Consider the following 71,045-nt stretch of genomic DNA (forward strand, 5'->3'; position numbering starts at 1 on the left):
TTGACCCATACTGTTCATTGTCTTCCCAAAATTCGCTGCCCCACCTCTGCAATTAACCGGCCGGCTCTTCTTCAAACACGCTGCTCTCGCCTCGCTGTTCGACCCCAACAACGGAGCTACACCTCACCGGCGACCCAGCGTCGATCCGTCGCCCTGCCGGGCTTGCCCGCAACACCATCGTCGTTCGTCCGCCCACCGCCTGCACCTTGCTGCTTTCGCCTAGCCCAGCACCTGAAGCTTCGCCGCTGGCCCCGTTGAAGCCTGACGCCGTTGCCCCGAGGTCTAGCAATCCGACACTCTTGCTGCCCAAGTGCTGACACCTGAGTTGTTCTGTCGTGCCGCGACCCGGAGTCCTCTGCTCGTGGCCCACTGTCCAGATCTTGCGATCCCGGCGGCCTATTACCACCCAAGTCCTTGCAACGACCCACGACGCCTGTAGCAGCCCTCCGCCGAGTCGGTCTTCGCCCCTGCACGCCGTTCCGAGCTTGCTCCCTATCCGAGCGACGCCGCTGTAACACCCGTGACCAGCTGCTGCAGCTGTGTCCACCAGCCACCGAGTCCCTTCGCCGGAGCTCCGACCACCGTGACTTCCTTTGACGGTGACCCACCACACAGCCACTGCCTTTGCCGGAGTTTCCCTTGCCGGACCTCCGATCCTCTGCTTTGGTGACTTGCCACGAACACGAAGCTTGGAAGGAAAAGAAAAAAAAAAAAAGGAAAAAGGAAAATTAGGTAGTTTTTATTTATTTATTTACTTACCATTTTCTTTTTCTTTCCTTTTTATTTTATTCTTTTAGTGAAATTGTTCCCTTTAAATATGTGATTGAGATCCCAATATGAAATAGTCCCTCAAGCTAGGGATTGTGATGTCGATTTTCGCGCCAAAATCCGACTCGATCACTTCAAAAATCGACAATCAATCTGTAGAGATTTGATTACCGATTTAATTTAAAATTATTTAACTTCGATCAAATGCGCGAGATATGGTTGTCGATTTTTGGATATCAATCTTATCTTTTGTTTGATTTGCTATCGTCAAGTTGGTTGAGTCAAATCTTATTTTCGTAAAAATAAAAATTAAAAAAAATCTTAATTAGGATTAGGTTTGCATATTTAGGATTGCAATCTTATTATGAATTTTTAAATAAAAAAAATCCGAAAAAGAAAGTGCAATCATTTAGGTTGTTAGTTTTTTATTTGAATTGCATGTTTAATTATGTGTTAGTTTTAATTTCGAATTTCTTAAAAAAAAAACACAAAAAAATCATTGTGCATATTAGATTAGAATTGCATATTTCATTTTAAATTTAGATCATCTTTTTAGATAAATTGCATTTTAGATTTAGATAATGTCTTAGTTTAAATTAGGATTTAATATGACTTAATCCCTAGTTTAAATTAGATAGAATCTTAATTTAGCTAGATCATTTCAAATTTCATAAAATTTGTCTTAGGATAAATTAGTTGCAATTTCTAGGATAGATTGCATTTTTAAAATAAAAAATATCATTTGCATGTCATATAGAATTAGGTTCATAAAATGCATGTCATTTTAGTGATTATTGTTAGGTTCATTTCTAATTAGAAATTGTCCAACATTAGATTGGGTCATTTAATAAATGTCGTGACATATAGCTCGCATATTAAATTATATGTCGCATGTCATTTTAAATGAAATAATTTTGTACGTCATTGCATTGCATTGCACGTCATTAAAATTAAGTCATTTTGGTTAATTTAAATTGCGTATTTAACAATTGCATGTTCATTAAGAGATCATAAAAATTTTATTCATATGTTTAGGACATGTTGCCATGACATATCATTTCATATTAGATTAAAAACATTGCATTGCATATGGATTATAATCTCGTTTAATAAGTGAAAACAAAAAGAAAGAAATTGCGTGTTAATTAGAAACCATATCTAGGATTGTTGATGTGGATTTTAATTTAACACCGCAGATGCTTTCGTTGCTTTGAGGTAAGTTCTGCATCATTTAATTGCTTTATTGGGTGTTAAATTGGTGGTTTGCGCACCTGCATGAACACCTCACATGTTAGAGAAATAGATTTAAAATCAATCCAAATTGCTTGCCAAACATTTTTCAAAATAAAAAGAAAGGTACCGAAAGGGCGTTAGAGAAATCTAACGTAACCAAGTCCCCGTACCCTTAATCTCTGGTTCGTAGGAGTAAAGTAAATCTCCCGTTACTTTACTAGGGTTTCTAATTGACCCACCAAAAAATAGATTAGTGACGACTCCTAGTTAAAATTCAATTGCATGTTAACAATTCGAACCTAAGTCGCGAATTGGTATGGGCTTGGGAGAGCGGGGAGTTAAGTCAGCTTAACAATCCATTAGTAAACCCTAGGTGGTTCACACCGAAAAAATGATCGCGACACGAAGGAAAGGTACATAAGAGGGTAGAAAACCATCAGAGAGAGAGACAGAGAGAGAGGACGTGGATGGAAGCACCGTGTGAGCATGCGCATGGGAAAATGAGCTTGCGAGAACGCTTTCTCTGTTTTAGGATGTTGAAATCATTTTCCTCAAATTTAAGTATGATTGTTTTGTTGGAAATTTCCTATAATATGGGCTTACATTAATTAATTGATTTTCTATTTTAAATAATCGGGTTAATGGATATTTCAATATTTTTTATACCCTAAAGTGATACGATTGAATTGGGTATTGGCATCTATTGTTAACGGGCCTCGTTGAAGCGGCAAAGTGTAGGCAATTATGTTTGGTGAAGCCCGTAATGGGAAGGGCCCAGGTTGACACGTTGTTGATTAGGGTTTCTAGGTCCCCTCTCTAGCCTATAAAAATGTAGGTTATACCTATCGGTTCTTTAATCATTAAAAGCTCTTTATATCGAAATAGGTCATAGAGAGGAAGATCGGCGTATTCCAATAGATCCTAATTATCGAATGATCTAGTTTTCTTCAAATAAAGCAATGACTCAAACATGTACGCTTTAATTCCGTTGTATTTATTGATCTCGGTGTTTACAATCATGTATGGATCCGTTTGTTCTTAATTGATTAATTGTTTATGAAAATAATATTCTACATGTGGTATCAGAGCAGATTGTATATGATTGTAGAACCCAAATTTTCTTTTTTATGGAAAAATTCGAAACCCTCCTCTTTGAGCCGAATATGGGCATTATTTTTTCGTGTAGATTTTTTGCTTGATTAATCCTATATTCATAGGGCTTTTGTTCTACATGTTGAGATCTTTCCAACCATATATAATTTGCATAATTTCGTTGAGAATTGAGAGAGAATTTTATATTTGAAATTCTAGGGTTTATACGTGAAGGTTTAAGGATTCGCGGTTTTGGCCCGCGGTCCGATTAGGGCTGCTCACGGGTCCTGGGCCCGCGGGAGTCCGTAATATTAAATAATATTATAATAATATAATAATATAAAAATTTAAAAAAATTTAAAAAAATTGTGGCAAAAAAATTGTTGTTTGAAAATGTGCAATATGATCATTGGAAGCACATGTTGTAAAGTGTTTCATATTGTTTGATGAATTTTGGGCATAAATTTTGGAGTTCCTATTGATAAAAGATTAATATATACAATTACTCGCCAAAAGGGAGTTATTGTGTATATTAATTTTGGAAAAAAAAATAGCATGAAATTTATACCCATATTTAAAAGATGGGGATGTATAATTGAAAAATATTTATCTGCCCAAAGGGGATAAATGTTTTGAAAATTATATGTAATTCCCCTCTATGTTGATATTATGGAGATGTATGATTTAAAAGATTTGTCTACCTAAAGGGGATGGATTCTTGACAATTATATGTAATTCTCCTTATTGATGTATAAATTTCATGTTGGGAAAAATAATGGTACATTATACACTCTTCCCTAAGGGGAGTTTATGATGTACTTATTATTTTTATTGAATTGCATAATTGATCTTATTGCATTATGTGTGTCAAACAGTTACCTTTGCTGTAAATAACAACAATGCCACGGTTGAAATGTTAACTAGATCAAAATTTAAGAGATGGAAGCAAGATATAGAGTTTGCCTTGGGCATCGTTGATATGGACTTGGCTCTACATGAGGATGAACTTGCCAGGCCCAATGATCAAAGTACTACAGATCAAAAGGCCCATTATGCTAGATGGGAAAAATCTAATCGACTGAGCCTCATAGCTATGAAGAGGTCCATTGCTGAGCATCTCATTAGTGGTTTGCTGGAAGATACGAATGCCAGACAGTTCCTTGAAGTAGTGGGAGAAAGATATAGAGTCTCAGATAAGGCTGAAACTGGAAACTTGCTTTGAGTGAGTTAACGAACACGAGGTATGATCTTTGCTATGGGTGTTAGAGAATTTATACGAAGATGGTCCACATTCAATCCAAACTTAAGGCCCATGAAATTGTTCTTTCTGAAAATTATATTGTGCATCAAGCCTTAAATGTTTTGCCAGCTGAATTTAGCTTGATTAAAGGCGCTTATAATGCTCGAGAATGAGACATGGAGTGTTAATGCCTTGATTACTAAGTGTGTGGCGAGGAAGAGAAATTAAAGAAGGAAAAGTATGAGTACGCCCCTTAACTACCAATGCCAAGTTGAGTTCATATAGAGGCAAATGGAAGCCTAAGGGGTCAAATGCTCATGGCCCAAAGAAATGGCAAGACTTTAGGAAAAATGAGAACTATGGGAGGAATGGAGATAAGGATTTTAAATGTTTTCTTGCAAGAAGCGGGGTCACAAGAGAGCCAATTGCTACAAATTTCGAGCTTGGCTAAAAACAAGAAAAGAAAGTCACCAAGGTGATTTGTTGGCTTGTTTTGAATCAAATTTGGTTGATGTTCCTTTGGATTCTTGGTGGCTTGATTCTGGTGCTCTTTGTTCATGTGACTACTACCTTACGGGGTCTCACAAATCTAAGGAGTCCAAGTCTGAGGGAGTCAAAGCTTAAAGTTGGAAACAATACTAGAGTTGATGTGGAGCGCATATGGACAATTGTTTTGAATTTAGATTTTGGTTTTCAGCTTGTCTTGAACAATGTCTTTTATGTTCCTAATTTTAGGAGAAACTTAGTATCTCCTTCTTCGCTTGACAAAGCTGGATATTGTCTTCATTTTGCGAATAAAAGAGTGGATTTGAGTTATGATTCCAAAATTATTGGGAATTGTGTTTTGTCTGATGGATTATATCGATTATCCTTATCTCCCGATAGACCATATTGCTCTTTCAATGTCGAGAATGTTGTTGCTAAGAGATCTTTAATCAAAGATAGATCTTCAATGCTATGGCATAAGCGATTGGGGCATATCTCCAAAGAACGGGTAAAACGACTTGTCGTGGCTGATATTCTCCCTCCTCTTGACTCAGATGATATTGAGACTTGTATTGATTCTGTGAGGGGAAAATTAACTAAAACAAAGAAGAAAGGTGCTACTTGTGACATCCCGATTTTCCAATTCTATTTTTAATAAATTGAGACGGGCATTTCGTTGGCACGCATATAGTTCTTTTCCTTGAGTCGGCCACTCATGTGAAAACTAGTTTATCGGGTGAAGCCGTTAAGAGTTTCTAATGCATTCGACTCGAGAATTTGGCCAGGAAGCGATCTTTCGATCAAGCTAATCTGCAATGGTCATTACGGCACAATTAAAAATCGATTAGAGATCGGAGATAGGTCGACTCGACAGAGGCATGTGATTGGGTGTGGGTGATTCCACAAGATCGCACAATTCTTGTCGATCGGCACTGGACCGACTTTTCTATCGATTGGAGTACCCCTGTGTTCGTAGTTGAAACCTTGAGATTACCTCGGCAACCAAAAGTCGCCAATGTTTCAAAGATGTACATTGTGGCTTGAGATGATCAACCACGGAGTCAAATGCATGAAAATTCCTAAAAGGCTAGGTAGGTTGGGCCGTGCTAGTATCATGCCAAAGTGAAATTAACCGTGAAATTGAGATCGAATTCAGAAATTGAAAGTCTGGGTGTGTCACAAATCATTTTAGGAACATTACTAATCTTCAGAAGATTTTTCATGAAAGTCGAGTTTTTCAACACAATAATCGAGAGAATGGTTAATTTGGTTTGGAAAATTGGTAGGCCCGCTTTTGGTTGTGCTTTTGGGACTGAAGATGGTTCTACGGACAAGTGAAGATGTGAATTGAAGTGTGGTGACATTGGATTAATTTTATGGACTTGATTTGATTCGGTGGGAGAGAATTGATTGGAATTGAAGGAGTTGATGTCTGAAGTTTAAATGCCCGTGGAAAAATAAAATGGGCCGGTGAAAAAAGGTTGTGGGAGATAGTGGAGTGTGGCGTCATCCATGAGTTCGCGTGGTGGGCGCCATTTTGTTGGGTTAAAAAGAAAAAGAAAAGAAAGGGAATGGTCCATCTCTCCCTCTCCTTCTCCTCTCTTCTTCCTCTCTCCCGTCGAGCCTCTCTCCTCCATGTTCTTCATCTTCTTCTTCGAAACCCAGCAACCGAAGAAGCTGAAGATCGCTCGACGCCTGTAGCCACTTGCCGTCCGTCGTGGTCACCGCCCATCCGCGCGCGAAGACCCGCGCATGCTCGCCGGCCCGCCGTCGCATCGTCTCCGCTTCACCTCAGCTCGCGTCGCAGCTGCTGCATCAGCTCGTGCCGGAGCCGTTCGGCCACCTCTAGCCACCGTTTGGCCCCCGCCTAGGTCCAGTTCGACCCCTCAACCTTCCTTGGTCCTTCTCCATCTCATCCAAGTGCCGATCTACCCTTTCTCGGCCTCAAACCGCAGCGAACAGCAACTGCAGAAAATGGGTATGGCAGCTCAATCTTGGCCCGTTTTGGTCGCCTTCCCGAGCCCGGATGCTCGGCCCGCCTTGAGGAAAGTCGATCCTCGCGTCATCCTCGTCGTTTTGGTTCGCTCGGTTCGCTAATCCGGTGAGTTTAACTCACTAAACCTTGATTAGAGGGTTAATGATGCTTTATGGGTGCTTAGTTTATATTAAGTGTTATTAGGTGGTTAGTTTAATTTATTTAAGTGTAGATTATATTAAGGTGTTTGATTAACTTAAATTGTGTTTAATTTAAGGTTAAGTGAGTGGTTATATTAATATAAAATGTGATGTGACATAAAGGAATTTACTTTTGATTTATTTAAATATTTTCGTAATTGTTTAATAATTTAAATAATATTATATTATTCAAAATTATTAAAATATTATTATTTAATTATTTTCGGAATAAATTTAATTAATTATTAAATTCGAAAAAATTTTGTTAGGACCCTAAATTCTCAGAATTTCGTGGGTCGTTGCTATTTGTATAGTCAGATTTTGAAATTGATGATTGGATATTATAAATTGAGTGTGGATTGTGAAAAATATGGATTTTATTTAGAAAATCTCAAGTGTCGAGTTTGGCATTGAAAGTGGATTGTTAATAGTTAATATCGTAATTGGATTATGTGAGTGAAATGTAAAGTATCCGAGGATCGGTATCGAATTGTCGTGTGCTAGTTGAAAGGCTCGGGTCGCGGTAGTGGCTAGGCCGATTGGATCCTTATTACGCTAGAAATGCCATCAAGAGAATGACGCGGCTTGGTCGCGAGTAGTGGCGAGACCGACTGGACCTTTATTCTTCTAGAAATGCCGTCAAGAGAATGACGTGGCTTGGTCGCAGTAGTGGCGAGACCGACTGGACCTTTATTCTTCTAGAAATGCCGTCAAAAGAATGACGTGGCTTGGTCGCAGTAGTGGCGAAACCGAATGGACCTTTGTTCTTCTAGAAATGCCGTCAAGAGGATGACGTGGCTGGGTCGCAGTAGTGGCGAGACCGACTGGACCTTTATTCTTCTAGAAATGCCGTAATGTTACTAGATAGCTGACCCGCGAGTAGACTATGCCTTTGTTTGGCAGTGAATGACAATTGGAATGCATGTTGAGTGTTGTTGATGGGTCGGATTATGGGACGGAATTGTGCGGCATGGAATGGGGACGTGTCATAACGATTTAGTCTTATAATCGGGACCCCGTAGTTGTTGGTTATATGAAAGTGAATGCGTTTCGGTTGTTTAAGTTCCTATTTACTATCTGTGATTGAGCGATTCGAATTGTGCTAACCTGCAGGAAGGAATTGAGGCGAGGTAAGTTCTCTGTGTGATGTGGCTAGGCCACCCTTAGGCGTATTTTCTTTCTAATAGGGGTTTAGGGGGTTGAACTTGCTAAGACATTGTCTCATCCCGAATGTGGGATTAAAATTTCAGGTCCCTGGTGGACGGAGCGGCCAGATAGCTTTGGTTGGCCTTGAGGAGTTGCAGAAGTGAAGTCATAAGGATTGGGAGCGTGTCCGACTTGTAGGTCGTAGGACGGTTCATTTTAAGAGCCGGTCTTTTGTAGACTTTTGGCTGTAAGCCTTCATCTGTAACTCCGTTGGTTTGTTTAAGTGATTGGTTTTGAAATTGTTTCCTGCTTTTCTATCCCGTATTTCATTGTCAAGGGTTTTATAATACGTTCCGCTTGCGCAATCATAAATGAATGGGGTCGGCGACACTACGTGGGAATGTCGCATTTGCATTACCATGGTGGGATGTTGGCGCGCTCGAGGTTCGGGGCATGACATCCCCATTTAAATGATATCAGAGCATGGTCTGTGTATGGAGTGATAAGGTGCGATGAGTCATGGGATAGTTAGTAGGAAAGGCTTTTAATATGCTGATGCATGTGGTTGATAGCTGTTTGGTAATGTGTTTGTGCGGGGTCACTTAAATTCTAACCTGATGTTGGAATCGGAAAACAGGCATCGATAAAGAGCCTGTAGGATGAGTGACCAGGAGTGGAGAACTCCTTAGAGGAGGTCGATAGGACCTGTACCTCAGGGTAGGATGCTGACAAGAGTTGGTACCCGAGGTAGAGCGCAGGCTCAGTCCAGAGTGTGTGTGAGAGTACCGCCGTAGGCTGGTACTTAGAGTGTAGCAACACCGAATGATCCTAGGTTCACTGGGATTGTTCAGGCGCTAGTGTCCCTTGGAAGCTTGTTGGGTCAGTAGGCTCAAAATCGAGCCGTTGTTGTTACCGTTGCCAGTGTTGTGACCGTTGTTATTGATGTGCTTGTTGAGGCCCAATATGGAGTTGTGATCGAGGATCAAGCCTTCGTTTCTGAGTCAAAATTCAGCTTAGATAGAGATGAAAAATCGATTGGGGAGAAAGGCCGATGTCAGAAGAAAGATGCCCTGTTTCACGCAACAGGAAGAGTAGAGTTGGAAAGTCAGTGCTCAACTCGATCGATGCGTGTCGTGTTTGTAAGAAAAGACATGGGATTCCGTCTTTGTAAGAGGGAAATGACTTGTTATAGGTGTCGCCAGTAAAGCCATTTGATTAAAGATGGCTCGTATAGATGGATGGAACCATAGTTGTTTCTGCACCGCTGTTGATGAGACAGAACAAAGGAAACATGCTTTGGGACATTTAATGGGGTACTTGGAACAGACCCCAGTGCAAAGAATGGTGCATGATATTCCTTGATAGGAGGTAAATGACTCCCTGATTGTGTGCCAAGTCAGTGGAAAGGAGGCACGAGTCAGCCTAGTGTCAGAGTAAAAAAAAGGAGCATGATCTGAATATGGCCAGCACAACCATCATGTTGAGAACTAACTGTGAAAGTTCAGGTGAGCGTAAGCACTGTTACTGCAGATTGGACGCCGCTAGGATGGCTAGAGGAGCATGAAGGGATCGACCATGCATTAATCAGAAGAAAAATGTTTTTGACATGTTATCAGAGTAGTGCAGCAGAATTTTCAGTGAAGGTTATAGGATTTTCGTTGTGGTAATAAAGTGATAGAAAGATGAGTCTCTGACTATAGTTGTACTTGAAGGGTTGCTTAAGTATGACTTTGAAGTCATTTATGAAAGGGTTTAGCTCAAGGAGCTTTCTGTTGTTTTGAATCGTAGTAGTAACATAATTCAGTTTGTTCAGTTAGCGTGTGAAAGTTTTGAATCACTGAAAGTTGAAGAGGAACTTCAACCTTTGTTGTTCGTCGCTGAAGATGACCCGGTTCTGGTTGTTGGTTACCAAATATGCATGGCAACTGTAATAGCTGCGTCAGTTGAGAAGCCAGATATGAGAAACTTAGCCATGGTATAGAAGTTTTCTGAGGTGTGTCAGGAAGAATTGCTAAGTTTGCTGTCAAAAAGAGAAATAGAGTTCGTGATTGAATTAGCACCTGGAACAGAGCCAATCCCTAAGGCTCCTTACCGGATGGTGTCACCCGAGTTAAACGAACTGAAGGTGTAGATGCAGGAAGTGTTGGATAGGGGATTCATACTTTCCAGTGTATCACCTTGGGGAGCACCTGTTCTATTCGTGAGGAAGAAAGTTGGTTTATTGTGTTTGTACATCGATATTTCTTAAGATCGACTGGAGGTCATGGTATCATTAGTTGAGGATCAGGAAAAAGGGACATACTGAAGTTAGCATCTCGCACTCGATACGGCAGTTATGAGTTCACTGTAATACCGTATGGTTTGATGGACACCTTAGTTGTTTGTTTGGGTCTTATGAGCAGAATGTTTAAGGGTACTTGAATCAGTTTTGATCATATTCATTGAAGTTATCATGGCGTGTTCAAAGAGTGCTGAGGAGCACGAGAGACATTCGAAGATGGTACTTTAGACCTTGAGTGCTTTTGGATTTTACAATAAACTTAGCAAGTGTGAGTTTTGGATGACTCGTGTTGCGCTCTTAGGTCACATGATTTCAGGCAAAGAAATCTCCGTAGACCCCATCCAAGATTGAAGCAGTGAATAGTTGGCCAAGACCGACCGACGGTGACGAGAGATTAGAAGTTTTGGGGATTAGCGAGGATATTACGAAGTTTTGTGGAAGGGATTTCAGCGTCGGCGTTTAGTTGATTCGACTGCGAGGAAGTAAGAAAAGTTTGTGTGGACAGATGAGTGCGAGCGTAGTTTTCAAGAGCTTAAGCAGAAGCTGACTACCGCACTTGTGCTTACTATTCCATCTGATCTAGGAGGGTCGAGACCTATAGTGATGCTTCGTTTAAAGGACTAGGTTGTGTGTTAATGCAGCATGATTTCATTGACCATCAAGGTCTCAAGTGTGTATTCTCTCAAAAAAGGAGTTGAAAGTGAGATAGCGTCGCTAAGTGGAATTCCTAAGGATTTTGACTGTGATATCCTATATCACCCTGGAAAAGTGAGCAAAGTTACAGATGCACTGAGTCGAGAGTCCTTAGTTGCACAGTTAGTACTCAAGGATTGGATCTTACTTGAGGAAGTCCGAAGTTCAGTTTTCAAATCTAAGGTATGCCACCTTTTGAATCTTATGACTACCCTCAGAATTGAGCGGAGAGTACAGATCAGAATCAAATCGCTTCAGTTGACAGATTCATAAATTCAAAAGATTCTATAAGAGAATGCAGATGAGAGAGAGATTGATTTTCAGATTTCCGAAGGCAGAACGCTAAGGTTCTGAGGATGATTGTATGTAATTGTCGATACATATATTAAATAAGAGATCTTATGGGAAGCTCATCATAGCAACTTCAGCGTTGTCTAGACAGTGCGAAGATGAGTCAGAATCTACATCATCGGGATTGGTAGATCGGTATGAAGATAGATATCGCCGAACACATTGTAAGTGTTGAATGTATCAGTAAGTGAGAATTTGGTAATGTAAACCAGGAAAGCTTTTTCAAGCATGTGAGAGAGTCCTGTGTGGGAATGAAAGTGTAGCATGATGGAATGTTATGACAGGTTATTAAGGAGTCGGGAAGAGTATTGATTCCTTTTGGGGTTGTGGTCGACAGATGAACAAAGTCAGCTCGCCTTAGTGCAGCACGAAAAGATCTCGATTAGAATAGGTATACCGAAGTGTGTGTATATCATATTATTTATCTGCATGGAGTGCTAGGGATGAAATGTACTTCAAATCTGGATCAGATGTTCCAAGTTGGCGAAGCTTTCAGATAGTTCTTTCTTAAGCAGTGCATAGTAGAAAGTGCAAAATTTCAATTGCTGAGATGAAGTCAGGGAAAGAAAGATCACGGGTCGGGGTGATCTTGTAGTCGGTGATTGCGGTTGCCGAGGTATATCGAGATCTTGACCAGAGGTTTCCGGTTTCAGCAAATCGGTCGGATAGTTTCTTTTTAATCGGTGTAGAGCAGAGTGTACAGGATTTTAGTCGGTTGAGATGAGATCGAGAGATCGGAAAATCGCGGGTCGAGTTGGTTCGAAATCAATGATTCAATCGCAGTTAGCGAGACGGTCTTGAGACCACCCGGAATCGCCGGTTTAGCTTCGCGGATTTTGTGTTGAAGACCTTTGGAATTTTAAGGGGGCAAGTGTTTAGTATTTTGAATCCGCAGTGGTTTGGGCAAGATAGCGGTGATCGCGGCATTGGTACGAAGGAGCAACTTTGAGAAAAGAAGATTCGATGAGACGACTATACCCCCACCTTTTTGTTTAAGAATTGGTAAAGGTTTAAATTTCGAGGACGAAATTTTTATAAGATGGGAAGAGTTGTGACATCTCGATTTTCCAATTCTATTTTCAATAAATTGAGACGGGCATTTTGTTGGCACGCATATAGTTCTTTCCTTGAGTCGGTCACTCATGTGAAAACTAGTTTATCGGGTGAAGCCGTTAAGAGTTTCTAATGCATTCGACTCGAGAATTTGGCCGGAAGCGATCTTCGACCGAGCTAATCGCAAGGGTCATTACGGCACAATTAAAAATCGATTAGAGATCGGAGATAGGTCGACTCGACGGAGGCATGTGATTAGGTGTGGGTGATTCCACAAGATCGCACAATTCTTGTCGATCGGCACTGGACCGACTTTTCTATTGATTGGGTACCCTGTGTTCGTAGTTGAAATCTTGAGATTACCCCGACAACCGAAAGTCGCCAATGTTTCAAAGATGTATATTATGGCTTGAGATGATCAACCATAGGTCAAATGCATGAAAATTCCTAAAGGCTACCCGGTAGGTTGGGTCGCGCTAGTATCATGCCAAAGTGAAATTGAAATTAGTGGAATTGAGATCGAATTCAGAAATTGGAAGTGCGGGTGTGTCACAAATCATTTTAGGAACATTACTAATCTTCAGAAGATTTTTCATGAAAGCCGAGTTTTTCAACACAATAATCAGAGAATGGTTAATTTGGTTTGGAAAATTGGTAGGCCCACTTTTGGTTGTGCTTTTGGGACTCAAGATAGTTTTACGGACAAATGAAGATGTGAATTGAAGTGTGGTGACATTGGATTAATTTTATGGACTTCAATTTGATTCAATTGGGAGAGAATTGATTGGAATTGAAGGAGTTGATGTACAAAGTTTCATGCCCCGGCGGAAAAATAAAATGGACCCATTGAAGAAAGGTTGTGGGAGATAGTGGAGTGTGACATCATCCATGAGGTCATGGTGGGCCATTTTTGTTGGGTTAAAGAAAAAGAAAAAGAAAAGGGAATGGTCCCATCTCTCTCTCTCCTTCTCCTCTCTTCTTCCTCTCTCCCGTCGAGCCTCTCTCCTCCATGTTCTTCATCTCCTTCTTTGAAACCCAAAGAACGAAGAAGAAGCTGAAGATCGCTCGACGCCGCAGCCGCTCGCCGTCCGTCGCGGTCACCGCCCGTCCGCGCGCGAAGACCCGCGCATGCTCGCCGGCCCGCCGGCCCGCCGTCGCATCGTCTCCGCTTCACCTCAGCTCACATCGCAGCTGCTGCATCAGCTCGTGCCGGAGCCGTTCGGCCACCTCCGGCCACCGTTCGGGCCCCGCCTAGGTCCGGTTCGACCCCTCAACCTTCCTCGGTCCTTCTCCATCTCATCCAAGCGCCGAATCTACCCTTTCTCGGCCTCAAACCGCAGTGGACAGCAACTGCAGAAAATGGGTATGGCAGCTCAATCTTGGCCCGTTTTGGTCGCCTTCCCGAGCCCGGATGCTCGGCCCGCCTTAAGAAAAATCGATCCTCGCGTCGTCCTCGTCGTTTTGGTTCGCTCAGTTCGCTAATCCGGTGAGTTTAACTCACTAAACCTTTATTAGAAGGTTAATGATGCTTTATGGGTACTTAGTTTATATTAAGTGTTATTAGGTGGTTAGTTTAATTTATTTAAGCGTAGATTATATTAAGGTGTTTGATTAACTTAAATTGTGTTTAATTTAAGGTTAAGTGAGTGGTTATATTAATATAAAATGTGATGTGACATAAAAGAATTTACTTTTGATTTATTTATATATTTTCGTAATTGTTTAATAATTTAAATAATATTATATTATTCAAAATTATTAAAATATTATTATTTAATTATTTTCGGAATAAATTTAATTAATTATTAAATTCGAAAAATTTGAAAAAAATTTTGTTAGGACCCTAAATTCTCGAGAATTTCGTGCGTCGCTATTTCTTTGTATAGTCAGATTTTGAAATTGATGATTGGATATTATAAATTGAGTGTGGATTGTGAAAAGTATGGATTTTATTTAGAAAATCCCAAGTGTCGAGTTTGGCATTGAAAGTGGATTGTTAATGGTTAATATCATAATTGGATTATGTGAGTGAAATGTAAAGTATCTAGGGATCAGTATCGAATTGTCGTGTGCTAGTTGAAAGGCTCGGGTCGCAGTAGTGGCTAGGCCGACTGGATCCTTATTCTGCTAAAAATGCCGTCAAGAGAATGACGTGACTTGGTCGCAATAGTGGCGAGGCGGACCGGACCTTTATTCTTCTAGAAATGCCGTCAAGAGAATGACGCGGCTTGGTCGCAGAAGTGACGAGACCGACTGGACCTTTATTCTTCTAGAAATGTCGTCAAGAGAATGACGTGGCTTGGTCGCAGTAGTGGCGAGACCGACTGGACCTTTATTCTTCTAGAAATGGCGTCAAGAGAATGACGTGGCAGGGTTGCAGTAGTGGCGAGACCGACTGGACCTTTATTCTTCTAGAAATGCCATCAAGAGAATGACGTGGCTTGGTCGCAGTAGTGGCGAGACCGACTAGACCTTTATTCTTCTAAAAATGCCGTCAAGAGAATGACGTGGCTTGGTTGCAGTAGTGGCGAGACCGACTGGACCTTTATTCTTCTAGAAATGCCGTCAAGAGGATGACGTGGCTAGGTCGCGGTAGTGACGAGACCGGCGGACCTTTATTCTTCTAGAAATGCCGTCAAGAGAATGACGTGGCTTGGTCGAGTAGTGGCGAGACCGGCGGACCTTTATTCTTCTAGAAATGCCGTCAAAAGAATGACGTGGCTTGGTCACGATAGTGGCGAGACCGACCTGGATCTTTATTCTTCTAGAAATGACGTCAAGAGGATGACGTGGGCTGGGTCGTGATAGTGGTGAGACCGACTGGACCTTTATTCTTCTAGAAATGCCGTCAAAGAGAATGACGTGGCTTGGTCGCGGTAGTGGCGAGACTGGACCTTTATTCTTCTAGAAATGCCGTCAAAAGAATGACGTGGCTTGGTCGCGGTAGTGGCGAGACCCATTGGACCTTTATTCTTCTAGAAATTCCGTCAAGAGGATGACGTGGCTGGGTCGTGATAGTGGCAAGACCGACTGGACCTTTATTCTTCTAGAAATGCCGTAATGTTAGTAGATAGCCGACCCGCGAGTAGGCTATGCCTTTGTTTGGCAGTGAATGACAATTGGAATGCATGTTGAGTGTTGTTGATGGGTCGGATTATGGGACGGAATTGTGCAGCATGGAATGGGACGTGTCATAACGATTTAGTCTTATAATCAGGACCCCCGTAGTTGTTGGTTATATGAAAGTGAATGCGTTTCGGTTGTTTAAGTTCCTATTTACTATCGTGATTGAGCGATTCGAATTGTGCTAACTGCGGGGAAGGAATTGAGGCGAGGTAAGTTCTACGTGTGATGTGGCTAGGCCACCCTTAGGCGTATTTTCTTTCTAATAAGGGTTTAGGGGTTGAACTTCTTTGAGACATTGTTTCATCCAGTTGTGGGATTAAAATTTCAGGTCCCTAGTGGACGGAGCGGCCAGATAGCTTTGGTTGGCCTTGAGGAGTTGCAGAAGTGAAGTCATAAGGATTGGAGAGCGTGTCCGACTTGTAGGTCGTAGGACAGTTCATTTTTAAGAGCCGGTCTTTTGTAGACTTTTGGCTGTAAGCCTTCATCTATAACTCCGTTGGTTTGTTTAAGTGATTGGTTTTGAAATTGTTTCCTGCTTTTCTATCCCGTATTTCATTGTCAGGGGTTTTATAATACGTTCCGCTTGCGCAATCATAAATGAATGGGGTCGGCGACACTACCTGGGAATGTCGCATTTGCATGACCATGGTGGGATGTTGGCACGCTCGAGGTTCGGGGCGTGACACTACTCGTAGTCAAAGTCTATTGAAGATAATTCATACTGATATTAGTGGGCCATACTCAACCACCTTATGTGGAAATAAATACTTCATCACGTTCATTGATGATTTCTCTCGTTATTGTTATCTTTATCTAATTAAGGAGAAGACTGATGCTCTTGACATGTTTAAAGTGTTTCGTACTGAAGTTGAGAAACAATTGGGAAAAATTATCAAGATTGTCATATCTGATCGTGGTGGTGAGTATTATGGGCGATATACTGAGGTTGGACAACAAAAGGGACTGTTTGCAAAATATTTGCAGGACTATGGTATTGTTGCTCAATATATAATGCCTTGGAGTCCTGAGCAAAATGGTGTAGCTGAATGGCAAAATCGCACACTCATGGAGATGAAACAAAGTATGATGGGCAGTTCTAATTTGCCTGAATACTTATGGGGTGATGCAATTAAAACGGCAACTTATATATTGAATCGTGTACCTAGTAAATCGGTGCCGAAAACACCTTTTGAATTGTGGACTGGGAGGAAACCTAGCTTGAATCATTTTCGAGTTTGGGGTTGTCCTGCAGAGGTGAAAATTTATGATCCTTCTCAGAAGAAGACCGAATCCAGAACTACTAGATGTTACTTTATTGGATATCCTAATCATTCTAAAGGGTATAGGTTCTATTGTCCTTCTCGTGGCACTAGAATCGTTGAATCTCAAACTGCCAAATTCCTGGAATTAGATGTTGCTGAAAAGAGTTCTTCTCAATCTTTCGAAATGGAAGAACCAAATAAAACGGTCTCTATTCCATTGCCCATCTTACATGATGATTCTATGCGAGATCCTAACAGTGTGGAAATTCAGCAAGGAGTAAATGCTGAAAATATGGCGATAGATCATCCCATTACAAATGAAATTCCCCAGATGAATGATGAGGCTCCAGAAATGCCTGTGCGAAGATCACAGCAACAAAGAAGACCAACACTTTTAAATGATTATCATGTTTATCTTGGAGAAGCTGATTTTGACATTGGAAGAGTAGTTGATCCGACGACCTTCAAAGAAGCTCTTAATAGTGATCAGGCAAATAAATGGTTAGGAGCGATGAATGACGAGATGATGTCCATGTCAACTAATCAAGTATGGAAACTTGTTGATTTACCTGATGGGCATAAACCAATTGGCTGCAAATGGGTATTCAAAACTAAGAAAGACAATAAGGGCAACATCGAGAGATTCAAGGCAAGGTTAGTTGCAAAAGGGTACACACAGAGAGAAGGTATTGATTATAATGAAATCTTTTCCCCAGTATCTACTAAAGACTCTTTTCGGATAATCATGGCTTTGGTGGCTCATTTTGATTTAGAGCTTCACCAAATGGATGTCAAGACAGCTTTTCTAAATGGAGATCTAGATGAAGAAGTATATATGCAGCAACTTGAAGGGTTTAAAGAAGCCGGAAAGGAGCATATGGTGTGCAAACTTCAAAGGTCCATATATGGTCTCAAACAAGCATCATGTCAGTGGTACTTAAAATTTCACAAAGTTTGAGATCATTTAGCTTTGAAGAAAATAAGTTTGATCAATGCATCTACATGAAAGTAAGTGGGAGTAAATATATTTTCTTAGTACTTTATGTAGATGACATTTTACTTGCTAGCAGTGATGTTGATCTATTGAATGACACCAAAAATTTTCTATCTACAAAGTTTGATATGAAAGATCTTGGGGAAGCCTCTTTTGTTCTAGGCATTGAGATTCATCGTAACAGATCTAAGAAGGTTAAGGGTTATCTCGGAAAAGTTATATAGATCGTGTTTTGAAAAGATTCAATATGCGGACACATGTAAGTCGGTGAAGCTCTGTTGTGAAAGGAGATAAATTTGAGCATAGATCAATGCCCCTAGAATGATGTTGAAAAGGAAGTCATGAAAAATGTTCCATATGCTAGTGCAGTTAGCAGTCTTATGTATACACAAGTATGTACCAGACCTGATATTGCTTTTGCTATAAATACTCTTGGAAGATATTTGTCGAATCCAGGTCAAGAACATTGGGTTGCAGCTAAGAAGGTGATGAGATATCTACAACGAACAAAGGATTTCATGCTCGTTTATAGCGAGAGTTGAGGACCTAAAAGTGATTGGATATTCAGATGCTGATTACGCTAGTTGTTCGAGATGATAGAAAATCAACTTCTGGATATATTTTTATGATGGCTGGAGATGCTATTTCTTGGAAGAGCACAAAGCAAACCTTGATTACGAACTCTACAATGTATGATGAGTTTGTAGCGTGCTACAGTGCGTTGGTTCAAGCAGTTTGGCTCAGAAATTTGATCTCAGAATTGCGTGTTGTGGACTCTATTGCTAGACCTATGGTGATCTACTGTGACAACATTGCAGCTGTGTTTTATTCCAAGCATGACAAGATTAGTAATGCGTCCAAACACATGGAGATCAAATATTATACTGTTAAGGACTTGGTCAAAAATGGAGACGTTATAATTGAAAATATCATAACTGAGTCAATGTTGGCCGATCCTCTAACAAAAGGCTTACGACCCATTTTGTTTAAAGAACATGTAAAGAATATGGGTGTTTTAGAATCTTTTGATTTCTTTTGTTAGTGGGAGTTATATAGTTTGTATTTTTGGATATTATAGTTATATGCAGACTGATAATGCTTTTATGATGTCTATTAAAGCATTTATTTTCAATGATTGTTGTTATTGATTCTATTGTTATTTTTTCTCCCGTTGACTGAGAAATGGAAATATAAAACAGTATCTTTAAACAAATTTTAGTTTAAAGATGATTGGATGTCACTGATTATGAGATCTCATGTTGGATTGTGACATAATTGTGCAATTTCATGTTGTTTAGAAATCGCACTGAGGCAATTTCATGTTGTTTAGAAATTGCGATAATGTAATTTCATGTCGTTGAGAAATTGCATTGAGGACCGATAAGAAATAGTGTATATTTTGATCACATATTGGCACTATTTCTTACTAATCTACTAGCCCATGATCCATGAAAATATAATACTTATTATATGTGATTATGGAAGGTCTTGTGTTGTAGTATTTTTGTAACACATTGATCTCCATAGTCCTATATTGAGGTTATATAGGATTGGATTGGTATTGAGATGCCATTATTGGAATATAATTTTAAAAGTTATGGCCACTTAAAACAAAATTTTAGTTATTAACCCGATAGTATCGTTTTTAATATAAAATCTTTTTCAAAATAAAATAAGTTAATTAATGTAGCCCAAGTGGGAGAATGTTGGAAATTTCCTATAATATGGTCTTACATTAATTAATTGATTTCTATTTTAAATAATCGGGTTAATGGATATTCCAATATTTTTATACCCTAAAGTGATCGATTGAATTGGGTATTGGCATCTATTGTTAACTGGCCTAGTTGAGCAGCAAAGTGTAGGCAATTGTGTTGACTGAAGCCCGTAATAGGAATGATCCAGTTGACACGCTGTTGATTAAGGTTTGCTAGGTCCCCTCTCTAGCCTATAAAAAAGTAGGTCATACCTATCAGTTGCTTTAATCCCATTGAAAGCTGCTATATCGAAATAGGTTATAGAGAGGAAGATCTGGTATTCCAATAAATCCCTGATTATCAAAGTGATCTAGTTTTCTTCAAATAAAGCAATGGCTCAAATAGGTACGCTTTAATTCTGCTGTATTTATTGATCTCGGTGTTTTACAATCATGTATGGATCCGTTTGTTCTTAATTGATTAATTGTTTATGAAAATAATATTCTACATGTTCTCCTTAATCGTAAAGTATTTCCCAATGATTATCTACTTTCAGTAAATTTGGAATACCATTTCGTGAAAATATTTTTTCATAGAAAACAAACATACCCTTGGAAGCCAAATGACAGCATCAGTCCTTTGGAAACTGAGAATCACAAAAACTCCACAGTACACAGCCCAGCCTTAGAGAATGAATCCAGCAACCACAGTATCTGCACTCACAATTACTTACCAAACAATCGCCAGACAGAATCTGTTGTGTGCCTTTTCACACGCTTATGAAGGACCCAGATTAGCGTCTGCAATCTTCTTCAGTGAGTGACAAGCAATATTCCTTCAACCGCAGCCCGCCTTCTGTTTTAAACTTCAATGCAAAGCATTCGATAAAGACCTTAATCGGATAAGCTACCAGATTCGCTAATGTACAGCTCCAAATGCAGATTGAAAAGCTTCCAGAGTGTCATTGCGGAGCAAAGCATCCATACAGTCAACTGAAAGCAACCCTGATTTCAATATATTGGCAGCTACCGCAGTCTCCTTTGCAGTTGGCCAGTGAATCAGGTGCGAGGGCTGCTCTCCAGTTTTCGACTTCTGCATTTCTCTGAAAGACTTGCTTTTCCAATATTGCCTCAAGATCTTTCCCGTCATCCTCTTCTGCCCTTGGCTTCTGAACAACCTGCTTGGATTCAGCTCGAATGAGGTCTACGTATCAATCTGGATTCTGCTAGTTGGATGCATGCAATCGACTATTAGCTCAGAGACATCTCAGTGCAAACGTATTTATATATTTTATGGATTATGAATAACAAATTTGCCCCTTGTAATTCATCTTAATAACAGGACAGGCTTCCATTGAATTTACGGATGAAAGTTTAAGGTTAAAATTACATTTGAGTTTGTTAGAGGATATAGAGAAATAGCTTAACTAAAATAAGAAATCGAGACTCAAGCAGCTCAATACATCCACCGAGTGCGTTCCACGTACGTGCCCCCGCTTGTCCCACAATCTCTGCCAAATATTTTTTAGGAGCTTTTTTGTTTTTTATATTAGATTTGCTTTTAGGTTAAAAGCAACACCTTTATATTTACGAAAGCAAAACGCTAGTTGTCAAGAGTTAAAAAAATAATAATAATAATAATAAAGAGACAAGAAAAAGAAAAGAAAAGTGATTTTTCTTTTAATCTATGATGGTTCTCAATCTTTCTATGTCTTAATCTTGAGAGAATATTATCATTATATATTTTCTTCGAAATCTAGTGGATTTGTAGAGTGCCTTTACATGGAAACATAGCCCAAGTTTGAATAAACTTTGATAATAAATTTTCTAGCTTATTCTTCTAATTCTGTTATTTTATTATTATATTATATCCAATGGATTGTTTGCTTGTGGTATTTTTTTGAAATCCACTTGTGATTTCATAACAGAGCTTCATGAAAAGTTTGTTCCTTCTTTTATGACTCGATTTCAAATAACTGCATCGAGCAATGATTAATAATGAGATCTCATACTATTTAAAGCACAAAATCTCAATTATTTTATCATAGTAACCTTATAGTTTATCTTATATTGTGACATGATGAAATGCTCAGCTCAGATTTAATGCACAAGTGAGCGAAAGACAGTATAAACGTAGAGAACCATAGCTGGATTTGGAGCTTAAACATTGGATGCCATGACAAGTGAGTTAGGTCTTCTCTTTAGATTGTCTCGTTTAACTTGAGCCTTTTTACTTCTTTTACGTGAGAAAAATGTGATTTGCAGACGTCCCTCGTCACTTCAAAGAAAAATCCGACCATTTGAAAAGACGCCAGACTGATTGTCCTCATAAAGAGAAAGGTGCCAAAACCACCTGTACCAATCATCAGATGAATCGTGGCTCTCTAGGACATTCCAAAATCTATTCCTAATGATGATTTGATAGATAAATCTTATCTGACGAGAGAATGACCCGATGGCAAGCGCTATAAATCTTGTCTCCCCATGTGATGCTCGGAATCAAGCCGCTAGCTTACATTACTTCATCCAACCTCCAGCGTCTCCTAACACTCTCTCCTTGCATGGCTGCTACTCCTCCTAAGGTTTCTGCTTCTTCCTTCTCCGCCAGCCCGCCGCCGAAGTGTGTGGGCACCCACAACGGCTCCTTTCACTGTGATGAGGCCCTCGGCTGCTTCATGATTCGCCTCACCAACAAGTTCTCCAACGCTGAGATCGTCCGCACCAGAGACCTCCAGGTCTTTCCTCTTTCTTGTTTCGGTTTTGCCCCGCGTTCATCCTCTTGGGTTTTCTCAGAGAAAAACAAAGAAGCGAAATTAAAAGAAGAAAAAGGATATCCTTGGTAGCTTAGCGGGTGAAAGCAACACTTCTTTTGGGTATTATTTAACGTGTATATGGTGAGCTTTTGGTTCTGCGTATCACTTGGTCGGGAGGATTGCTGGTTTTGCCTCTCTTTTTTTATGCTTCTCTCTGTGTCATGTGCTGTGGGAACTGATTGAAGTGAAGAATGCAGGTGCTGGAGGGCCTCGATGCTGTGCTTGATGTCGGGGGGCGTGTATGATCCGAGTAGAGACCGGTATGATCATCACCAGAAAGGTTTCGAGGAAGTATTTGGGCATGGGTTTTCCACCAAGCTCAGCAGTGCTGGTTTGGTTTACAAGGTACTGGTTCGACCCGAGTGTTTACCTCATTTCCATTAGGCTGGCTTTTAGTTTCTACCTGGTGGTCTAGATCTTCTTGATTTGTTGACATGGTTTGGATCTTGTTCTTCCGTGTTTAGCATTTTGGGAAGGAGATAATAGCTAAGGAACTTCGGGTCGATGAAAACCACCCGGACGTGCACCGGCTGTATCTTGCTGTGTATAAAAGCTTCGTGGAGGTAAGTCTTCCCGTTGTTATGTCTACTGACCGGAACTGATAGCCACAGGTGTACTGGCGTTTCCCTCGGTATCATTAGCATAGATCGGTGAGGTTGGAATTTCACTTGTGCTTTCGCTGGAGTATTCAGTTTTACTCTGGTCATTCATTTGTCGGTAGAAGGGCCATAGAATTCTTCCATGCGTGCATGAGCCAAGGACATTTCTTTACTAAGGTTCTATTCGTTTCGCGATAAACAACTTTAAACAAAATATTTTTCAGATTTTTTTATATTTAGTTCACGAAAAGTAAATGAGTAAGGGAATACTTTTTATCAATGGATGAAACAACTTCAAAAGTGGGAAAAAGGAAATCATTTTCCCTTCTCTTTCTTTCATTCAGGTCAAAAACTCTCTCTTCCATGCATTCCTTTTAATTGTTTTATTTTATTTTATTTTATTTTATTTTATTTTATTTTATTTTATTTTATTTTATTTCTTTTTTAAAAATCAGAATATATATATATATATTTATTTATTATCTTTTCTTTCTTTTTATTCTCCTCGGTGCATTCCTTTTATTTTTTAATGTTTAGAGTGCACGGAAGAAAATAATTCGATTTTCCATAAGATATGGAAAAAAAATATTTTCTAGTTAATTATTATGTTTTAGCCAAACACCAAAGAATATTGTCATTTTCAGGAAAATGACAATATGAACGTATTTTCCAGAAATAGCATATTTTTCGTGAAACAAACAATGCTTGTTCCAGAAATCAATGTAGTTAAATTGGGATTTGAACTTCATTTTCCCAATAGTGAATCGTAAGATTCTTTAAAAATTATTTAAAAAAAAGTCCAAGGATAAGCACTTCTTACTAAAATTGACCTACTTGTTGCATAAAAACATATGAAGAAATGTGATATTGTTGAGAAAATGGTACCAAAAATGGACACCGTCCTATTGCCAACAAACTTGTCAAACGGGTTTAGATTGAGTCAAAAATGATCCAACTCAAATTGATATATTTCCATGCAATACAAATTTAATGACTAATACCAACTCAACAAATATTTGACTCAACCCATATTATTAAATCACTTACATATTTACCTCAATATAAAATAAATCATCTTGGGACTAAGATGAAAGTGCATAGTAAGCAAGCATGAGATCGAATGAGCGCAAGAGAGTGCGAAGAGATGTAGATTAAGTCTAAATTAATTAATTCGGGGATTCACCCCGGTGACCACCCTTCTAACTTGGAAGGGGAGAAGTTGAGGTTTATATCCCCACCTTCTCAGGAGGGATTGGGGTGGAGACGATTTCATTTCAGGAGTGCGTTTCGACTCCCACGCCCTGTAAGGAGGCAGGGCAAAAGTCTGAGAGTGTGTATTAGAATAGGATTAGAGTAAGACCAACAAAAAAAAAAAAATCTAAATTAATTGTGAATCCATTTAAAACTCATTATTTTGAGTTTTATCATTCTAAATTCATTTATGATCCATTTATTAAATATAATTAATTTACATAACAACTCAACTCATCATAGATGGGTTAAGACTCATTTTGAATGGTCTTTCTATACCCAAAACACATAAGAAGAAATACTTGTCAACCACATTGGAAACCTCAATGTACACAGATAAATCAAAAGTTGAGTATAATCTATTGAAGCTAAATACATGAGCTGTGACTGTCGTCCAAGGTTGCGATTTCCACAAGCTAAATAGGAGGGTCAGAGGCGTGAGTCTACGAGTCAAAGGAGATGCCATAGCCAGCAATGGCTGGTATCATCACTCTTTGCTTGGTTGATGAGTTTGATCTTTTAATTGATAATGTCAGGCAATTGATGCTATCGATAACGGAATAAGTCAGTATGACACCGACCAGCCTCCAAGATATGTGAATCACACGCATCTGTCTGCGAGAGTTGCAAAACTGAATCCGGATTGGATTGACCCCGATCAGTCTGCGGAGAATGAGAATGAGGCATTTCAACGAGCTATGTCCTTGGCCGGCGGCGAATTTTTAGATGTAAAGTTTACTTGATTTTCAGCGAGCTGTGGCAGCAAATTTTTAGTCATTTTATGACTCCAATGCTGATTATTTTTACCTTTTTCCTTTGATTTTCAGAGTGTTCGATATCATGCAATGTCGTGGTTACCCGCAAGATCCATTGTAATGGAGTGTCTTGAAGCTAGGCATGGTATTGACTCAAGTGGAGAAATTGTGCTTCTGAAACAGTTTTGTCCGGTAAGTAACTGAATCTTATATGACATGAACTTGTGAACATGCTTGAGAATCAACAACTTTTGTTTAGATAGAACTGGGGTTTTTTGTGTGAATGAGGTATATGGGTCAATGGTGGTTTGCTGGCAGATGACAGCATCAGTCCTTTGGAAACTGAGAATCACAAAAACTCCACAGTACACAGCCCAGCCTTAGAGAATGAATCCAGCAACCACAGTATCTGCACTCACAATTACTTACCAAACAATCGCCAGACAGAATCTGTTGTGTGCCTTTTCACACGCTTATGAAGGACCCAGATTAGAGTCTGGAATCTTCTTCAGTGAGTGACAAGCAATATTCCTTCAACCGCAGCCCGCCTTCTGTTTTAAACTTCAATGCAAAGCATTCAATAAAGACCTTAATCGGATAAGCTACCAGATTCGCTAATGTACAGCTCCAAATGCAGATTGAAAAGCTTCCAGACAATGCTAGTGTCACTGCAGAGCAAAGCATCCATATAGTCAATGAAAGCAACCCTGATATCAATACATTGGCAGCTACCGCAGTCTCCCTTGCAGTTGGCCAGTGAATCAGGTGCGAAGGCTGCTCTCCAGTTTTTGACTTCTGCATTTCTCTGAAACACTTGCCTTTCCGATATTGCCTCAAGATCTTTCCAGTCATCCTCTTCTGCCCTTGGCTTCTGAACAACCCGCTTGGATTCAGCCCAAACGAGGTCTACATATCAATCTGGATTCTGCTCATTGGATGCATGCAATCGACTATTAGCTCAGAGACATCTCAGTGCAAACGTATTTATATATTTTATGGAGGCAAAAGATCGCTTCAAGTGCCAAAAATTGGCACAAAATGACACTTAAGTACTAAAAATTATGAAAGTGACACTTAGTGCCAAAATCGAAGCAAAATGGATTCTTAAAGTGCCAATTCGGCCAAAATGCTTGACGTGCGCAATTTCCAGCGAAATAAGTGCAAAAGAGCGTCACTTTAGACGCTGATATAGCTAGACAATGCAAAAACAACGTCCCTTTAATGCTAACGTGCTAAAAAAAATAATATAAAAATTAATTAAATTAAATTAAATTTAAATTTATTTAAAACATTTAAAAATACAAATATAAATATTAAAAAAATTAAAAAAAAAAAATTTTAAAAAGGGAGGTGGTGAGGGTGAGCCCTCTTTGCCACTATCGGGAAAGGTTGGCGACAGAGGAGGGAGGGTTGGTCGAAGTCACTAGGCCCGGCCGGGCCAACGACCCCGATCAATCGGCGGTGAGGGCCCACGAGCTCTTGCCTAGATTTGGCGAGGGCCACGGACCCTTGCCCCAAATCGGCGAGGGCCGCGGACCCTTGCCCGGAATCGGCGAGGGCCATCAACCCTTGCCCCAGATTGGGGTGAGGGCTTGCAGGCCCTCATCACCAATTAGCCGGGGTCATCGACCTTGCCCCCTCTGTCATTGGCCCTTCCCAACAGTGACAAGGAGGCAGCAGCAACAAGGTTCAACCCTCAGTCGTCTCCCTCCTTTTTTTAATTAATTAATTTTTTTGAAATTTTTGTATTTTTATTTTTAAATGTTTTAAATAAATTTAGTTTTAAGTTTCATTTAATTAATTTTTATATTAATTTTTTTACCACGTCGGCACCAAATGATACGGTTTTACACTTGTTTCGTCAAAAAATCGCCACCTCAGTATTTTGGCCAAATTGGCATTTAAGTAATCCATTTTACTCGATTTTGGACATTAAGTGTCACTTTCGTAGCTTTGGCATTAGAGGTTCGGGTGTCGTTTTATGGATTATGAATAACAAATTTGCCCCTTGTAATTCATCTTAATAACAGGACAGGCTTCCATCCATTGAATTTACTGATGAAAGTTTAAGGTTAAAATTACATTTGAGTTTGTTAGAGGATATAGAGAAATAGCTTAACTAAAATAAGAAATCGAGACTCAAGCAGCTCAATACATCCTTGCCAGCGAGCTTGTACCAACAGTCATCAGACCATAATAACTGCAACTGTAATAGATTTTACATGAATAATAGATAGATACGATATAATTTTCCTTAGTTATGTTCTCTTGTTAGAGGGTCTTAAATCACACCTTTAAAGTAACACAAGAAGAGTCATGTATGAGCTTGAATTATCAACGGTGACTCATGACAACGATCACCTGTCATTATCAGTCTTCCTCTTCATTGGCGTATTACATTCAGAGCTTTTGTATCACAAAGTAGCGTCCTCGACACATTTGAAAATGAAGACATTGTCTCACCAATTTCTATGAATTTTATCTCAGTAAAGAAAATGAAATACCGAACCGACAATGCTGCTCTTTCATAGAGGATATCTTTGTTATTTGTATTGCTAATCCCCAATCAACCCATTGCTATTCCTGAAGACTATGTACAAAATATTTTAATTGATGCCTTCTCCCTTTTCAAGTGAAAACAGGGCAGCCTTCCACCACAACTCCAACAGCGGTAGGGCATGTAGCCAGGGGACATCCATCCAAATCATTCCCCCACCAATCCAAATCAATGCTCTCAAGCCCCAAGCACAAGTACAATAGCACCCCCATGAATGCAAGCCCAGCATCCAGTGCCCCAGAGAGCACATAATTGTATTTCTTCCACAGCTCCGGCCGATACCGGTACACCACAAACCCAGACAGGAACCCTGCAATGATCCACGTCGTGTAGTTGACGGCTGTGGCAGGCGGCATATACCCTGTTGCTCCGATCAGGACCGGCATGTTGATGAGGCTGATCCACTCTTGTTCTGGGAAGGCCTTGTGGGCCAGCCAGACGAGTATTGGAGCAATTGCTCCTCCCAGGAAGAACCAATTGATGGCTTCGTAGGTACCCTCATCGCCGAAGATCCTCCGTGGCCCAATCAGGCCCCAGATCACCGATGCGTCGTAGAAGACCGTGTCGCTCGGGCACGTCCAGACCGAGGAGGTCTCGCAGATGTCAGGGATCGTCTCCATGAGCCACCACGCCGTGCTCAGGTACACGACCCCAGCTATAAGAGTCCCTACTACCTAGTGAACAGAGGGACCAACATTCAGAGTAGGTTGGTAATTTGAAATCATGCAGGAAGATGAAGAAGGCTAATATAAATACCTGTGCCATGAACATTGTTTTAGGAGGGATTTTCATGTAGTGGCCAAGCTTGAAGTCCTGCAGGAAGGTAACGGCTTGGGTCATGCTTATGTACCCATACACCTTGAAGCACATATTCGCGACTGGGTATCCTGGGTATATATACCCGATTATGTACTCGGTGATGATATTCAATCCCGGAGTCTGTTAGGAAGAAAAACAAGATAAGGAATCAGATAATTGACAACGTGGGGACTGCCTCTCGGTACTAACGCCACTGCCTAAATAAGAAGGAATTCTACCTGATTCGTGATGGCGGTGATGATGCCGATGGGAAGAGTGAAGACAATGGCGATCAAACAAGCCAGCAAGACGCCCCACCACGGGAGTTGAAGCTGAGAGTTGTAGTACTCGCAGGCAAAGATGGTGGCTGCGATGTTCACCACCAGGATGCACCAGAACCACCACTCGGGGACTTGCTGGTACCGCCTCATCATTCTCGTGTGTATATCAGCTGTCTTGTCTTGGAAACTTGCCTTACTCTGCGCCCAAATCTCCCTGCATATTTTGATATACATTGGTACTTTTGAAGTAAATATTTCTGAATGGCATGAAGAAACTGATCTCCCTCGGCTAATTTTCACTTCTGTATTACCTTCCGTGGAAGAGAGCAACGTGAACGACGGTGGCGGTGAGTGAAGCAAAGCCAACCCCATAAGTCATGGCGAAGAATGTGCTGAGGTAGAGAGGTCCTTCCTTCTCGTAGGCGGCGAGATCGAGGTGGAAATTGGCGTCAATGATGCTCGAGATGTTGTACTCCTGGCCAGTAGAAGTGAACAAATCGTCCGAGAATATGGGGAACGTCTTGGCCTTGTACACATTGAGCCAGTAGCAGATCGGAGTCAGCACGTACATCACGAAGACAAAGCCGACGGCCACGTTGGCGGTGGCGAACCACGGGCTGGCAAGCGGGCTCCCGAGGTAGGAAGAGATGGTGGACCAGTCCAGCCCGAAAGCCACAATCCCGAGCCCGTAGAGGCCAGAGCCGAGCTGCTGGGCCAGGACGGATTTGGGGAAGATCCAGCAGATCCAGGACATAGAGGTGAGCATCTCGAAGATGTAGCCTGGGAAGACGTAGTACGCAAAGCTGCAGATGAAGGCGATCAGGAAGAACTGGGTCCGTGTCACGCCGCCCTTCGGTCGCTCCTCTTTCTCGTGGAGCGCCCTGCAATTAAACAGTAAATACGCCAAGCATTGGAAACAAAGATACCAAAAAATCGATCCAGGTCTTTTAATACTCAAACTTGAAGAATATTAACATATGTTTTACAAAGTTGTGATCAGATTTTCACCAAAAAAAAGAAGTTGTGATCAGATAAATTGACCAGAGACTGCTCATTGCTTATACCTCAGGGAAAGCAAAGCACCTAGAATGAAAAATCGTGAACTTCGCCTCTAGATGAGTGAATTTCAATTGGCAATTGCATCATACCCATCTCATACTTTACCCATTTCTTTTTTCCTGTTATAGTTCTTCGTTGAATCATCAACTAGAATCATCGGTCTCGCTTGGTGAGACTGTAACTGCAGAAAATGATGGTACTCGAAAACGGTCTGTGCAAAGGGAACTGCATCAGAAGGTCTCATGCGTAATCAGACTTGCCGTGTCCCTTTTCTAATTCTTTCTACTTGGGTCGTTTTTTATTATTATTATTATTATTACTAATCTTCAAGAAGTTAGTGGCGTCGTCGTTGTCATGCAGTTTCTTGCTTTGGCATTGTCTCTTCTTAGGAGGTTCTTTATATTTCCTGGGGAGGTTCCTGCCTAGCCTTTGACTGGTTGGGAAATGAAAGAAGCTGATATCCGAGAGTCAGAAAACTGTGTGCACGACTAATCAAACCAACCGTTAAAAATCATGACTTAGCTCATAAAGATTAGCAAACGGCTGAATGAGTTAGCTTAACTTAAGTATCTTTGACAACTACAAATTCAACCAATTAGTGTTTTTCACGCACTAAACTACATCTACCTTCTTCTTAGTCCGATCAAAAGTAGGTCATTCATATAAAGAGCGACAGTTTCATCCGGAGTTAATTCCTTATCTTATGACCTGATTCCAAATAATTGCACCAAGTAGGAATCAAACCTGAGATCTCACACTTCTCAAGGCACAAAATTCCAATCGTTTTACCACCCAACTAACCCATTAAAACACGACCTCAATAATTTTGTTGGTTTATCGGCCAACACTAAGCCTTTTAGGGACATACTCAGGTCCTAGATTTTGTTATATATAACTAGACAAAATTGTACGTGAAATTAGAGGACAACAGTCACATTTGCAGCTTGAAATTTTCCTATTCTTCTCGTGAGAGCGCCTCCCTTATCTTGGAATTTTCCTATTCTTCTCGTGGGAAAGTAAAGAAGTGTGATTTTCGCAAGCCCCACATCGTGGTGGAGACTCACCACGCCACACGACAAAAAACTCCCCAGCGGACAACTTCAGAAAAGACACAACCCCAATTGTCCTCTTGCCGTCATACGTACCAAAACAAAATGTACCAATCATTCAAACGAATCACGCTTGTCTCAGAGATTCCATACCAACCATTCCTATATTTTCTATGGATAAACAGACAGATATAGGAACGCAAAACGAGAGAACGATTCAATGGCAACACACATAAATCATGTCTCATCATATAAATTTTTGGACTTTGTTCAAAGAATTATTAGACCATGAAAAAGTTTAAATTTGTACACTTAAAACAAATTTACCTTCAATTAATTTCTGATTAAATTTTACCATCAAATTACTAAGTTGGATGATACATGATAATTGATGGGTATTGGTTTGAGATTTCACCATCTGTTTGTCGCAAGTATGCCTTCTTATGATTTTTCATGATATTAATCTAATTTAATGGAAATTAACGAATGTATATTTGTCACAAACATATAATTTTAGGAGATTTTAGGGGTCAAAAAATTAATTCATTACAAATTTGTTATAGATATACCGGTTTGAGTTTTTTGTGATGAAAAAATTAGTTTATGATAAATCCGTCACAGATATACCAGTTTTAAATTTTTCATGATATTAATTTTCAAAAGTAATAAAAATAAAAAAAGTACGGCTACCAATATAGTATTTCACTTGTATTGTACAGAGTCGATATTCTTAAAATTGGAGCACTGTCGTTCACTCATTCCTCCACCTAACAACAACGTATATGTATGCGTGTATGTGTCTATATGGTAAAGTTACTAGAATAAAATTGTACCTGAATAGAGAGACTTGCACAAGGTTGGCTGGCCACCACATCGCCGCAGGCTCCACCAAGTATTTTCTGAAGATACCGGCCCATCCGAACCCTAACACCTACCATTCAAACCCCACCTATGCACCATCATATAACCTTCCAAAACCATATATTTAAATATGAAAGACAACAAAAGAAAAGAAAAGAACTTTCATTATTTTTCGAACCCATAGAAGAAAACGATAACTTACCAATTGTTGAGTGTTATACTATAAATTATCACTTTATCAAAGTGCATTATTTTCTCCCAAAATAAAGTTTCTCCTTCATGTTGTAAGGTCACTACATTTAATGTTCGACTAAACATGCACCAAACCTTTGTACAGTGCTACTGAAAGATAACCAAGTTCTTACGAAATCAATTGGTCAAACCTCACACCGTATCACCTAACCAGGTTCGTTTGAAAAGTTCTAAAAACAAATATAATTTCGCGAATTATTCCCATTATCAACGGAATGAATGCGCTTGTTGAAAATAGTGACATTTTTCGTAAAATAAAGATTGGTAAAAAACAGGGGGAACAGAAGGGAATTCAAACCTGGGTAGTGATGACTACGATCAAGGACACAAAGAAGGTGATTTGCTTCTTGTAGAACACCTTCACCACCGTGACCACGTAGATGGCGTAGACGGTGCCGGCGCCGGAATTGGCGAAGATGGTGATGAGCACGTGCTCCTTCACGTTGAACGGGCCCGGGTTCAGCGTGAACTCCCACCGGGTCCCCTTGAGGAACACCCGGTCCGTGATCCTCGCCGCCATGAGCCGGCCGAGCGGCACCACCGCGATCTGCGCCGAGATGGCCGTGATGGTGAGCGGCTCGGTCCGGTACCAGAAGAACTGGTTGAGGAACGAGAGGAGCACGCACGAGAGCGTCCCGAGGACCCACATCCGGAAGGTGAGCACGGGGAGGGACGGGTCGTCGGTGGTCTGCACCGTCAGCGCCACCTGCGGGACCGGCGAGTTCTCCTCCGGCTCTTCGACGACCCGGTCCAAAGCCGGCGAGGACGAGGAGGCGGGGCCGATGGTGTCTCCATGCTTGGATACTGCGAGAGCAAGATTGCGGGCTTTAAAGATTTTCAAGGAACAATGAGAAGATTAACGAATCAATCGTGAATGGAGGGAGCTTGGGAGAGGAGAGAGAGATGAAGAGGACTCACTGAGAGGGGCTCTGATTTCTTCACCTGGGGATTCTTCCATTAATCTATCTATCTATCTATCTATCTATCTATCTATCTATCTCCGAAAGTCATTTGTACATCTTCTATCCTTTTTATATCTCTGTTCTGGGCTGAATCTGGGTGATGAGATTCCAAGGAATGGGATTGTACAGGTTAGCTATGGAAATTGGTATCAGGAATTTAAGGGTCTAATAGAAAAATGGAAAGGAAGATGGAGAAGGTGGGTAGAGAGAGAGAGAGAGAGAGAGAGAGAGAGGGTTGAGGTGTGGTTTTGACTGTTTTACCATAAGTGGAAGATTCAGTAGAGGGTAGAAGGTGAGCTTGTTGCAGAATCTGAACCACGTGCGGTTGGGTACAGTTGGGAGTCCACTCTTTGCTTTGCTTACTGGTTTTTCTCTAACCTCCTTTTCGGTTGGACTTGAGAGGGCTTTTAGCCCCCGCAAAAGAATATATAACGAACGAAACGAGAAAGTAGCCTATGAAAATGATGTTGAAGGATCTTGTTAGGTGCTTGATTTCTTTATTTTTTTTAGTAATTTCATGGATGAGTTTATTGGGAAAATTATAAAAAGAAGTTTTAAATATATTACATATATATCAATTCAATTCTAAACTTTTTAATTTGATTAATTAACCTCAAATCTTTTGGCAATTTGTCAATTTAATCATGATGGTCATTGATAGATTGGATATTCATTTCGGAAGAATCCTTAGAAGCACTCCACATGAAGAAGATAATGTCCCTTCTTTTGGGAAAGAAATCGAAGAGTGAAAAAATTTGAGGAACAAATTCTTTTCAGGCATAACTTGTTGTCTAATTTCAAATTTGCGTGATTTTAATATTAATGGACAAGTTGTGGCAAGATCTTCCATCATTGAGGGGTAATCTAGAAAAGCATCTAGTCTAATCACGTCCCGCGAAGTCGTAACCAAACTTGTGACCATTAATTGCTCCTACTTTTTTCAGTCCAATTGACTCAATTTCTAGTGCGTTTGAAAGCTTGCTGCCTATAATTTGATTATGTATTTTCCGAAGACGGGCTAGTGATACTGGAGAGTAAAAAAAAAAATATATATATATATTGATCTTGATTAATGGTCAATGTGGAAATCAAATAAAGGTTTTGATTAGTAAAACCCATATTTAGAAAATTGAAAGCACATTGTCAAGTTGAATCTTTTGATGATGCAAATGCAGTTGCCAATCTGGTAACAACAAAAAAGATGACAGTTTTGAATTAATTTTACCAAGAGTCAGACGGATGAAAACCTTAACTGTCCATCAAAAAGAAGAGTTGACGATTTTCCTGAAACCGAAGACCTCCTAGGTTATCTGAAATGGCCCTCACCTCGATAATCTTAATGATTGTCGCAAAATTCGCAGGACAATATTTTATTTTATTTCAACTTTCATTGATTAACTAAATATTAATGTCGACCTCACCAATACGTGATAGACGAGAAATTTTTTTAACTTTATTAAAATGTATTTTGTTTTTTGAAAAATTTCAAAAATAGCAACCTTTTTCAATCTCTGCGATCTCTTTAACAATTTCCACAGCGAATGAAATATGATCAGGGCGCATTTTTTTTAAAGAAAAAAAGCACCATCGAAATTAAAATCATGGCCTTGAAATGATGGCACTATCAAGAATTGGAGACAAGAGTGAGTATTCCCCTTTCGAAATGGAAAAAGAAATAATGTAGTTTAATGGACATGGAAATGTCACGCGCTATAGTTGATCAACTACTAATTGGTGAAAAATAAGTATCGAAAACCTTTCAATCTATTGGCTCCCAAGGTAAGACTACTAATGTAGTTGAAGCTTTGAAAGGACGAGAGCAGAAACCAAACGATTATGAGGGCATCATGTCATCATCACCAGGTTCAGAAATACTTTCCAACTTCAGATTCGTTGCCCTTGCGCCTGCGCGCACTAGAGAGATTGAAGGAGACTGGCATTGAAACAAAACTAGAACAAAGAGGAGTGAAAAATGATCACCCATGTTCTATACAGACCAAGCATTTGAGAAGAAATACCTTTCTTACCATCGATTGATTTTTTGCATTCAAGAAATGGATGGACAGAAAGATATAATGATAATTCTTTGCCTGCTATATGACAATAGAAGCTAACCAGCAATCCCCAGTGCAAATTAAGGAGCAAGAGCAAACATTATTTCAGTCGATGGCAGCTGATGGATCGAACCAGAAAATTTATCGATAAACAGGAGCACATGAAAAAGCAAAGAGAAAGATCTATGTGAGATCTATCAACTTGGAAGAGGAAAGCATGGGGATATAACGTTTTCTACTGCAATTATCTTTTGGGACTGTCACTAATCACATAATATGATATTAGGTTCTCCTCACGAGTTTAGCTCCACGAAAAGGCTGGCTTGAGGATGCAATCCTGCTTCCTTCAACGACAATGAGAACTTGTCTGAACCATAGGACACGCGAGGGAAGTTGGAGACCAAGGTGTAATTCCCCATTTCCAAGCAACCCAAAGAGTCCACATAATCATACAGTGACTGTATTGTGGTGTCACTCTGAAATCTCCGCTCCTTACGTTCTCCAGTAGGAAATCGCACCAACACCTAATCAATCAACACCCGATCAGAGACATTCAGCAAGGACACGAAACTACCACTCCCCAGAAATATCAATTACTAAGAGGACTTAAAGCCATTAAGATGGTATAATTCTGTGGATAACAACAAAGGAAGAAGACTTCACAGGAAGCAAAAGAAACTTACTTGAGTTACATTTGGTCCCTTTTCGGGTTCAGCCCCAAGAGACAAGGCCTTCTCCTCCCGAAGTTTAGCTAGCGCGGCCGCTTTCTCAGCAGCTTCACATTCTGCTCTTTCACGAGCCTCTTCTTCCTCTTTGCGCTTCCTTTCAGCTTCAGCAGCTTCTCTCTCCAAACGCTCTTGCTCCTCTCTTCTTTGCCGTTCCCTAGCCTGATATGGAAAATAAAAGGCAAAAAGGAGATTGTCAGGGCAACAGGAGTGCCAGCAGATACCATAAGGACAACCATCAAGCAAATAAATCTTTCTAGTGAGAAAATGAGAATCACCGTCTCCTTCCCCAAAAGAAACTGAAACTAATTCACCCACTAGTCTACCTGATCTGCTTCAAGAGCTGCTCTGTAAGCGGCATCTTGCTCCTCCCTCAACCGCGTGTTAGTCCTTCTTTCTTCCGCTTCAAGTCTGGCTGAAACAAGAACGGGGCCACTTTCTTCCAGCACTCTCTGAAGTATTGTAAGCATTTCTTCAGGTGATTTTGGGCCCTCAACCTGCAAGAGGAAATATATATGCTTGAATTATGAGTAAAAGAACCACAAATCTCAATTAATGGTTACGGACTTTGACATGACAAAACCTTAATCCTCCATCTTAGTAAAGAAATTTGATTGAAAAAGTCTCAATTATTTGTAGATGACAAGACAAGCCATTAAATATGTACATATATGAAGGTGGGGAACATTCACTACTCAATTGGGGATGACAGTCTCCCTGGCTATCTGCAATCGATACCAAGAGTTGATCTTCCAAGGAATTTAGAGTAAACTGATAGATGATGAGGGAGGAAGAGGCAACCCTAAGTAAGGCAATAGTCCACACTGATACTTCTATAACATATAGAAAGTCCACAATATACTTACAGAATTGGAAAAATCAAAATTATGGCAGACAAAGAAAATTTCTGTATTTCAAATGCAAAACTAGTTCCTCATGACATGACTACCCATAAGATATTAAAAAAAAAACAGCAAGGAAACTAATTCCAAAACAATATAGTGAACAAGACCAAGCAATATGTGTTTTAGGTTGGTGGTACTACAACTTCAAAACAAAGAGAGTCTCAACTAAAAAATGGAAAAATCAGGAATCTCAATGCTTTTTGTGTTGAAATACATGTGAGAGTTGTAAGAAAATGTCCCACATTGGAAAATTGGTATGTGTGGAATAATTAATATATCCTAATTGGCCCATGTCTCAGAAGCTTAAGCTTTTATATGAAGGTGGATCGAATTGGATATGTGACAGGCTTGAGCTTGGATAGACTCTTGGCAATATCCCAAGTGAAGGTATAGCGCTTCTGCAACGCACTCCCAACACTTTACACTGGTACTGAATAATTACATATATATTTAAAAGACCTATAACATTGATAAGCTCTTCAAAGGACTTTGTGTTGGGCAGGCAATTATTTTGGGTTAAATTATCCCACGTGGCTCGTGTATGGAGTTTGTCTGGGCTTTACACACATGCAGTCTTCCTCCACCTCATAATTTAAGTATTTTGTTTGATCTTCCATGAAAACAGAGCCAGGTTTCAGTTGTTCATGGGCCATTTGATGTCTTGTGTCACGTGGAGTTCTTATCAATCTTATTCCCATTTGTCATTTCCATGCACCATCCGACTGTCTATTAAAATGAATATGTGGTGTTGAAGTATCCCATCTCACTTGTATATAAAGTTCCTCAGGATTTACAAATGTTTAGCATCCCTCCATCTAATACCTTTTTCTTTTGAATTGGACTTTCAAACATGTCACAGTAAAAAAGGGGTCACAAATGGGACAATCCAGAACCTTAAGAACCTATATGACAATAACTTCAAGCACACGCCCATTCATTAAGAGTCTTGGGGCCAAAAACTTGTCAAGCTATGTTTCCATGCTACCAAGTCATCACATAAATAATATCAACTCCAACACTGAAATTAAATTTCCCCAATGGTTTCTACGCCCCATTACATGATAATGATACCAAAATATTAGAATAAAACTAGTTAAATCCACAAGTAGAAAAAGAAGCAGAATATTAAAACAAGCACATCCAGAATACCATGGTCATAACATAATGGCCTGAGATTGAGGTTGCTGCGTCCCCCAAGGACAAAACTCTGACTCTAAAATCGTCCAAAAAGCCTTGACATTACACTTAAAAACAGAGACAGAGTAGAAATAACAGAACAAGCCAAGACCTATTTACCCAACCTTCGCATTATCCCGAACAATGTCCTAAGATATTAAAGAATAACAAAAGAGAAAAATTCAAAGCAAATGCCTTCCAAGACATTGTTTAACAGTCCTAAGACTACAGCATGACTGCTATCAAGTGTTCAAGTTCTTAGACCCCTAAAAATTGAATAACCAAACCATGGAACTTAAAACGGAAGTAGCAATTGCAAGAGTAAAGCTCAATAGGCACATGAATCAAAGCCCAAAAAAATGTAGGAAAAGAAAATAAACAGGAAAGCATTGTAATTCGTAGACCAAGAAAGAACAAGCAAGATAGCCTTCATATCACTCCTAGGAGAAGACATCACTACCAATCTCAAGTTCTTAACAATATACGGACCATGGAAACAGCTAAGAGCACTAGCCAAAATCTTGGTAATATTTACAGAGATGACAAGTTCCTAAAAGCACTTCTGGTGGATTTCTGCCACTTACAATGGACCATGACCAGAATTCAAGCATAGATCTCACTAACGCAAGATGCTGTTTGGATAAATTTAAAAATTTGAGGGTACTTTGAATAATCTTCCAACAAACACAGCTTGATCTACCATTAACAATCCCAATCATAACAAACAAGGATGCCAATGAAATCAACTAATTATCTCCTAAATGAACAGTTTACGACAGATTTTTGTTCCCTCAAAAAAAAAAAAAAAAAAAAAAAAAACTTAATAAACCAACCGACCCATCAAGTGCCAGACTGCCAAAGTAGCACCCAACCTTTACGTTCTATTTTTCCCCAAGGTGCCTTTTGCCACTTTGTACCCGCCTAGGAGTCGACAAGCAATAGAATCATGTCTACTCTTAAAACTTTGCAAAGTCACTAGATAAAATAACATGCTCAAAGTGCTTCATCCAAAGAACAGTTTTTGCTTTCTGAAGAGGGGAAAAGCTCGTTTTCAGGACAATTATATGCCCTTCCTCATTTTCTGGTTGAAAGAAGAAGGTTTCACCGGTTAACCAATGTAACCAAATGATAAAGAACTATCCATCCCACATGCCACTTAATCTATGTTCATCATTATCTTGTGCAAAACCTCCTATACCCTAGTTTATCGATTTTTTGGGAGACAAGTCTGTTCTCCTTCAACAATCTAAGCAATAAGCAAGCATTTTTAAGAATAAAAAACAGTACACATTATTCACTGCAACTGCTTCTACACCTTACCAAGGCAGCTAAAACAACCTCTCATGATCAAACACATTTTACATTTGGAAAAGCTAACTTTCGGGATAAGTATATGCCTTTCGTCATTTTCTGGTTGAAAGAAAAAGGCTTCACCAGTTAGCCAATGTAACCAACATGATAAAGCCACATCCACTGAATCTATGTTCGTCATTATCTTGCTCAAAACCTCCTATGCCCTAATTTATCTGTTCTCCTTCGACAATCTAAGCAATAAGCAAGTAAATGTAAGAATCAAAAACACTACAATATTATTCAGTGCAACTGCTTCTACACCTTACTAAGGCAGCTAAAACAAACTCTCATGATCAAACATATTTCACATTTGGATCACGATTACTATAAAAAGTTTAGCCCTTTTCTGTTCCGGACACTCTAAAAGAAGGAATCGCCCAGCACTTCTATATTAACAGTTCAGAGCATTATAGAAGTACCTGTTGAAGCAAAGCAATCCTCTGATTAGTGGCAGCCATAACCACAGCGCAAAAGGGGAACCGCGATGCTTTCAAGCTATTACTCATCTTAAACCCTTCGCTGGCCCTGATGCTCCCACCCCACGCGACGAAATTCTCATTCACGAAAGCCGCCAGCGCCTCACTACACAACGTCTGCTCGCAGAAGAGCGGCGTGTCCGGATGATCCGGCGAGTGCAAGTACACGAACAACAACTTGAACGCATTCCGCGACCGCTGCAACGCATCCATAAAACCCTCGGACACGAAGTTCGGCCTCCCTGCCGCCGCGGCGTACTCCCTCTCGAAAGAAGCCACGAACTCCATCGCCTCGGTCGCGGCTGCAGACAGCGAGACCAACCGCGACGAGTCCTCACCCCCGCCGCCGCCGCGGCGTCCGGAGCCGGGGCCCAACCCCACCATCCCGAGGGAATAAGACAGGACGCCGCCCGCCATCCACATCCCGAGCCCAATCGCGCCGGAGACCAACCTAAGCCGCCGGAGATCACCGAGACCGGCAACGTGATGATCCTCCACGTCAGGCTGGGCCCTCCGGCGTTGGGCGTGGGCGTGGGCGGGGCGGGGGCGGCGGCGGCCCGGCCGCCAGCTGCCGGGGGCCGGGGCCGGAGGAGGGGGTCGTCGTCGGGGGTTGGAGCCGGTGAAGGAGGAGATCGCGAGCTCGAGGTCCCAGCCGTGGGCCTGGAGGATCTCGGTGCACAAATCGGGGTCGTCGAGGCCGGTGATCGCCTGGAAATACGCCACTTTATCCGATACATCGTCCATGTTTTCCCCCTCCCCTCTCTTCTCCCTCTCTTCCCCCCTCTCGGAACGACCGAATTTGCAGAGAGAGATCGCGGGGGACGGTTAGGGAATGCGGAATTACCGAAGCGGCGAGAGACGAGGAGGCCGACGCGCCGCCGACTGCTTTCTTCGTCTTGTCTTTCTTCTTCTGCGAGTCGGGCTTTGGGGACGGGAAGGAAGGAAGGAAGGACCGGGAAGTGTTCTCTCCTTTATGGGCTGTTTGGAACAGTCGGGAAGATGATGATCGTGGTGGTGTGGGGGGATTGATCGTGGTCGCGGAGGCGTCGGCGATGGCGATTGAAAAACCCGAAACTGGCCTCGAGCTCGGCCTGAAATAACGAGACTGCCACCCGGCCGGCTCTTCCCCCGAAAGTCCAATGAGAAACGGCGAGTTTTTCTGTCGGTGAGCGTCCTATGGCTCTGCGTAGGGAAACGGCGAAACCGTGTTGATCACGACTAACTATTTTAAAAGCTCGAAGCTATTAGATGAGATAATTTACGATTTTAAAAATTTAAAATTATTAGATGAAATTGTGATTTTATATTTAATTACTTTAACACTCTCTCGCACTTAGTATGATCTTTTGCTTGGTATCAAATACATTAGGGAGACAAATGGAGTTTGATGAGATTTGAATTCCAAATCTCTAATTTTGATATTATGTTAAATTTTATAGGTTTAAAATCTTAAGTTACAAGTGTGATTTTATATTAAATTACTTTAACAAAATGGACATGGCTGAAGGCCTTCTTTGATGGGCCTTCCATTAGCCTTCCATCCCTTTGCAGTTTCAATTCCAAGATGTCAATATTGGATTTCATCAACCCCCAATTTGCCCTACACAACCACTTCGTATTGAACCGGTCTATTGAGCTAGCACTTGCCCGTCAGATTTAATCACAATATGATAAAATATACTGTCGCGTTATACTGTTCGAAGAGGTGGATACTAATGACATATTTACAAAGGCGTACTTCCAACTTAAATGAATGGTAATCCAAGAGAGTCTAATTATAGTCACACGTCGTGATCATCTATGTATGATCTTCCTCTATGGTCACACCATTTGGGGGTTGGGACATCACGATCCCGAGGGACAGACGGGGACAGGAGTAATCCGCATGATTTGACCGTCTCCCGACTCGCGGCGCTACGAATTGGGGCGCGTGCCCCCCAAGAGTTCTTTCTCGCCATTCGAGAAGATAATGCTCCCGTTTTAGGTTTTGCCCATTTTAGCCAAGCAAAGCATCCATCTTTTTGGTTTACTTTGAGGAAGGGTCTGGTTCTGGAGATGGTGTTCCAATCAATGCTTTTCTTTTTCCAGTGAGGGTACTCAAAGTTATGTCTATGGCCACACAAAAGAATCCGCACCGTATCAAAATATTGACCACAGTTCTTTCGTCAGCCCGCAATTCACTTATAAATCTCCTCTCTATATAGAAACATGTTTCGATAAATAGAGGAGTATCGTATCTATCGAGAATGAGAGTGAGAAGAAGGATACTCTATTTGGTTCCCATTGGTAAACTTCAAGATTTGCAAGTTAGCTCAACTATGGACGTACATTATTTCCAGACTCCCAAGAGTCCTAGATACAGATAACATCTGTCGCCTGTAATTTATACTCCGGCAATGAAACACCAGAAACCTATCGCGGTACCACCTGAAGCCGAAAGCAACAGTTGTTCTATCAGTTCAACAAGAAGACGGTTAGCCTTTTTCGTGAATCAACACAGAGAGCTAGACAACTTCACTACTTTCTTCGCTCTCGATCTCAGAGACCTTCGCCCTGGCTTCTGTCATATGCATCCCAACCAACAAAAACTAAGAAACCAGTCAAGATCTTAAGATTTCTTTCCTGAGATTAACTGACGGTCGCACTGGAATGGCAGCTTCAAAGAAACTCTGCCACATGAGAAAATGCAACCGCAAAAGGTCAAAACTCTTAAGTAGATGACGCGGCATTACTCGACCTCCTTGATCAAAGTCTTTCCGCGGATCACACCTTCATCACCATTCTTTTCTACCCTTTTGCCATCTTCATGAACTAAAGCTGCCTTTTTCTCAGCAGCTACAATCGTTGCCAAGGAAGGCCAAGCCTCCCCAGGCTGCTCATGGACCCAACACATGATGAAATAAACTTTCCTTTCGGCGAGCTTAAGCTTGTTCTTGACATCTGTCCTCCTTGATCTCTTCGGCTTCTCCAGCTTCATTTCCCTCTCTCCAGCCTGAACAAGCCTCTGAAGGTCGCTAAGAAGGCAGATTAGAGCAGAGGTTCCAAGAGAAAGGACGCTCAAAACATCGTCTATAAGAGCCATCCCAAATTTTAAGCCACCCACATGTCGATAAGCAGGAGAGCAAGTCTGCTCTAGGCAATAAGATAAAGCTTCGAGCATGGTTTCTGGCTGGCCACTTTGACCCAGGACAGAAGACACACTCAGAATGACCATCGACGAACCCACTGCATCTGACCGCCAATCTCCATTGTAGAGGCGAATTGTGAAACAGTAGCTATATACGATGTCGACCAGGTGAACAGCTAGAAGTGGAGAGGGTGGTGTTGAGCTAAGCTTGCTAAGTGGTGGTAATGGAGTTTCAGGACCAGGAGGGATATCGCTCAAATAGGAACTACCAGTATCAGCTTCTGACAACCCTGATTCTTCTTCCTTAGCAAGCGGTTGAACAAGCTGAGTCCCATCTTGGCTAAGACGTACTTTCCCAGCAGAAGGCTTCAGCCACCATGGTTCCCATGGATCAATCATCTTGCTCAGTTCTCCAGATGCCACAGCTCTGTGAAACCGTTTCTTATCTTCTGCAGACAGATCGTCCAAACTAATCTGTCCACCTGTGCATTGCCATAGCATCAAAGCTTGCATCATCTCACACGAAGTGCAAATGCAAGAATATGCATAACATTACAAGTACCAGTTCCACATTTTATCATCAAATTGTTCATTTCGCATGACAAATCATAGCTTAAAGGGAGAACAATCTGATTCATACAAAAGCATAGCATCCAAAATGTTGTCTCCATTGAGGCAAAATATTACCTGATAAAATCTTTTCTATAAGCTCCTCAGAGAGACCCGAATCTTCACCTAACATCAATGAAAAAATCAGTTAAAATCTTTTGTAGGAAAAAAGTATAAGGCCAGAATACATCTCTCAAACCTAGACTGTCACCTTTTTCCTACTGTTATATAACACTGATACCAGAATCTAGATGAGTTACAGATTTAGAAAAGAGAGGGTATTGCCAGTGGTCTTTTACTCTACTTTTATAGCTACCCAAGTCGACTACATATTCCTTGTTTGCCTTAGTCAAAAGCAAAGCTCAATGCAAAGAGTAACTAGGCACAATCACCAGTTTCAGTATATATTGGATTGGTTATGGCTACTGATGAAACTAGGTAGAAATTAAAAGCTCTCAAACTTTGCAAGTTGGCACTTGAGAAAAAAGATACCCCACACGATCAGCATACAAGAAGCTTGATGCCAACAATAAGCTATTGGGGTCTCAGGTCTCTACCATTTGATTTATTTGATATTTTTATAATTTTTGTCCAACAAAAGACATCACATGATAACCATGGGAAACTTGTAAAAGGATGACAAAAGTCAGTGAAGGGTTTAGCACTGAGCACCCACTTCCTTATGCTCAATTATGAGGTTCACAAAATATTTTACTGCAATCAGTTACCTTTTTTATGCTACACAGAAACACAACGGGCAACCATCTCTTCTAGTCTTAAATCTTAATATGCAATTCGTGTTGCCATAAGAGCACATTGACCATATAGGAGGCAACTTAAAGTACTTGTGACTTCATGCTGCAGTCATGAAATGAAAAAAAAAAAAATGCTTCAGATTGAAAGGAAAAGTAGTAGCCCAGGAAAAAGGTCTCAGATAAACCTATTAGACCACTCTCAATAGATATGCATCCAGAAAGCACGATACTTCTCTCAGTACTTAGTAGCCTATACAGAAAATCTACACTGCACAGATATCCAAATTTTTCAGAACATGTAGATCAATGATCATAAGTGAGCGAGATAATAGTATCTTGGTACATACCGTCCTCATCCATACTCTCTTCCTCCTCTTGTGAATGGAGTCTTTTAAGTATGTCCAGCATCTTTCTCTTCGTCGCATCGTCCGATTGGACATGGCGCAGCTCCTCAACTACATTCTCTCGCATGAACGATTCCGTGCACCTAACACTGTGAGACTGTAACACAGAATAAGATGCAAAACCAATCACAAGAGCTGGCAAGCCACCAAGAGTGTTCCTTGATCAATTAGCCTGTTTCCAGGAAGAATCAGCCGGAAAGATATTCATTCGAGAAACTGCACGAGTTCGATTGCTACAAGGTTTATGTCAAGCACGAGCTATCAAAGAAAAACAGTTACACTCGACGCAAAACCAGCTCACAGCTTCGATTAAAGTGTTCATTTTTGGCATTAGTATTTACCTTATAGCATTGCAGGGAACAGTACCGGGAGTTACATCGAGGGCAAGTGTACTGCGAGAATTGTTTCTGGCACCTACCCATGAAATTCAAGATACAACGTTAACAAGCCGCCGAGTCCAAACCTTATAGACCAAAACGACAAAAAAAAAAAAAAAAAAAAAAAAAAAAACTTGAAAACTCCAGAACTGCAATGAGCCCACGGGAAGAAAAGGGTAAATGAAGAAAAGCGAAAACCGAGAGCATTTCGCGCAAAAGTTCTCCGACGAATGAAACGAAGCACGCCCGCCGCCATCGATCCCGGCGACGAGCATCGTGCAGCTGAGCCGGTGACGGCCCCCGTCGACAAACGGCCGGAGCTTAAGCTAGTAGGAAGGGGAATAGCGGAGAGGGGGCGTACACGTGGCAGATGGTGCGGGAAGGAGGATCCAGAGGGGACGGAGCGGAGGGCGAATCGCCGGACGGCCGAATCGCGTCGGCCATCGGAATCGCGAAGGACGGCGGCGTTGGGCGGCGCCGCTGCTGCTCGCCGCGGCTTGAGTCGATTCTACTTCACCGTCTTCTCCGTCGCGAAAGAGAGAGAAGGCAAGGCGGGTGTTTTCGAAGACGCTGGAAGCGTCCTGCTGCTGCTGGGCGGTGAAGCTCTCGGGCGGGCAAAGCTCCGTGGGCCGTGGGCCGGGCCGGGTTTTGTCCAATTCAATTTTCCAGCTTGTCCTTTTACCGACGGCCCCAAGAAATTGGAATAGGAAATTACATTTTTACCCGATGCTCAAACCTTTTAAGGACTTGTATTAACTTCAGACGCACCCAAAGTTTTCTTCAAATCTTTCGTATTGTGACTTTATTATATTAACTTCGAAGGAAAATTAATATACGTCTTGTCCTAAGGAATTTATCCTCGTGGGCTCAATCGGCAAAATGGAGTAGTTATCTCTCACATCCAAATTTGAGAATTTTTTTTTTAATGAGTATTCAATATGAAATCTCACAAATATGTTCGCCTTGACAAAACACGTAGTTATGTGGTAAATTAGCAAGTGACAACTCCCGATTGCTTATTATCAGACACGTTCGGATTGGACACCAACACGTGAGAGCTTGGGGATCAAGTGTTGTTGTAAAGGTTCCACTCTTATTCTAGGAGCAAAATAGCCAAGGCAAGCTTTGCGGCAGAAACCTTCAATATGGATTGCTTGATAGGCAATGGCCAGCCCCACCTGTAAAGATCGAATGAGCTAGTTACCATTCGGGCCTCTTCGTGTGGCGTGCTTAATCCCATCCCTTTTGTTGAGGACCAACTGGTTTGTACTGCTTCCAAGGATAGTATGTTTTCTGCTCTGCTGTAGCCTGGGAAATTGTCAGGAGTAGAGGTGTCGAGGTGGGCTGGCAGCCTCTGAGTTGGTTCTCTCCAGAATGAACCCTACTTTCCCTGGATTCCTGGATGGCTGGCTTGATTGCCTGCACCGAGCAGAATTAGTTGCGGGTTTAATTTTCTGTTTCCCGGCACGCGACATGTGGATTCTCGGGATCCTTTCTTCTTTGAGATGCTAGTTCTCTTCTCAAATGTTGAGGAACTGTCTTTTATTGTGTGCTGTTGATAGGGCTCCTGGTGTGCGGGACTTTGGAATGACTTGGATGAAGCAACGTCACACAGGGGTCAGCTTTAAATCCCAAGTGTCGAGGTTGGCTTGGAATTTGCGCATTTGCTCCATCTCTAGAGCTTGTAATGAATTGTAGTGCAGCCGAATTGTTCCTTCTGTGGATTTTGTATTCAAGGTGGTTGTTTTTGCTGTCAAAGTCAGCACTGAAGGAGCCCAGCCATTGAGGAACGAGATACATTCAAGCTTGGTTTCTGAGATATGTTCCAATTGGCATATTAGTTTGGAATCGGAGTGGTGCTTTGCAGTTTCCGCTGTACCTTGTCTTTTATCCCTGGGCAGTATTGGTTGGAATTTGGTGGAAGATGACTGCTTTTTGTAAGCTTCAATTGGCTTGGATTATATTGGGACTAGTCGTTTCATGAAGTTGATGTAACAGTAAATTTTTTACTTACCCATAATAGAAAGGTTCCACTCTGGAAACATCTAACCAAAAAGTAGTGTTACAAGTGGTGCCATAAAATTAAAGATTAAGTACCCTAGCATGCTCAAACCAATGTAATGGACACCAACCATCAATTGGTTTGGAAACAAGAACAAACACTTTCTCCATTTGATCTTCTTTCATGACTTCTTTTTCTTCTTCTTCTTCTTCTTTTTTTTTTTAACAAACCAAGATGCTTTTTTAATCTGTCTTATTCACAGTTCTTCTGGACCACTAATTCCCTGTGACAGATCATCTTGCTCTTATGTTGTAAGAACAACAATCAAATTTTGCCCCACCTAGAACTTTGATCCATATCCCAACCGACTTTTTTTATATGAGATTTGTTCTGATTCTGATTCTGAGATTCATTATTTGGAACTATATTGATTCTTCACATACCTAATGGGAGTCAATCTTGATCTTGTAAACATGTCAATGTTCTTGATCAGTGAGCACTCGACCAAATCAAAAAGTGTAAAAAGATTTGTTTCTTGTCATTTATACCCTCTCAAGGGCCTTCTGTGTTCCCTCCTCATTCTGTTTCTGCATAGCAATTTTGTTCGTGGGCTGATTGTGTTTCGAATTCTCCTGGTCTGCGGGCTCGAATTCAGCCAGGTCTGCTAATTCGTCAACGTCTTCCACAACTCCTTTGATTCTTCCGGCAATTTCGATGAGTAAAGATGCTGAAGTCACTAGCGGGACCATGTCCAACAGTGGCGTTGTAGCCAATGAAGCCGCTGATCTCTCTGCTTTCTCAAGGCCACTGACTTCAGGTGTTGGTAATGGAAGAAGCAACTTAGGAAGATCTGCTAAGCAACTCTGGAGGTCTTTAACAGCATCATCCATTTCTCCTACTACAGAATCTATCGTTGATGATTTACTCGTTGCCTTGATCACTTTCGCTAGTTCTTTTACGACATTGGAAGATTGGGAGCTCACTCTCAAGCATGTACTCGCAAGATGGCTCTTTATCGACTCTGGGGCCTGTTAAAATGCACGTTCCAAATTATCACCGTACACCAACTGAAGAATTCGGGTTCAAATTTGACAAGATTCATATGAATGGGACATGGTGGTTCTTAGTTTACCTGAGTTTCTGAACAGATGCAGCCATAGAGAGCCTCGACACAATATGCACAACTACGCAGCGATGCCCCGACTTTGAGGTACTGTTGCCATGGGTGCCGGAAGTTGAAATGGCCATGCGCTGGCTCCCATCTAGCAAAGTTGGCCTATAAAAGAAGTAATTTAAAAGGGGAATAAGAAAAGAAAACCAAAAGGCTAACTTCCATGAGTCGTTGAAAGCATCATGATACTGTTGTTTGTTTGCATACCATGGTTTCTTCCATTGCTTTTGAAGTTAACACACATTTGTAGCCTTGTAAGTTCTTAATAGGTTCACTCTTGCCACCTTCTGCACTACCATCAAAGTATTCGATGACACAACCTAGAAAAAAGGAGAAAAAATGATCTGTGTCAGAAAGTTCTCAGATAGTTGCAAGGTAGTTCACTAGGAATAAGTCATGGTCATTTTCCATTCTGATACTTACCCTCTAAAGAGCAGGAGAGTTTGTCCATGTTCCGGACGATCAGATTATGCAGCTCGGTGCCAGCCCAGATTGGGCAGACGAGCATGCTTACGATGATACACAGGGAAGTCCCAATGACGATCGTGGATAATCTCTCGTGGGCTAAGGCAAACAGCTCTTCCACCCGGTAACCTGACACCGAGACCAAACTGAAGGTGAGGATGAATATCATGGCTCCATAATCAAACCGGGCTTTCACCGACGGAATGAACCTCGAGAAGGTGGCTGCAGAAGCTGTCCAAGATAAAAGCACTAGTTAGTTTTGAGCTTAAATTGCATATTTATCTTGGCAATGAAGTCATAACACGGTTAAAATGCAATTGTTGCCCAGCTCATGTACCGAGTAAAAATAGGGAAGACCCGGCGATCCAGGGCTCAAACTTCTCTCCTGATTGGTCGGCCACCCAGTTGACTCCGAGACCAAGGAATCCAGCGAGAATGGTCCCGCAGACTCTATTAAAAGATTTGCTTATTGTTGCGCCTGCATTTAAAGAGTCACGACTTGCCAGTTACTACGTGATCGATACTCATGAACTGTATCAAATCATCAGTAGGAAAATCTCAAGGACAAGAAGTTCCCTTACCAACGGTATGCTCGAAAACTACCACGACGGTCATAACCGCCCACATGGCATTCTTGCCAACGCTTTCATACAAGGGCCTCATGTAGAAGAAGAGCGACACCACGCTGAGCGCCGTCCCAACCTTCAGACAGTGAACCACTTTCCTCGGGTCGTTGGCTCCCAAGCTCCACGCTTTCTGAAGAAATCTCCAAATTTTCAAGACGAACTGCGAAAGCAGGCGGACTAGACAGTTCCAAGCCTTCCTGACTGGCCCTTCGCGAGGAGCCAATGTCTCCGACGTTCCATCCGCCATCTTTATCGTCCACTGGGGTGCGTTGTTCATTTCCTTTGCCTGAGACATCCTCGTTTCTTCGCTTTGGCTGGTGGACTTGATCTGAATGATACAGAAATCTGATATTACTTGTGAGGCACTGCCGATCAATATTTGGCAGCATCAAGCAAGTACGGCCAGAGCTTGCTGACTACGGAGCGGTATATATAGTGGGAATATGATGACATACTGCCTTTACGTACCGGTATAAAAAAATGAGAGATCAGAAACCTCCACTACAATATGGACTTTTCATTTTCCTTGCTTGTGATTATTTTCATTTCGAAACTATCAGCCTAGTGCCTTTTTTCTTTTGAGCTTATTCCCACTTTTGAGTCTCTCCTATTGTTAAAAGGCCGCAAATGTTGATCCGAAGCAGGGATTGAACTCGAAACACGACATCGATCCACTGAAATAAATTCTAATTTTACATGACACGAGATGATTAACTCTAATTTTACATGACACGAGATGATTAACTCAATGCAAATATAATCTCACATGATTTTAAATGAAGCTTTGCAATCACGTTGAAATATTTTGGTCATGACATGACACGAATTATCATGAAACACAGACCGTTTAATCCTCAATAGTTTGTAACATAGGCATATCATTTCCATGTCATCTTAGTTTCCGCTTAATCTTGTCATAAAATATAATTTCTACGCTTCTACCTCAGACGCCATCTGTCACCTTCGTGACATTGACATTAGAACCCAATGGCCTATAACTTCGGCCTCATACCTGTTATTAGTTGATCTGGAGTTGAATGTGGTCTTCGGTTTCCGCATTAAGTAGTTCTTTTTTCTTTTCTTTTTTCTTTTTCGAGGGCACTAGGGCATTATTTTATCCCTGTCTCAGTCTCTCTCCACCTTCATCAGCGTCAAATATTGATATTTATGGCCAAAAATCAACTTCATATACTTATGTGGACCACAACAACTGTTAGGTCGTGGCCATGGGTTCTGCTTATGGAGAGTGCAAAGTATTATTTATGCTGATAACTTATCCTCTGCTTTGCATATCTTTCCTGCCCACTAACTAAGTCTTGGTGATAATGTTAAGTACACAAGAAAACCAAACAGTGATATTACAAGGCACGCCCGACAAAGTGACTTGAAAATCTGTCATCTGTGCACCTCATTCTACCTAAACAAAATCCATCATCTAGGAAATCTGCCAGAAATCTCCAATTCACAACATAAAATGTACCAGTGACTAATCTACTCGGGCCGACAGCTATCGCATGACGAATATTATGATATCTTATTCTTTTTTTTCTAAGAATAATAACAATAGACGTGGTGTGATTGGTTTGAGTGGATAGAAGTGTGATCATATTTCCAAAGCGTCCAATGAGCTCTCCTAATAAATAAATAAATAGATAAAAAAAAAGAGCTACAGTGCATTCTGGGGACTAGAGAGCCCTCCTCCATCTACTAGACATCCACCAAAGTAACAACCCCAATATGACTTAAGAAAGCTCCAAAACATTTGTTTATGTTGCCCAAAAGTAAAACAAACAAAAATAGGAGAAATCAATTTAAACCGTGGTTTTCTTTTGTTTCTATTGCACCTTGCAGCTGATGGAATTCCTAATTTTATTCGGCAAATTAGGTCATGATTGGGACTGCCCCTTAGTCCCCAATAGAATTGAGCACTAGTGGAACAAATTCAACTCGGTTGGCTTGCTGATTCATTTGAAACGAGGAAAGGAGCATTTATCTCCTTTTGGTGTTGTACGGCAAACTCAACTTCGGTCATGATTTTTGACTGGCCCAAGAGTCTCGTGTTTAGGGATGAGTGTTGAGACACACGTATCACTTATGTTTAAAAAGTCCCATAAACTTATTGATTTAAGCTTTTGAATGAAAATTGGTCCAATTTAATATGATGACGAACTTGAACTTGAGCTCTCTCACTTGGCGATGAAGGTATTGGACTTATGATGCGCACTCCTAACAATTGCTATCACAGCCAATAAATTGATTGGGGTGACCCATTCTCAATGTATATCGGTATGTGTTGAATAAATCAACGAATGAATCTCGTGAATCACGCATCTTCCAGACGGCTTATGGTTTCTAGTGTATATCGGTATTTGTTGAATATTTCAACGTATAAATCTCGTGAACGACGCAATTTCCAAATGGCTGATGAGCTCAAACTTGGATCTCCCAGAGAAAGGAGTCTCGCAAACACTTGGTTTTTGAGCAACCTTCATGATGTGAACTGTCTCGGATTTGCGCTCTTCTTTGACGATCGTATTTGTTGTGCGCACTCCCAACGTAACCAATAGGGGAGCAAATTCATTTGAAACGAAAATAAAAGAGAACTTATCTCCTTTTCTCCCGTTGAATTCTATCCCCAAATGCACTGTATCCGAAAGGCAAACTCAACTATCAAAAAGCTTTTTGTCTACTGTCTCCCACACAATTGTTCCTTTCTCTGCCTTTGTTTTTTTTTTTTTTTTTTTTTTTTTTTTTTTGTCTTAATGCATTGTGACTTTCATGCACGTAATGAAGCACTTGTCCTAACTCCTAACATTGGGCTAGGTTAAAAAGCTACTCGTGGCCATTTTATAACTCTAATCTTGTGGCGCTCAAGAGATCGTGCATATATAAGTACAATAGTGACACAATGCGCGTTCTTTCGGCAAGTACAAAATCGAATTGGGATATTGCGAATCCAGGAAGAGAAAGAGATACGGTTATAGTGCAATGGAGAAAAAGGAAAGAGGTAGATTAAAAAAAATGAAGCGTGGAAATGGGAATGGCGGCGTAAAGATTTGATACTTAGTGTTGCGATCATTAACAGCATTCCATCGTGATGTGAGACAATTTACGAAATTTAGTGCAATTTGTGCACTAATTAGCATAAATATCTATGAAAGGAAAACTTTGTTACATGTTAAATTTCTTTCACTAACAGGGGCTGTGACTTCATTCTTTTATTAGAAGGCAATCTCTAGATTCTTTTAAAGCTTCAATGTAGTTTCCTTTAACAGGAAAAGAGCATTAACGGAGTTAAACAAGAAGCTTGGCAAGAAGAAGAAGAAGAAGAAAAAGAAGAAGAAGAAGAGGACTGCTAAAAAGCAATGCCTCACTATAGTTTTGTTTGCCAAATCTTCAAGCCAGCTCTTCTTTCATGGTTTACAGATGGGAAGTAATTAGCATAATCATTAGGGGTAAGCAGTTTCAGATTCCTTATAAGTTTCACCTAGAACTTGTAACCTACCCTTGAGTACAAGTTCTTATTTTTTAGAATCTATAACCTACCTATCGGAACTCGGAACTTATCTTGTCACAGGTTTTAGGGTCCAACATGTGTTTTTTCTTTTTCTTTTTCATTTTTAGTTAAGCAAAAGAAAAATGAACATAATAATAATAAACAAACTAGTCATTCATCAAAGAGAATGCAAAATGAACAAAACTATCAACAGAAGAAAATGAATTCTTGACAAAGAATTCAACTAAATAGAAATAGAGATAAGCAAATCTAAGTTTCGTACAAATTCCACCTAGAACTTGGAACTTACCCATTGGAACAAATTCCTCATTATTTTGGAACTTGAAACCTACCTTGCATACCCTAGAACTTGAAACCTATCTTGTCATAGGTTCCAAGGTTTACCTAGATCTCACTTATATTATTATATGAACGATTACAATTTACTAATCATAATTTATATTTAGATACATGAAAAATATGAACATTAATAAAGTAAAAATCTTAGCCATAAAATGGAAATTCAAACTAATGCTTTCAGATTATATAGTTATCATTGAACAATATGGAATATCGGAAGCTCGCATGGGGACATGGATAAAAAGAAAAAAAAAATTAAAACTTGTTCTAGGTTGTACGTTATAGGTTCAAAGTTTCTCCAATTAAAAACTTGAAACCTACCCGTTGAAACATATTTCTCATTTTTTGGAACCCGAAACCTACCTTATATACCTTGGAACCTGGAACCTAAAGGCTCCCACCGGTCCGGTTCTCAAGTTCCTAGTTCTACCCGGAACCATGCTCACCCCTAATAACCATGCAGCACATATAAAGACTCAGAAAAGCAAAAGGATACTGTAGAACCATTTTATGCACCAGAGATTTCTGTTCCCCTGTATATTGAATTTCCCTTCAATATAGTTCACGATCCTTGTCAAGAAGCCTTGCTGTTCCAGCAAACTTTTTTCCAAGTCGATTTGCTGTATAAACTTTGGCCAATCCTCTGGTAGCAGACTTCATCTCCTGCGTCAGGCGCGAGGACTGTGCAGTATTTGCAAGCTACCATGATCATAAATCTTAGTTCCTTCGCTTTTTGTCTCAAGGTGTGTACTCTGTTGTGAATTTGCACGTACAAATTTCAATTGGGTCATTGTCAATCAAAGTAGAAAAAGAGATCCGGTTATCGTGCGAATGGAGAAAAAGTAAAGGGGTAGATTAAAAAAAAAAAAGTGTGGAAATGGGAATGGCTGCCTAGAGATTTGGTATTTAGTGACGTGGTCACCGAAGGCAATCAATCATGATACGAGACAATTTACGAAATTTAGTGCAACTTGTCCACCAATTAATGCGAATATCTATAAAATAAAAGTTTTTTATTGTATGTTAAATTTTTTCTGCTAGTACAACTTGCGCACCAGTTAGCGCGATATCTATGAAATGAAAGCTTTATTTTTTATTTTATGTTAAATTTCTCCTGCTAACAAGAGCTATGACTTTACTATTTTCTAGAAGGCAATCTCTAGATTCTTTTAAAAGCTTCAATGGAGTTTCATTCAACAAGAAAAGAGCATTAACAGAGTTTCGGTTTCAAAAGCCTAAGCCATAGCAAGCAAGATGCTTGTCAAGAAGAAGAAGACTGCCAAATCTTCAAGCCAGCTCTTCTTTCATGGTTTGCAGAAAGGAAGTAGTTAGCATAATCATGCAGCACATATAAAGACTCCGAAAAGCAAAAGGAGACTGAAGAACTATTTTATGCACTAGAGATTTCTGTTCATCTGTATATTGAATTTCCCTTCAATAGTTCGGGATCCTTGTCGACAAGTCTTGCTACACTAGTAAGCTTTTTTCTAAGTCAATTTGATGAATAAACCTTGGCCAATCCTCCTGTATCGGACCTCATCTTGTGCGTCGGGCACGGGCGGGCATGCAGTTTTTGCAAACTACCATGATCGTCAAATCTAAGTTCCGTCGGTTCTTGTTTCAAGGCGTGTACTCCTGTCGTGAATTTCGTTGTTCTTTTTACTTTTCACTCGTCGTCTTTGATATTCACTTTCTCAGCAGATGAAGGTTGACGGCTATGCTACTCTCGTTTTTGTTTGCCCTCGATCAGGTCCTCTTAACAAACACTAGAAACAACAGAGCTATCTTGACGTTCGTATAGATTAAAATCCAGTCACGCTTCACGGAGACCTCCATGTCGCAGTAGAACTAGAAAAACAAATGCATGCAGACACTTTCTTTACAATTTATGTGCAGAGAGAGAGAGAGATATTCATATGATTAATTATGTGATGAAACAAATACAGGGGCATGAAGGCCAAGGAAATCGTTAGATGTTAGCCTATAACTAGCCAATTTGATCAAAGGGGTATTAACAGTTAGGCCACAAATCATTAGGAGGCCGTGAAAGAAAGCGGGAAGGAGAGTCAAAGCTAAAAAAATCAAACGGTCACACATCACACTATCATATCTTACTATGATTAACCCGATAAAAATCTTCAAACGTCCTCTAGATCGGTCTAGTGCCTATTCTCTGAAATATTCCTGCTCCGATGGTCATGCATCTCTGAAGCGAAATGATCCTTCAAAGCGCCTTCTTCATTCTCATATATATCGATCTTCTGTCCATCTTGCTTGTTAATAGGAGACACAGGTTGTACTGCACTTTGACGTGACTTTCTTAGCAGAGGGCAGTCTATCACCGTGTAAGATCGAGACATTCGAAAGTATCTCAGGATATGAAACGATCATTGACACGGGAGCGTCCCAGTCAGCTGATTGGAAGTGGCAAGAGCGGCTCTTTGTAGTCATTACACGAATAGAATTGACTGTCCATGGCGTCACCAGGCTGTGTAGTTGAATTGATACCGTGGCTATTCGTTTCCTGGACAAGCTGAATAAGGGACCAAAACACATCCATCCTCGTCACATGCCTGGTAGCCTGTAAGAAATCATCTGTTGTCAAAAGCTTTCCGAAAAGCAGGATAGAATAGGCATCTTCATTTGAATTTTATCCCGAAACTGACAACTGTAACTAGTCTTGACAGATCGTGCAGCACATACCTCAACAATGAAGCGGGACCATATCTTGCCCTCTCGAACTCCCATATCTCCTTTCAAAATATTGAGGCCAAAGCCTCGGATTATATCCGCTATCTCGAGGAATAAACCCTGATCATCGCAAAGCATCTGGAACAAAACATAATGACAGGTTTAGATAATCAAGTTCAGCGTAAAGATAGGGGCATAGTCAGTCACTTCTTCATCCATTACCTCTATAAGCATTTGTCCTGGCAGGCCAAGGTCTTCGACTACTATAGGACACACCATTGCTTGACCTCCAACTTCGTAGGCCCAAGTAGTGCCACCTCTGCTGCCATCTCCTACATCCCTCTCATCTCTTTCATTTTTGAGAACCAAACTGTTACCTTGGCCAATCAACTGTACAAATCAAGCGAAAAATCAGTACATAAGTCGATCCGGTAAGGCATCTGACTTTAGGTAAATGGGTAATTGGTGATAAAAATGCACCTTTGTCTCAGCAGCTCGCTTAAGCTTGTCAGCATACTTCATCATGCTTTGCAAGAAGAGCATGTGTTTGACCGTGCGATCCAACAAAGCATCGATGCTACACTGGACCATTACCCCACAAAGAAGAACAATGTTAAAAACAAAACAAATTTACTGTATTAATGACAAGCTGAAGCTCTCAACTTATTTTTACAGTTATAAAATTCCCTAGTTAGTACCTTTGCCCCATTAGGGATGATTCCCCGCAACTCTTTGAGGCGGTCTTGGATCTGTTGACGGTCTTTTGGTCTTGGCCTTGTACTTTCACCGGGTCTAGCCCTTTTCCTGGGGGCTTTCATGGGTTCTTCTGTTCTCTTTGGTGACATGACAGTTGCACCTCTTGTGTTGACGCTATAGCTATCATCAATCCATAAGCCAACCTGCGACTTAGGGAAAACAACCTCCCTCTGAACAAGATCTTTTTCCTTGTATAAATAGGGTATGGGGTTCATAGAGGTCTTCATACTCCCAGAGCAAGAAAGACTCGACGACTGAAACTCTTTATAGTCATAACACGATTGCTCTACCATTTCTCTTTGAGCAAAGGGAGGTGATTCCTGAAAACCTGATTTCGTCACTGAATTCTGGTTACCTTCAAAGAACTCTTCTAATCCTAATTCAGAGAATAGACCTTTCCAGGGGCCACCATCTTCATAATAACCAGGCTCGAGTTTGCATCCGGCATTCACTCCAGATTCGTCAAACACATCTCTTTCGGCATTTTGAATATTGATAGTCTTCTCTTCCATCATGAAGGCATCAGAAATGGAATTCCACGTAGAGCCAGTTGCTTGATTGATTGGAAGTTCGGAAGTATAATCACCTCTATCTATGACAGATGAGACGGAGGAGAGTGCCGTGGAATGTGCAAGGCTCTTATCCAAAGAGCTGGCCATCCCAAAGAGGCCGTGCTCTGGCACATCAGAAAACCATTCAGAAAGATCATCCACTAGACAAGAATTAGAACAATCTTCAGCATGTTGAAGGTATTCAGCAGATCTTTTCTGGCCACATGATACAGTGGGAAGTTCACCACAGATTTCTTGCATGTATGGAGCAGATTGTCGGTTGTTCACAGAGTTCCCTGAGATGTCTTGCATTTTTTTCCTCTCTACCAGTCCTTTGTCGCATGATGTTGATGGTGTAGAGACAGCGGAAGAAGCACAGGAACTCTTCACTGAACTGGTAAAGGACGTTAACATGTTCTTTCTCGTACTTGTAGAGTACGCATGAGGAAATGTTTGCTGCAATGACGGCTCGACTGAAGTTAAAGTGGAACCTCCGCAGCTCCATGAACTGGTGCAAGTTCCAGAAGAAGCATTTTTCATGAGAGAGGTGAGTTGTAAATGCTGAGGCTCATGAGAAGCAAAAGGCATGTTGGGATGTGAGACGGGCTTTTGCATTTGGTAGTTAAAATTGGAAACGCCCCCAAGCATAGAGACCAAGTCTCCAGAGTATTTGTCCCGTGTATGTCCCAATAATGGGATCGGATCTTCTACAGAGTGGGCATCTCCTGTCAGATCCGTGTGGCTGTTGCTGTTCACTGATGTCAGGTTCCCGCTGTAGGAGTTCCGCAATGAAGCAAAAAACCCATTCAGAATATCGCGGTCATTGTTCAGAGATGAAGGATTGTTTTCCAAGTGAAGCCTCCCATCAATATTTCCCATCTCTTGAAACAATTTCTTTACTTTATCCAAGAATTCCGAACTCTCTGGAATCTGGAGAAGTAATAGTTACAACAGATTAAAATGTGTCTATCAAGAAGGAAGTGAAATATATTTGACTCCATGTTAGATCATTTTATATCTAAAGCATGCAGACCAGAAGATCCATAATGAATTTGATTGTGTTGATTCAGATATGCTGTTCGTTATAGGATATCAACATATATATTTCCCTTAGAAGGTCATGTATATCTGAGATCAGGAGGGAAATCATAATCCATCTGCTGTTGAAGGGAAACTCCTACTTTTCTTGGAAGTAAATCTAGACAATGGCACAGGAGCATGTATTATTAGTCTCTGCAGCATTGTCCTTTAGACAGAAGAGAGACCAGATTCTAGATGATCAAATTGTGATGGATTTATTGAGTTCATGTAACAAGCATTCAGACTTCAAGTAGTCTTTCAACTAACCTTTTTCATGGCTCCTACTTGTACGACTCCCAGTTGTTCCACAGGGATTACCCCGATAGTCTGCGAAATAAGCACAATAACTCGTTAATTAACAAGCATGGCTCGTGCAATCACAACAAAAATCAGTTCAAGGGAAGGACGACCAACTCAACATTTTATACGGAAGATATAATTTCACTATATAAATGGACATAAAAGACCCACCTTAATTCCAGCTGAAAACTCCCGATCTATCTCGGACTCATCCTGAAGATAAATAAGTTCAAGCAAATTAGAAGGTATTACTTTCAGATTTAGCTCACGATTAACTAAGTAGGCAACACTAGTACAAATGAAGGAAGAATAAGGATAGTCACCTGGAGACCAGTGTCATCGACACTGCAGCATTGTTCTCCACGAACATCTTCCATTATCCATCGCTGCTTCCCCGTGAAAGCAGCTTGGCCAATAATTCTACATAAAAGAAGTGGACACGAGTAAACAAACATTAATCGCATAAAATTTGGAAAATGAGTTTGGAACTCGGAAAAAGCTAAGGCACAAAATAAATGGAACAAATTCGAACAAACAAATTATCTTCAAGGCATACCCGTCACCCAGCAGGTGCACCTGTTGGAGCACATTGCTCACCACCGTCTCCAATTGTTCTTCAAAATAAGCATCTTCCACAGTCAACAACCTGGTAACATCCATTTTCGAATTCTCAATTTTTGTGTTATGAAATGTCAAGTATAATCCAAATGCAACTAAAATCAGAAAATTAACCAAGTTCAAACTTCCCACAACCTTAACGTGGGCCAAGAAAAAGTCAATTCCTTTATTTCCATCCTCTTGTTATAAATTCAACGTTGGTTACCTTTTCTTTTTCATCTTCTAATAATGCCCAGGATGTTGCTGAATTTCACTCCAATTACAGGAAAATTAGATCACTTTCGCGGGATTATTCTCATCCCAAAAAGAATCTAAGGTAATGATGCTAAGAGCTGCAAAACTAATCCTAAGAGGAGAGGACTCAACCAAAGTCTTAAAACTTCCTCTTTTCGAGAAGGACTTGACACAAAGAAAAGTAATTTGCTTTTAGGAGATCCCATGTCCCCTGCTATAACCAAAAAATTTAAATTGAGAATCTGGTTTTATCTTAAAAGAAGGATGTTGACAAAGCCATCTGAACACTTGCTATCTCAAAGGACAAACCATAAAGAAGCTAAACTTTGAGCTGTCCTCAAGCAGACTCTATTTAACTAATGCAAAGGGACAAAGATGAGTCACTCGGAAACATTTAGCATCAGATACAGACGCTAAATTTGCGCCAATAAACGCCTCAAAAGGAAGACAAAAACAAAACAACAGAGACCCCCAAAAAAAAAAAAAAAAAACTTTATGCAACAAACAAAGAGACGGAACAGTAAAATTCCCATGGAGAACTCGAAATGGACGCGCGCAAGAGACACGAATAAGAAGAAGAAGAGGAAGAAGAAGAAGAAGAAGAAGGAGAGCTCACATGGGGTTTCTGTGATCAAAGCGCCAGAAGACGCCGTACGACCAGCCGTCGTCGCAGCACAGAGTCTTGAGCTTCGTCTTCACCACCGAAACCATCCCTGCTCCAACTCACTTCGACGCCTCGTTCCCTCCGTCACTCCAGCCCCATTCAACTTCAAAACCCCGGCCTCCAACCGACCCCCCCAGAACCGGAAAAAATCGAATGCGAAACGGACCCAAAACCAAGGCGCCGCGGTCCCCGAAGCAAAGCAAGAACCTTTCTCGCAGCCCTCGAAAGCAGCTCCCTTTTCTCGCCCTCCTCGAGAAAAAAAGGACCGTCCTTTGCGCTCCGTCCCTCGTCGGTCCTCGTTGCGGAAGCGGAAGTGCTCTGTTCTGGGGACGAACAGGGGACTCGGATTAAAAAAAACAGAGGAAAGAGGTGGCGGAAGAGAGAGAGAGGGCTGATCAGGAGCTGGGTTGGTGTATATATATAGAAGCCGGGCCGGGTTGCCTGCTTTTGCAATTTATTGCTGCGAGACGTGCATGCATAGTAGTAGCAAAGCAGGGGAACCGGGTCGGGTCGAGCCGAGCCGAGCCTTGCCTTTTGCCGTTTGTTTATGGACAAAAGATGAGATCCGATGCTATGCTCGAGCTCGAACGGAAGCAGCAGGAGGACGTCTCCGCCATTAAATGCAACTCTCCCTCTCCCTCTCTGCCTCTCTCTCTCTCTCTCTATGTTTCTGTCTCTGTCGATGCGTTCCCGGGGACAACCGGTCCCCCATCTCTCTCTCTCTCTCTCCCTACGCCCTTTTCGCTTTTTGGAGTTTCCCAGGACGGGCCGCCCCACCGGCTGTAGCCGGTCGGCCCGCTTGAATTTTGTGAATTTGTCATGATGCCGTGGGATGAGATTAGGAGAGGCTAATGATCACCACTGAAATTACCGAGCTAATATAATTATGGAACTCGCTCTGGCCCGATGAGTTTGTCCACGAATTTGTCTTGAGCGTCGCGTCGCCCGGGTGGAAATTACCCGGATGTATAAGTTAACTAGTTTTTTAAATAAGGGTTTCGCGAAAACTATATGGGTTTTTTAAATTTGAGAAAATTCGTCGAAATTGGCGGGTTTTGGGCAAGTGATGAGGAGGGTCGCGAATTTGTCTTGAACGTCGCGTCGCCGGGTGGAAATTACCTTGGATGTGATTGTTTTAGCGAAAACTATGTTTATAAAAGGAATTTTGAGAAAATTTGACGAAATTGGTGGGTTTTTGGGCAAGTGATGAGAGGAGGGTCGCTGTCCAAAAGGGCCAACCGGACGAGCATTTTTGGTACCATTCTCACACGTCCCCATCAGGTCTCGGCCACCCAAGATTTTAAAATTGCCGTTTAATCGGGCCGTGGTTGTGTGAGCAAGTTTTTGGGAATTGATGGCGATGCAAAGGAGCTCATGCATTGAACCCCAGCGGAGACTTAAACCCAAACACCCCCCCCCACAAAAAAAAAAAAAAAAAAATCTCTCTCTCTCTCTCTCTCTCTCTCTCTCAACTTGAGCCACCAACCCCACAATCAAATCTTGACTTCCACACCTTTAGTGGAGGAGTAAGCAATTAGCTTAGACTTAGACTCATTGATTCCCAAGTTCTGCTTTTTATCACATTGCCCCCAAGTCATCTTGAGTTTCACTCATCTTTGATTAGAGCCTTGAAGGGCCATTTTCAATTTGAAGTTCAGAAAAATTGGTTTGAAGCACTAACTGTAGCATCAAAAACAGAATGTGACCTTTTGCATAGTAAGTGATATTTTTTAGGTTTCCTTTTGCTCAATATGGCAACAGGACAATCCTCAAGATACTTGAATCTTGGTTGAATTACTATTTTCTTATCTCAATGTATGTTGCAATACTCTCGTAATAATTTTTCTTCAGGTAGTGAGAGGATTGACATAAACCTACCATTAATGAAAATGACATTTCTTCCTTGGATAAGGGTTTTAACACGACCGATAGAAACATTCTCAAAAGTCATCTCGAATCCTATAAGAATTTGTTTTGGAAAAGACTCACATCCCGTACGAATGCCAAACTCAACCATCTAAAATTCAAAGTTCTAACTAATCAAGTAATTCATTGAACATAGCAATATTTTTCATCACTACTTCTTCATCAATAATTGCTACTATATTAAATTGAGAATTAACAGTGAATCAGTTTATTAGAATTTCGAATATGCACCCGCCGGAGGACCTCCACCTGGCGGGGCGGCGGCCTGAGTTGCGGGCAGAGAAAATTCTGGGCGGTGAGGTTGGGGGAATTGCCGGGGCCTTGGAGGGGGGACCCAGTCTATGGAAATTTGGAAACATTTATTTAAAATAAACTAAAATGAAGAAGAAGAAGAAAAAAAAATGGAACGATAAATTTGAAAAAAAAAAGGGGGATAAAAATTGGAGTAGTGGAGAAGTGGTCCCTACTCTTTATTTGAATAGGGCTGTGGGGTTTGTAGGGATCAAATTCTGACACCTTCTTCAGGGAATTGCCTGCTCCTTTTAATTCCCCAAAAATACCTCCTCCCAAATTATTATTATTTTTATATTTTTTTCATTTTTATTTATTACTGAGGCGACAAATTACATGAAATTTACACCATCCCTCCCCCACCTCCTATGTCCTTTAATTATATTCGCGACAGCGACCACTACTTCAGTACTAATTACCCTGGTTTCATCATGAAATACCCCCTATGGCCAAATAAATAAATAAATAAATATAGAAGAAGAAAAACCTTAAATTAAATATATCTTGTCATCTAAGATTACTCATATTGGAGTTGGTGCCGCTGCATATATAAAATGTTTATCGCGATTATATTGTGAGAGTATAATTTGAATTAGTGGACTATTAATAGCCCCTTCAAATGACTATTAATCACGTCACTTGATCTGTTGATTCGTTAGCTATTCTACTGTACTTAATATTTTGTTTTAAAAAAAAAAAAAAAACTTGACCTCTATCATTTCAAAGTATGTTAAATCAAAACATGTACCCATCATGGAGGTTTACATAAGCTGGTCATTGACTGCCTGCCACTTTTTTTATCAAGTGTTATTCATACTCATATGACGTTATAATGTGTGGCCTCGCTTCATTCCTTTTCCTGTGGTATTTAAGCGCATGGAAATATAATAATTTTATTAGAACGACATCGTATCAGACATATCTTATGATATAAAATTACATGAATAATTGACTTCATGCATAAGAAGCTACTTTTCTTATGTACCATTACTTTGGAAATTAGTACGTGGGTTTATTGCGCTCATTGCCCGACAATAACTTTTTCTTTGCCAAACCAGAGTCATAACTTTCTATATTGCAGTCTTAACTTATGGTATTTCCCACTTTTAATTTTCAAGGTGTAAATAATCTCTCTTAGCATTATGAAGCGATATTTCATTAGTATAAAATGATAGCTTCAAATTTCCAACTCGACTAATCTTCTCAAGTTCACGTAAAAACCCATGATTATATTTTCATAGAAAGTTGCGATGGCCACATGTCCAAGTGATCCTAACATAACTTGGATTTTTCCTTCTTTTTTTTCCTCTCAACGACGTCGGATTGGAGAAACAGAACAGGGTTACTATAGTCCAAATTTGCGCCGGCTGACAAGATTTTTTGTCTTGAGGAAATCAAATCAAGAAGGTGAAAACGAAATGGACATTTAATAAACCCGAAACCCGACAATTTTAATTTAGTTAAAGAAGTCAACTTTTCTCTAGTTGTATAACTTATATCATGCAAATTTATTATTGTACACAAATGCTTTATCTACATGAAAAGTTTTGAGGATTATTGGCTATAGGCTGTCGCGCTTATATAAAGTTCTACTGTGCCCCTCGTCATCTTGATTGATGACATTTTAATTAATTCAGATTGACCCTCACGCAAGTGTGTATATATAGGTATATATATGACCACCATCTCTACTCAATATTAACACAAAATCATTAGTTCTTTCTTTCTATAATCTAACGATATGGGCGTGGAGATCCGGCTATCGGGAGATTCACCAACTTTTTGCAAACCCCTAAAGTGGTTAAGTCCAGAATTTTAGCTTATATTGATAGTCCTCACACAAAGCAATTTACACATAGTTAATGGGATTTGAATAGATAACTTATAATTTCTGAAATGGACATCTCTAGCACTCTAACTGCACAAACCCTAAGATGACAACACATTAATTTGAGATACATATGTAGAGATTAGCCCTTAAGAAAGGCGGTACGACATTCAATAGTGTGCTCTTTCCACAGTATGTAGTTCAGTTATTGCCCTCCTTCTTTTAGTGTATGACACCCTGCAGAAAATCTGTCTAAAGTGACCAAACAAATGGTCGCAAGAAGTCAGTATTTCGTCGCTATATTTTATTTTATTTTATTCGTCGCTGAAAAAGACTCCTAGCAGGCAAACTTTGCATTTTGGTCACTAGAGTTGTCACTATTGCTCGCCATGCCTAACATTTGCAACAACGAATTTCCATGATCTGGTCGCCCAAAAAGGAGGGCTTGATCTAGACTGCCTTTATCGATCAATTTTAGACTGGAAATCCAAATTCATTAATTTGATCGGTAGAAGTAGCTAGACGCACAATTCCACCCTTGCTGTTTTTGCTATTCCCCAACTTCTAATACCTGTTTTGCATTAAATAGCTCAGTTTGCAGCCCAACAAAAATAGGGTTGATCGGTTTTCAAGCGGTCCAGTAAAACCGATAGAGTTCACAGGAGAAAATGCATCAAACTCCATGAGAGGTGAAGGAGACCTAGGAAAGGAGAAAGACTAAGAAGAGAGCAAGCATGAGCATTGTGGGGCGAAAGAGAAAAATTGAAAGAGGAGAGAAAGCTTGTGTGAGACATTTAAAAAGTAAAAGTAAAAAACAGTCGGTCTAGGCGGTCTATCCTTTCTCGCCTTGGAATTAAGAGCTGGACTGTCTAGATACTAATTTCACTTTTAGGAATCGAGAACTTAACAAATACTCTTGAGAACAGGACCAAATCGATCGATTCAGTCCCAATAACCCTACAAAGAAGGCCATCATCTTTTATACTCATCCATTTCTTCACAAACGTCACCTAAATCCATTTATACACAATCTATAAAATTATAAAAATCCATGCGACAAAATTCCACAAACTTTATCAATCCAAATTAGAGAATAACAAAATGGCCACTCTTGAAGTTTTGACCATAATGAATCCCCTAAAGACTATTCATCCGTCAAAAGATTTAGGAAAAATTATATACATATAAAAATTATAGGCAAAATAATTATAAAAAAACAACAATATCATTATTATATATATTTTAAAGATAGTAAATTTTATCTAGAAAACTAAATTTAGACGCCATAATCATTGATTAACTTGCACATACAAAATTGGAAAAATGTCAAAAAAGTCATAAACCTACTATACTTTTGCCATTCAGTTTTAAATATTTCAATTGTATCAATTTAGTTATAAACTCTTTTACGTTTTGCTAATTAAATCCATCTAGTCAATTTAGGCTGAAAATCGTTGACTTGGACACCGGTCGTCCTATGTAGCACAATCAGCATTGACGTTGATATTTTTATAATTTTTAAATAATTTTTTGAGTTCTTTTTTATATATATAGATTTATATTTGGATTGAGGGCTGGTGAGGGTTGTCAATTGGCCCTCACCGGCCGAGATGCCCTTGTTCGACCCTCACCTAGGGCCAAGGAGGATCACAGCACCCTTGCTCAGCCTAGATTTGGCAAGGGTGTCACGAGCCTCGCCAGCCATAATGAGAGTCCTCAGCCTTCACCTGTGACCGGTGACCCTTGTCAACCCTCCATTAAAAAAAATTAAGAAAATAAAATAAAATAGCTAAAAAGTAATTAAAGATTTTCAAAAAAAAAAATTTATTGTCAACATCAATCGTGTTATATATGATTGCCGGTGTTCACGTGAACGATTTCCAACCTAAACTAGCTAAATAGATTCAATTGACAATGCGTAAATAAGCTTAAAATCATGTTAACACAATTGAATAGTAAAAACTAAATTGATATAAATGTAATAAATATATGACTTTTTTGATACTTTTTTCCGTATATCGCCGATAATGCAAAATCACTACTCAATAGACAATTTTTTTATGGGCGATAAATGAAAAGACATGACTGATAAACGTCCAACACTTTCACGGAATAGGGCAATGGCGGGAGTCGTCCAAACAATCGACACAATTAGAATTTTCATGACGATTTTCTGTTTCTGCAATTGGGAAAAAAAAAAAAAACTGTTCTCTCATGTGCAGTATTGTTACCAAATGATGGTGTACATAAAATCTATGCTACGGCGCGGGGCGACTGGACGTAACTTATGAACATAGCTGGATTACAGCATCGCATCTGTGTGGAGACAGCTCTTTTCCCCTTTGAGAAAGAGAGCCTGAAAGTCGCCCTGGATCATGAAAAACATCAACAGTGTTGACGCGCTTCTTGTCTCAATCATCGGACTCGTCCTTTCACCTTGTGTCCCCGCCCCCTCCCTCAAATTTGATGAAGCTTTGGCTCTATGTTGTAGCCATAATTATTGATCAATCGCCAATCAAAGCCCCCACTAAACCGGCCTCTTATGGATCGCGCATATGTATGGGAGCTAAGGAAATTATCGAAGTTGACCTTGACTGATAGGGGCAATCGATCCACTTGGCGTTTTCCGACGGTCGCCTCAGAGCCTTTCCTTTCGGACCGACCTCTCACCGCCCATTTTTATAGATTGAATTGCCTATTTGATCCTTTCGGGCCAAGCAAGTGGAAAAGCATATAATAACCCAAGCCTCCCCAACATGGCTTGACATTTGTTACTCTTCCTCCTTTACCCCCGACAGCAGAAGATGGGATAATTATCTACTCATCCTAATCATACTGAGTGAATGTCTATTTAATGATAAACTTTTCAATTTTATTAATTTAGTTATGAATAATCGTGCAAAATTCTAATGCAATCCTTTCAGCCAGTTACTGATATGGCGATCTACAAGTTATCTATGTCAACGTGCCATGTAAAACGTCTGGAAATAATCGAACGCCGCGTTGGTGATTCCGACATTAATTAGCTAAAAGAAATACTTTGAAACTTCACGCAGAAGTTTAGGATCACATTGTCAAAATAGAAAAAAATTAGAACCGAATTGACATTTGTATAATACATTTAGAAATAAATTGATAACTTTACCAGCAAGAGAGATTGTAAACTTTGCAAGATAGACAAATCCTAAAATGTGCGCATGCACACATAATAATTAGGGTACGAGCATAGAGGTCTAACTACATGAATTAACTCAATTATACTCAGATCCTTGATTTGTGTGGTTGATTTAATTCAAACAATTTGCATGCAATTGATAATAATCAGCTATATTATCACCGGAGCCTATAAATAATGTAAATTAACCAAAGATTCCTCTACCCTTAGTAGTGCAACCTTTTGTTTACTTTCTCCAAGTCAATGCATTCAGTCTTAATGATACACTTCTATACTCTCATCTATACTCTCTCTCTCTCTCTCTCTCTCTCTTCATAGGGTATCCTAGGTATCCAAGATCTAGAAAAAAGCTTAGGAGACACCCATAATTCTCCATGAGAGAATGAAAGGAATGTCTTGCCCATCGCATGAGATAGGGAAAGAAAATGGGTCCCCCTCCCCCATAACGCAATCTCACTCTTAGTATGACAATCTTGACCTAAACACACCTCACGCTCACACACCAACCCCCGAAACCCTAACTTTCCCCTTCCCCGAATTTGCCTCTTTAACGTTTTTGGATCCCTACATATTCTGTCCTTCGTTTCTGAATTAGTCACACCCTACTCTAATAACAACATCACTTAGCCAAGGACCACCTCTCCTTCTCTTTTGTTATCTTATGATTGGACTTGGCCAAAAAATACATGATTTCTAGAGGAAAAGCATGTTTGAGAAGGTCCCCATTGCAGATTTTATGTTCATTTGTTAGATAACATCTTTGATGATGTCTGGTTTCTGAAACCATGAGAGGGACTCCCCTTCTTTTCAGTGGGTGGACGTGTCAGAGAAAAGAGGAGTAAGAAAAGACCCTCCAAGCGCAAAGTGTTTGGTTTTCTTGGGTTGACATGATTCCAAACACAAAGCGGACTCCAACATCCTTGGCAAAGAAACAAATAATCACATCTAACATATATTATCACATCAATTTCGGTACGAAAAACGCAACGCGAGCAGCGTCTGATGGATGGAAATATGTCCATTCGAATCAACAGGATGCGTGAGTCGTAAACATATTGTCATCCGACTTCGTCAAATTACAAAGTTTGAACCGGCTCTGCATGGGGTGTGATCTTCCGCTTCGATTAGAACTTTCTAAAAGACGAAATTATATTGTGCAACAAAAGAATGAGCAAAAAAAGGAGAGGGAAGCAAAAGCAAGAAGAAATGGAGAGGAGAAAGAGAAGGCCTCTTTTTCTCTTTTTAGCTAGCAAAGGATGATGATCATGCTGTCTCTTGGAGACGACACACGCTTCATCATGAACGTTGAGAGAACGAAGTCAACGGCATCAAAAGTTAATATGCTTTCGCCTTTTTAATCCTCCTCTTTCTTTTTTTCTTCCCCACCTAAAAGAAGGAAGTTAAAATCCAACTGTGAGATATAGCTTTGCTGGATCATGTCCTACCCTTTTTCTCCTCCATTTTTCCATTTCCTTTTTGCTATCGGCCTGCTCGAATAAATTTTAATAAAATAGCTGAATAAACAATCAACGTGTTTTGAATGGTGACAACACGAATCGAGTGAGAGGCCCTACTTATGATGATTGATATATATATATATATGCAGATTTGCTTTGAGCATATGATTGTTGGTGTCTTGCATTATATTCTCTCTGCGAAAACATGCTTTGTTCAATTGAGATAGGTCTTGAAGGCCAATTAAGGGAAAGGGGACAAAAATTATAATTGCGGGTCAATTATTATGTTCATGTTTACTTTCAAACACAATGTCAAAAACATTCTGATTTCCTTGAATTAAAAAACAAAAGGAGAAAAGCAAAAGTGTCGAAGCGTGATTTGGTTTTTATCTATTTTTTTGTTGGTTTTGACTTGTGATAAGGTGATCTTTAGTCTATGCTGCGCAGCTCAGTAAGTTGCCATAAGTATTTTTCAGGAAATATAAGACTGGCATCTGATTTTTTTTTTAAATTTTCTTTTTGGGTGCGTTTTAGAGGAAGTGATTTAGGGTGCGCATGGATTTATTTCTGTGCTTTTTTGTTCCGGGGGAACAAAAAAAAAAAAAGTGTTTCTGTTCCGGGAACAATTTTGAACAAAAGAACGCGTTTGGTAACGTTTGGTCAGGGGAATAAAAAATGAACGAAACACGTTTGGTTAAATTTTATTATTTTTTGTTTCTTTTAATTTTTAAACATTTTTATTTTTTCCTTTCTTTTTATTTTTCTTTTTTCCGGCCGGTCACCAGCCTCCGCGACCGCCGGTGGCCGGGCCTCGCCCGGCCACGGCGAGGCCGAGCCTGGCCGTGGTCGGGCGAGGCTCGGCCTCGCCTTGGCCGGGCGAGCTCGGGCTCGCCAGATCCGGCGAGCCGGCGTCGCCGCCTGGCGAGGCTCAGGCTCGCCGGATCTGGCGAGCTCGAGCTCGCCCGGCCATGGCGAGGCCGAGCCTCGCCGGATCGGGCGAGCCCGAGCTCGCCCGGCCAAGGCGAGGCTCGGCCTCGCCGGCGCGCGCCACGCCGAGCCTCGCCTTGGCCGGGCGAGCTCGGGCTCGCCAGTTCGGCGAGCCCGAGCCTCGCCATGGCCGGGCGAGCTCGAGCTCGCCCAGATCCGGCGAGCCGAGCCTCGCGGGGCGGGCGACGCTCGGCCTCGCCGGATCTCGGGCGAGGCCGAGCCTCGACGGCCGGTCGCCGGCCATGGCGAGGCCGGCGACCGGCCAAAAAAAAAAGAAGAAAAAATAAGAAAAGAAGAAGAGAAGAAGAAGAGAGAGAGAAGAGTCGTTTTGTTTCTTCCGAGAAGTGTTTTTGGAGAAACAACTTTTTTTTTGTTTCTTTTTTTCTGTTCCTATTTCGTTCAGAACAAAAAAAAAAAGGAACAAAAACGCAACCAAACGCGTTTCTGTTCGCTTTTTGTTCGAAGCACACTTTCCGTACGTAGAAGTGTCCGAAACACTTTTTTGGAGTGTTTCCATGCACGCCCTTAGAAACTGGGCCAACGCAATAATGTTAGCACCGAATTATTTCGCTTGATGGATCATGGATCTACGACGGAGCAAATCTTTTTTGGGGCTCAATTCTCGAGATGGATTATAAACACCAGGAATTTCCATTTTTCATTGCCTGCATGTCTTATAATCACAACATGGATAACCTAAGAATTTCATTGTATGCACAGCCTGTGTAACGTTGATAATGCATGTGCGAATTTCTTTATTCTAATCTTTTGAACATTCTAAAAGTGACTGATACTAAGATGTATTGAACTTTTAAATTGCATTCATTTGTGACCTTTGCCAAGTCCTTTTTGGTTATTTAATTACCAACTGAGAGTTTCAAGAAAAAGATTAATTAGAAATAGATTAGACGCTCTCGTGTTTCACGAAGAAATCACTAGCTTGTGAAGCTTACTCTTGTGGTCACCAAACAACTCCTAACAATCATCGAAAGAAAACCAATAGAGAAAATGAAAATGACTCAAGATACACATATTTTCAGTTTAAATATCTCAGTAATTTCTATGTAATAAATACATGTAATTGTACAGAATTACATCCGATCATTGCTTCTTCTTTTCCCCCTAGTGAACAATGAACTGTCCGAGTTAAAATGCCACATGCAAACAGACGAAAATGCAATGAAGCTGGTCATATATCAACTTAAACAAGCAAGCCAAAGATAGGAAGTGAGGAGGACAGTTTTACTAGCTCTGATCTTTGTTTCGTTGTTTATACAATTCCATTTTGATCGAGCACAGGGCCCTTGGTTGATTATTTTTTATTAAACGTACGTATGTCGGTATGTATGCTGGACTAAATTTGGGAAAAGACGTTCTTTTTTAGGTCTTGGGCGGGGGGAGGGGAATCCGACCGGCCTTTGTCAGGAACTGAAAGCTGACAAGGCACTGAGAGCTGCCACCAAAGTTTTAGGCTGCCCAATAAAAGTGCAGCACAGACTGCCCATCTCGCGGACCACCTCTCTCTCTCTCTCTCTCTCTCTCTCTAGCTCTGGTACAGGTTTGATCAGTAAAA

At 40.7% G+C, this 71,045-nt stretch overlaps 5 protein-coding genes and 1 pseudogene across 6 annotated transcripts; 1 reads left to right on the top strand and 5 right to left on the bottom strand.

Annotated features, from left to right (window-relative positions):
- Positions 1-22,113: 22,113 nt before the first annotated feature.
- Positions 22,114-25,754, top strand: LOC104430612 (annotated as a pseudogene).
- A 1,576-nt stretch (positions 25,755-27,330) lies between these two features.
- Positions 27,331-33,212, bottom strand: LOC104441624 (oligopeptide transporter 7). Its single transcript, XM_010054781.3, has 7 exons — positions 32,790-33,212; positions 32,170-32,675; positions 31,592-31,689; positions 28,962-29,531; positions 28,609-28,864; positions 28,328-28,510; positions 27,331-28,245 (listed from the first exon to the last, which is right to left on the bottom strand). The coding sequence occupies exons 1-7, from the start codon at positions 32,827-32,829 to the stop codon at positions 27,643-27,645; spliced, it is 2,256 nt and encodes a 751-aa protein (XP_010053083.2). The 5' UTR covers positions 32,830-33,212; the 3' UTR covers positions 27,331-27,642.
- A 1,645-nt stretch (positions 33,213-34,857) lies between these two features.
- LOC104441625 (plant UBX domain-containing protein 10) lies at positions 34,858-40,521 on the bottom strand. The gene is given in 6 exon segments (XM_010054782.3): positions 34,858-35,411; positions 35,571-35,774; positions 35,939-36,109; positions 39,466-39,971; positions 39,974-40,131; positions 40,133-40,521. Coding segments are annotated over 6 exon segments (1,404 nt in total). The 5' UTR covers positions 40,267-40,521; the 3' UTR covers positions 34,858-35,180.
- Positions 40,522-41,775: 1,254 nt separating this feature from the next.
- Positions 41,776-45,355, bottom strand: LOC104441626 (zinc finger HIT domain-containing protein 2). Of its 2 annotated transcripts, none has more exons than XM_010054785.3 (5): positions 45,156-45,355; positions 44,759-44,831; positions 44,361-44,514; positions 43,337-43,378; positions 41,776-43,131 (listed from the first exon to the last, which is right to left on the bottom strand). In XM_010054785.3, exons 1-5 carry the CDS (start codon positions 45,236-45,238, stop codon positions 42,251-42,253), a joined length of 1,233 nt encoding a protein of 410 aa, XP_010053087.2. In that variant the 5' UTR covers positions 45,239-45,355; the 3' UTR covers positions 41,776-42,250. The 2 variants fall into 2 exon arrangements, with proteins under 2 accessions (XP_010053087.2, XP_010053085.2); XM_010054783.3 differs by having other exon boundaries at positions 43,337-43,384; positions 45,156-45,354.
- A 1,255-nt stretch (positions 45,356-46,610) lies between these two features.
- Positions 46,611-49,449, bottom strand: LOC104441627 (aluminum-activated malate transporter 10). The gene is made up of 6 exons (XM_010054787.2): positions 49,014-49,449; positions 48,770-48,910; positions 48,391-48,663; positions 48,175-48,287; positions 47,929-48,072; positions 46,611-47,824 (listed from the first exon to the last, which is right to left on the bottom strand). Exons 1-6 carry the CDS (start codon positions 49,351-49,353, stop codon positions 47,339-47,341), a joined length of 1,497 nt encoding a protein of 498 aa, XP_010053089.1. The 5' UTR covers positions 49,354-49,449; the 3' UTR covers positions 46,611-47,338.
- A 5,364-nt stretch (positions 49,450-54,813) lies between these two features.
- LOC104441628 (transcription factor bHLH157) lies at positions 54,814-60,484 on the bottom strand. The gene is made up of 10 exons (XM_010054788.3): positions 59,761-60,484; positions 58,849-58,938; positions 58,616-58,712; positions 58,464-58,505; positions 58,260-58,319; positions 56,304-57,842; positions 56,086-56,187; positions 55,828-55,995; positions 55,618-55,743; positions 54,814-55,495 (listed from the first exon to the last, which is right to left on the bottom strand). Exons 1-10 carry the CDS (start codon positions 59,853-59,855, stop codon positions 55,325-55,327), a joined length of 2,490 nt encoding a protein of 829 aa, XP_010053090.2. The 5' UTR covers positions 59,856-60,484; the 3' UTR covers positions 54,814-55,324.
- Positions 60,485-71,045: the final 10,561 nt, after the last annotated feature.

Source organism: Eucalyptus grandis, chromosome 4 (assembly GCF_016545825.1).
Source record: "Eucalyptus grandis isolate ANBG69807.140 chromosome 4, ASM1654582v1, whole genome shotgun sequence".
NCBI classification, from domain to species: domain Eukaryota; kingdom Viridiplantae; phylum Streptophyta; class Magnoliopsida; order Myrtales; family Myrtaceae; genus Eucalyptus; species Eucalyptus grandis.

Coding starts and splice junctions, on each gene's coding strand:
- LOC104441628 (XM_010054788.3), bottom strand. CDS start 59,855: ATGGTTTCGGTGGTGAAGACGAAGCTCAAGACTCTGTGCTGCGACGAC. Junction 57,843..58,259: donor AAGTAGGAGCCATGAAAAAG/GTTAGTTGAAAG, acceptor TTACTTCTCCAG/ATTCCAGAGAGTTCGGAATT. Junction 55,744..55,827: donor CAGGACAAATGCTTATAGAG/GTAATGGATGAA, acceptor GTTTTGTTCCAG/ATGCTTTGCGATGATCAGGG.
- LOC104441624 (XM_010054781.3), bottom strand. CDS start 32,829: ATGGAAGAATCCCCAGGTGAAGAAATCAGAGCCCCTCTCA. Junction 32,676..32,789: donor AGAAATCAGAGCCCCTCTCA/GTGAGTCCTCTT, acceptor TTGCTCTCGCAG/TATCCAAGCATGGAGACACC. Junction 28,865..28,961: donor GTTGCTCTCTTCCACGGAAG/GTAATACAGAAG, acceptor CAAAATATGCAG/GGAGATTTGGGCGCAGAGTA.
- LOC104441626 (XM_010054783.3), bottom strand. CDS start 45,238: ATGGCCGACGCGATTCGGCCGTCCGGCGATTCGCCCTCCGCTCCGTCC. Junction 44,515..44,758: donor GTTCCCTGCAATGCTATAAG/GTAAATACTAAT, acceptor TCTGTGTTACAG/TCTCACAGTGTTAGGTGCAC. Junction 43,132..43,336: donor TATAGAAAAGATTTTATCAG/GTAATATTTTGC, acceptor GGCAATGCACAG/GTGGACAGATTAGTTTGGAC.
- LOC104441627 (XM_010054787.2), bottom strand. CDS start 49,353: ATGTCTCAGGCAAAGGAAATGAACAACGCACCCCAGTGGACGATAAAG. Junction 48,911..49,013: donor AGTTTTCGAGCATACCGTTG/GTAAGGGAACTT, acceptor CTTTAAATGCAG/GCGCAACAATAAGCAAATCT. Junction 48,288..48,390: donor ACTCTCCTGCTCTTTAGAGG/GTAAGTATCAGA, acceptor CCTTTTTTCTAG/GTTGTGTCATCGAATACTTT.